At 44.0% G+C, this 70,329-nt stretch overlaps 5 protein-coding genes across 6 annotated transcripts in view; 2 read left to right on the top strand and 3 right to left on the bottom strand.

Moving 5' to 3' along the window:
* armc8 (armadillo repeat containing 8) overlaps positions 1 to 20,140 on the bottom strand; it is a 27,093-nt gene extending 6,953 nt beyond the window's left edge. Inside the window, exons 1-17 of the mRNA XM_068746750.1 lie at positions 20,096 to 20,140; positions 17,754 to 17,830; positions 15,435 to 15,506; positions 13,111 to 13,253; positions 11,346 to 11,443; positions 10,410 to 10,502; positions 10,233 to 10,313; positions 7,490 to 7,565; positions 7,315 to 7,405; positions 7,157 to 7,217; positions 6,864 to 7,064; positions 5,265 to 5,360; positions 4,526 to 4,608; positions 4,099 to 4,180; positions 3,870 to 3,956; positions 3,697 to 3,789; positions 1,102 to 1,251 (exon numbers count right to left, since the gene is read on the bottom strand). Coding sequence (XP_068602851.1) covers positions 1,102 to 1,251; positions 3,697 to 3,789; positions 3,870 to 3,956; positions 4,099 to 4,180; positions 4,526 to 4,608; positions 5,265 to 5,360; positions 6,864 to 7,064; positions 7,157 to 7,217; positions 7,315 to 7,405; positions 7,490 to 7,565; positions 10,233 to 10,313; positions 10,410 to 10,502; positions 11,346 to 11,443; positions 13,111 to 13,253; positions 15,435 to 15,506; positions 17,754 to 17,830; positions 20,096 to 20,140 — 1,629 coding nt within the window. The remainder of the gene's footprint in view (positions 1 to 1,101; positions 1,252 to 3,696; positions 3,790 to 3,869; positions 3,957 to 4,098; positions 4,181 to 4,525; positions 4,609 to 5,264; positions 5,361 to 6,863; positions 7,065 to 7,156; positions 7,218 to 7,314; positions 7,406 to 7,489; positions 7,566 to 10,232; positions 10,314 to 10,409; positions 10,503 to 11,345; positions 11,444 to 13,110; positions 13,254 to 15,434; positions 15,507 to 17,753; positions 17,831 to 20,095) is intronic.
* Positions 20,141 to 24,089: 3,949 nt separating this feature from the next.
* dbr1 (debranching RNA lariats 1) lies at positions 24,090 to 31,890 on the top strand. Its single transcript, XM_068746753.1, has 8 exons — positions 24,090 to 24,286; positions 24,363 to 24,487; positions 24,568 to 24,648; positions 24,727 to 24,812; positions 24,894 to 25,118; positions 29,529 to 29,606; positions 30,147 to 30,292; positions 30,836 to 31,890. Exons 1-8 carry the CDS (start codon positions 24,090 to 24,092, stop codon positions 31,575 to 31,577), a joined length of 1,680 nt encoding a protein of 559 aa, XP_068602854.1. The 3' UTR covers positions 31,578 to 31,890.
* Positions 31,891 to 36,561: 4,671 nt separating this feature from the next.
* rab5b (RAB5B, member RAS oncogene family) lies at positions 36,562 to 50,186 on the bottom strand. Its single transcript, XM_068746756.1, has 5 exons — positions 50,021 to 50,186; positions 49,738 to 49,889; positions 49,379 to 49,501; positions 48,470 to 48,563; positions 36,562 to 36,677 (listed from the first exon to the last, which is right to left on the bottom strand). Exons 1-5 carry the CDS (start codon positions 50,184 to 50,186, stop codon positions 36,562 to 36,564), a joined length of 651 nt encoding a protein of 216 aa, XP_068602857.1.
* A 1,309-nt stretch (positions 50,187 to 51,495) lies between these two features.
* lcmt2 (leucine carboxyl methyltransferase 2) lies at positions 51,496 to 68,612 on the top strand. The gene is made up of 15 exons (XM_068746751.1): positions 51,496 to 51,543; positions 54,429 to 54,553; positions 60,795 to 60,876; positions 60,963 to 61,143; positions 62,452 to 62,608; positions 62,795 to 62,984; positions 63,150 to 63,257; positions 63,350 to 63,437; positions 64,071 to 64,298; positions 64,426 to 64,653; positions 64,736 to 64,833; positions 65,154 to 65,341; positions 65,442 to 65,577; positions 65,733 to 65,937; positions 68,406 to 68,612. Exons 1-14 carry the CDS (start codon positions 51,496 to 51,498, stop codon positions 65,895 to 65,897), a joined length of 2,022 nt encoding a protein of 673 aa, XP_068602852.1. The 3' UTR covers positions 65,898 to 65,937; positions 68,406 to 68,612.
* On the bottom strand, positions 66,934 to 68,631 carry crygs2 (crystallin, gamma S2). Of its 2 annotated transcripts, none has more exons than XM_068746757.1 (3): positions 68,623 to 68,631; positions 68,051 to 68,293; positions 66,934 to 67,262 (listed from the first exon to the last, which is right to left on the bottom strand). In XM_068746757.1, the coding sequence occupies exons 1-3, from the start codon at positions 68,629 to 68,631 to the stop codon at positions 66,990 to 66,992; spliced, it is 525 nt and encodes a 174-aa protein (XP_068602858.1). In that variant the 3' UTR covers positions 66,934 to 66,989. The 2 variants fall into 2 exon arrangements, with proteins under 2 accessions (XP_068602858.1, XP_068602859.1); XM_068746758.1 differs by lacking the exon at positions 68,623 to 68,631 and adding an exon at positions 68,364 to 68,413.
* Between the last annotated feature and the right edge of the window lie 1,698 nt (positions 68,632 to 70,329).

The raw sequence follows: 70,329 nt of genomic DNA, 5'->3' as shown, positions 1-70,329 counted from the left end.
TTATGAAACAAAAAAACGTGAACATGAAGGACAGATGCAATTTTTGAGAGCACAACTTGGTGAGTAGATATTGGTGTAATAATTGTTTATTGTTTAATTGTTATTGCAAGTGCATTATATAAACTTTATTGGTAAGATTATATTTTTATTTAATTACTCCCCGCCCCCCTGGTCCGCGAAAAAATTGGCCGCCATGAAACCGGTCCGTGGCAGGAAAAAGGTTGGGGACCGCTGGTCTAGAATACTGGAAAACCAACACATCTATTAGAATATACAGAGCAGGTAAGAAAGAAGAGAAAACCACGCTATGAAGAAACCTGCAAACAGACTACATATACTTCAGAGTGTTCCTGAGCTTCTGGATTTGAATTGATTTGAGATTTGATAAGAAGCCATAAACCTTTGAGTGAGTACCATACAGGTTCCATTAAATAAATAAAATGCACTTTTACAGCTACAACTACTACAGGGACTCTCCGTGTTGGGGGTCTGGCGTGGGGACCTAGGAGCTTGCTTGAGGGTGAGCTGCTTTAATGTGTTTGTGTAAGTTTGTTGCGTTACCACAGTGGCGGATCACTTTATTGCACACATTACATTTGACAGTGTCCTTTTCCGCTGTAGCAAAAAAAATTCTGGCGCTGCCATTGCGTCCTGCTTCTCTGAGGAAATACGAGTAAATTGCTGGATGACAGAAGAAAAACTGCAGTATCGATCTCATCAAGCTTGTATCGATGATATCGGATCGCGTGATACAAGCGCGGACTTCGACTTCCGGAAGGCGCCTTCTACGGTCGCCCTGGTGCTCTCGTGCGTTCTGTGTTTCTATCAGCAATCAGCATTTTTCCCTTTACTTATAATGGAGGCTTTTTATATATACGTTTGAGATACACACCCACAGAAACAATGACCTATCCATCCATTTTTTTGGAGAGGAGATGACCTTAATCGTCCTGTCTACAGCCGCTTTATCCACCTTGCACAAATATTTCTTAGTTCAATACACTATCACTTTTTATTCAAACACATTGCCCAAAAAACAAAGAGAAAAGCAGTGCTCATATGTCACTACTGGATAATAATCACACTGTGTGTGCTTCTCACCGGCCGTGTCGATAGGAGATTTCGCAGCAAACCGAGTGTCTTCATCAGCACATTGGTGTCAGGGTCTGACAGCAGGCGGAACAACTGTTCTGTACCCAAACAGCAAACAATCTCCCCTTTCACTCTCTGTTCCGCCTGGAATGCCATGTTCTTAACACACACAAATTATAAGGCACTGTCGGTTACTGAGAAAATGTGGAACAGATTAATAGATGTGCTTTATCACATTTAAACTTACTACTTTAAAACCTTAAAGAGGGAAAATAAGGAGTTAAGATTTTATTACACCCAAACATTTACTGTCTGAAACGAAGTCCGATTTTACATCTAACATACAAAAAACAACAGAAGAGGAACCAATCTGAAATCAAAACAAAATAAAGGCCCTAACGACAAAAGAAAGATAACTGAACTGCAATGCTTCACATATAACTGCTACAATTACAGGAATAAATTGTCCAAACGTCATGGCGTCAGTTTCAACGATTATTGTAATTTGCGATCATTAGTGAGTACTGGTTTTAATAGTCACTGGCCAAAAGATTCCTGTGCATGTACTTATTGCCAACTCAGACCTCACGTGGCCTACTAGTTACCGTTGTGACAGTGTCTGCACTATGGCTAGTAACTGCTAGTTTAATACTAGTACCGGTAAGAAGCTAATTAATGTTTAATCATGTACATTTACGCAGTCATGCAGCATGTGAAATAATGTACCGGTACTCTCACTAAGGCAGCCTCTTGCAGAGACAGCGACAGTTATGGATGATCATTGTACTGATAATACTAGAATTAGGGATGGGCACCAATGTCCCCATCTGCTCTGCCATGAGGACACTGACAGGCCCGCCTACTTGCCCGAGCATATATCTCCACCCCCTGCTCAAGCATTGAAAGACAGTGCCTATTTAGCTTCTGGAGAAGATGAGAAAAGTTGCCAGTTTGGTGAAAAAGCAGAAATACTTTTGTTCATCAAAAAAACCCCGGCACTAATGAACAGGTGACTGCAATAAGGGTGATCAAAGACACTGTCACAACGAGCATTCATGATTAAATGTTTCTTTTCTCTGGACATCCTGGATAGAATGTGGAAAGGAAGCAAGGTTAGAAGCTTAGGAGCAGATTCAAGTTATTTTATAATGGAGCAAATGGAAAGAGGAACGGAGTAGGGGTTATCTTGAAGAAAGAGTTTTTGCAGAATGTTATAGAAGTGAATCAAGTGTCAGAGTGGTGAGTTTGAACCTGGAAATTGAGGGGGTCATGTTGAATATTGTTAGTGGGTACGCTCCACAGGTAGGATGTGAGTTAGAGGGGAAGAAGTAGTTCTGGACTGACTTAGATAAAGTGGTTCAGAGCATCCCGAGCCATGAGATAGTAGTGATTTTGGAGCAGATCTCAATGGACATGTTGGTGAAGGAAATAGAGAGGAAGAAGTAATGGGCAAGTTTGGTATTCAGGATTGGAACTGAGAAGGACAGACGGTGGTGGACTTTGTCAAAAGGATGAAAATGGCAATAGTCAACACTTATTTTCAGAAATGAGGAAAACATCTGCAGTGAGAGCAGGGAGCAGGTAGAGGAGAATTTAGAGAAGTGGTGGAGATGAAGATGCCGAGTCTCTCCTTGGGAGTGACCAGGATGGATAGGATTAGAAATGAGGCAATAAGACAGTGAAGGTTAGACATTTTGGAGATAAGGTGAGAGACCAGACTTCGATGGAACTGCAAGGGAACAGGGCTAGAGGTCGACCCAGGAGAAGATACATGGACGTAGTAAGGGAGGACATGAGTGGTTGGTGCTGGGGAGGACGATGCAAAGGACAGGCTAAAGTTGAGAAGGTGGCAACCCCTCAGGGGACAAGCCAAAAGTACAGTAGGAGTAGTAGTAGGATCCTGGATAGACGCACTACGCGACTGCTCTGCTGTACGATATTTAGTTAAACTCTACAAGTTTAACTTCTATTACAATATTGTAGCATGTTGGAGGAAGAACGGGGTTGAAGTTTCCCAGCATGCATTGGGGCACCAAGTTAAAACACTTAACCCCTTTTTGTTGCACATTGACTGAAGTCACTATAGCGAATAATGACACTCCCTACAAAAGAGAGCAGTTATAAAGATTTGTAAGCCTTTAAATAAAAGCATTTCCTGATTCAGAATTCATCTCTATCTGTCTGCACTGTAAAAGTCCCGGCCTGCCTCAATATTAAATTATTATGTTTTCTCTTTTCCCCTCAGGGATCAATTGCCCATGACACACCCCTCAGTTTGTTTACACCACCACCATGGCTCAATGCTGAAACCTGTGTCACAGGCTATGATGCAAAACTTCGTTGACAGAATTGTTGAAATTTTATATTTATTATACAATTGTTTACAGCATTGGAAAATGTTAAGAATGCTTGTCATGTTTGATCTCCTACAGAAACCATATTAAAACAAAAATATATTCCTCCCCACCACTTTTTGCATTTTCATAATTTTTTTAAATAGCTCCAGGGAGCCATTCGGGGGCACTAAAGAGCCATGGGTTGCCGACCCCTGGTTTAGATTATCATAAAAGGCATACATGTCAAGTGAAAGAGTCCTCTTCTTACCATCAGGGCCCATATTCCATTGACTCTCAGTGCAGGGCTGTCACTCTGAGTTAAACTGCATAGTAATTCAATCACCCCCGACTCCAGGATGGGCTGCACATAACGGAAACAAAAGCTCTCAGGATGTCATGCTGTGTGTGTGTGTGTGTGTGTGTGTGTGTGTGCGTGAGTACCTCTTTGCTGGGTGAGAACTCCAGCAGGAGATTGCAGAGTGTTGATGAGGCCATGACCAGGACTTCATCTGGAGCATTCTGCAACAGCTATATGCAACAACAATAACGCTACGTTACTCTTTGTTTCTCTTCACAACCACAGACCTGAAGCTGCAACAACCAAACACAAGTTCTTCCAGTACACAGATGGACAGAAGTGTGCTTTGATGTGACCCACAACACCAATGACCTTCATGAGAGGTTTCCAGACTGCGTGGTCATGGAAACTGGTCCTCAGCTGCTGCACCGACCGTGAAAGACTGTGAAGACACCTGGACAAATCCAAGTTAGACATCAAGTAAGTACAGTCAGAATAAGTTGTTTGTAGTTCTTTGAAGTGATATAGGTAAGGTTCTTGGAATTCAGTGCTGGTACTAAATAACACAATGTTTTAGTGCTTTACTCCTTATAAAGTTATTTTAGCTTTAAAAAGAAAGAAACTTAATCAACAATGATCAATGGTCAATACCATTCAAGTCCAGAACCAACCCTGTGCATTATATCTGGGAGATATTCAATCCATTCCATTATTTGCCTTCATCATCATTTAGACAGAATAAGGCAGCATTTTAATGATTTTTTTCTTCATGCAGATGATCAAGAAAGAGAAGCCTTACCTTACAGCTGCCAAACGCACTTTAATGCTGGATTCCGATAGGCCACTGACTATCCTGTCCATCATGTTCTCTGTCTCTGTGATCTTCAGAACAGGAGGATGATTAGATGGTGGTTAGAATGGAAACATCCATCCATCCATCCATCCATCTTCTTCCGCCTATCCGGGGCCGGGTCGCGGGGGCAGCAGCCCAAGCAGGGAAGCCCAGACTTCCCTCTCCCCGGCCACTTCCTCTAGCTCTTCCGGGGGGATCCCGAGGCGTTCCCAGGCCAGCCGAGAGACATAGTCTCTCCAGCGTGCCCTAAACACCTCACCAGGGAGGCGTTCAGGAGGCATCCTGAATAGATGCCCGAGCCACCTCATCTGGCTCCTCTCAACGCGGAGGAGCAGCGGTTCTACTCCGAGCTCCTCCCGGATGACTGAGCTTCTCACCCTATCTCTAAGGGAGAACCCGGCCACCCTACGGAGGAAGCTCATTTCAGCCGCTTGTACCCGCGATCTCGTTCTTTCGGTCACTACCCAAAGCTCGTGACTATAGGTGAGGGTAGGAATGAAGATCGACCGGTAAATCGGGAGCTTCGCCTTTCGGCTCAGCTCTCTCTTCAGCATGACAGATCTGTGCAGAGTCCGCATTACTGCAGATGCTGCACCGATCCGTCTGTCAATCTCCCTCACTCGTGAACAAGACCCCGAAGAAAACATGAGCCAGCAATTATGAATGCAAAAAAAAGAATGGGAACCTTTTTACGAATTTCCTCATCATTAGAGCCTAGCGAGGCGTAAAGTTTGAAAGCAGCTTGTCTCAACTCGTGTGCGTGCTTCAGATCATGGTCCAGCTGCAATGCAGAGGGGACAAAAAGTGAACTGGTGTGTGATTTCATGAGATGCAGCCAAGTTGTAGTGTGGTTGCTGTGAGCGGGACACATGACTCTTCACCTACCTGTACCAGCGGAGAGCAGTGCATGAAGCCGACTTAACTGGAAACATCCCCATCACCAATGTATAACTGAAAGTCGTGTGCACATTTTACTACAGACTACTCTGTTAATGACGATCAGTAACTGTCCCAGCACAGTACTAACTACTCTACTGTAGTACGCCAGACATGAAGAAATATCAGATTTCCAGGGATGTCCCAATCAGGTTGGCACTGTCGTTTCTGTTGGAGTAGAGAGGGCTCACTCTGTACCACAGTAACTCCAGATCTGATAAGTAATGAAAATAACTACCCATATACCGTATTTTGCAGACCATAAAGTGCACCTGGCTATAACGCGCAACATCAATGAACGGATCTATTTTCACACATAAGGCGCATTAAGCAAAACAAAACAGTCAGATAAGTCAAACTTTATTCAACTTATTCACAAACTCACCCGGCGTCGCCTCCCTGTCTTGTTGAATGTGTGTTCGCTTCATGTCATCCAATGCTCCCACGCAGCTCTCAAATTAACATTGAACGGTTGGAGTTGGAGTTCTTTGGTTAATCCACCCGGGATGATGGCAAGCGGCAAATTAGTTTGCTTCACTTGGGTTTTGACAGTATCGGCAAGATGGCATGGAGTCGCAGAAGATTACTTGGTCATCTTCTTGCTTCCTCCACTTCCGTACCGTTGATTCATTAATGTTGAATTCTCTCGCAGCTGTTCTACTGCGTGACTGATAGCCTTGAGTTTGAAATCCACTTTGTAATCATGTCTCTTAATAGATGCCATTTTGGGGTCCTTCTATACACACCATAATATTTTGTTAAAGCACAGTACAGGTACATATCACTCCGCGGGGCTCCTGACTACGGTAGCCGTAATACTCCGACAATCCATCAAGTGGTGCGGCTTCGTAGCTTACCAAAGTCGTACTAAAACATTTTTACCGACTTTTGAGCGCTGTGTACCTCATAAAATCAGTTCAAGGTCAGTAAGCAAAACCAGAATTAATACATAACGTGGCTATAAGGAGCACAGGCGATTTTTGAGAAAATGTAAGGATTTTAAGTGCGGCTTATGGTCTGAAAAATACTATATATCCGAGTCCTGATCAGGAGGTAACGTCCTATTCCGATAGAGTCCGCAAGCTCGTTATTGGGCCCGATTTCCGATCACGAGATCGGATCATCCCTAATAAGTCCATTCACATCACAGCAATGGGTAATCTCATGTGTTTGCTGCACACGTCTGACAGCAGCTGCATGTTTGTTGGATCTTCCATGGAATTCCAGCGCCTTATGGCAAACTATTCCAACTTTAGTGTGTGCCATAGGTTTCAAATTCATTATTCCTGTTTGGTTCTAACTTGACTGATCTCACATGAAAAGGTTCCCATCAAGCTCACTGACCCACCCTCTTGATGTCAGTGATGGCAGACACTGAACTGGGGTATTTGAAGTAGTCGGCTAGCATGGCCACCAGGTGGTCAGTGGTGCTGGCAATCCTCTGCAGCTCTACATCAGGCTCCATCAAGTAGGCCAGCGTCTCAGCACCCTCCACTCTCTCTTCAAGCAAATGTTCTTTACTGCACATCCGCACAAGGCACGGCAGGGTCTAGATGAGAAATAGAAGCCAGTAGGAAATTATAAACAGTTGACTAAAGCATAATCACAACAATGACAAAGACAGCTGAAGAAATGTCTGACCTTTAAGACTATGCAGCCATCGTCTGTTCTAATGGCACCTGCTCGACACATGTACGTTAGACTAGGACACAATAAGGGGAGGTCAAAATCAAAGAATATTAAGTATAAAGTATAAAAACAGGTTATCAACTCAGTCAATATGATTCCATGTGACTTACCATTTGGCTGCCGTTAACTGCATTTCGATGGGCTGATCCCTTTGCATCATTCTGACAAATACCTGAGAAAGCAGCTCACTGTTCACCAACACTGGCAAGAAAAAAATAATAATTTACATACATATGGGGAAAAGAAAGGGGAAGAGAAAGCAAAGGAGAGGAGAGAATTCCTCACCATTCACCAATTCCATTGAGACTTGAGTGTTCTCATAGGCCAGGACAGAGAAACACTTTAACGCCTGCATCTGGACCTGGAGAAGTGATTGAGGAAGAGAAATATCAGCAGAGCTTGTTTTTGAACGGTTGTATCATTTAACTGGTTATACACTCTTTCCTCTTCCTGGGCACCGCATCACCCAGGACCTTAAGTGGAAGCCGACCATCAGCTCCCTCATCAAGAAGGCTCAGCAGGGGATGTTTTTCCTGCGGCAACTGAGGAAACTCAAGCTGCCGACCCCGATGCTGGTTCTACACATCCATCATTGAGTCCGCCTCACCGCCTCCATCACTGGAGCCACCACCAGGGACAACGCATTGTACGTGGCAATTGGTTGTAAGCTGACATCTCTCCTGGACCTGTATGTCTTCAGGACTCGAAGGCATGCAGGTCGGATCACAGCCGACCCTTCTCACCCTGGGCACGGACTGTTTGACCCTCTCCCCTCAGGCAGGAGGCTACTGTCCAGCCGGACCAGAACCTCCCGTCACAAGAACAGCTTCTTCCTCTCTCTATAAGACTCTTGAACACTTAACAATTCAATATCGGATTCATGAAAAATTTATAATTCTGTATCGGACTCATGAACAATTAATAATTCTGTATCGGACTCATGAACAATTAATAACCGGTAACTTGTACTGTTCTATTTGCACTGCGTGATTGTGCTAGTTTTACTGCTGCTGATACACATCTATGGATCCACGCCAGATGCTGCTGTTCTTTTGGTGCTTTATGTATTCTTCTTTTCTTTTTTAACTTCGTCTATTTTAGGGCATACCCTACAAGCATAGCACTGTCGCTCGCATTTTATTATTGCCATTGTTGCGGCTTCCTTCCCTGTTTTAACAGCCGAGAGGTGTGTTGGGTCCTGCGTATTTATCCGATGCGCTAAAATGTTTATACAGAGGCGAAATCCAAGATGCGTTCACGGGTACATTCATTTGAACCCCCTGGCTCCGTGTCCCAGGTGAGTGCGCACCTTTCAAACCTCATACACACCCACAGGTACACCCACTCCCAACATTCACGTTCACCACACGGGGCAGCAGACACACACATGCAAACAGTGCTCAACATACCCGTCTTCTACAGCAGTGTTTCCCAACCGGTGTGCCGTGAGAAATTTTCCAATATTACCCCAAAAAAAATTATTTTTTATTTTTATTTTTTCTAATATCACCTAATTAACATTGTCGGGTGTCCGTGCTGTAATAAAGCGTGTGTGCCACCCGTAGATCGCGCTTCAGACTTTGAAGTGAACGACAGGAGCTGGTTCCCGTCATTGTGAGCCAAAAAAAAAGTCTGTTAAAGTCTAACGTGATTGGTCGAGAGGTGTGTGTGGGCGTGTGCGCGTCCACAACGAGCAGGGGGAGGGGGGGGGGGTGTTTACGCACATGCAGCACAGCAAGCGGACGAAACGAAAGGGAGGCAGGGAGAGAGAGAACTTTAGACCAGAGACAAACGACGCGCTAGAAAGGGTAAGGGAAAAAACGAGTGATAGAAAACGTAGTAAAATCTGGACACATTTTAACGCGGTTGACACAAAGGCAAAATAAAATAAAGTAAGATCGTATCTTGAGGAGCCGCTTATCCAAAGAAGTGCGGCCCCACTGAGCTGGTGGGAGTCCAGGTGTTCAGTCTACCCACGTCTCACACACGCAATGGCACGGAGACTGTCCCCTCAGAGAGAATCTCCAAAACAGGACAGACGATAACAGAAGGATCAACCCCTCCAAGCTGAGCCACTTGGTTTTCTTTGATGCCAATCTTCAGTAAAACAGTAGAACTGTTACCTGAAGCTGCTTTATCTTTTGCACTTTTTAATTTATGTTTTCTTGATGTGTTGTTAGAGATTTACATGCAGAGATTTGACCTTGAGATGTGTTTGGTTTGGTTTTGTATTTTATATTACATAATATGTTTTTTGTAGCTAGCAGTGCAAAGAGGATTTAAATAAAGACATTTAATAAACATTTTATATATTGCATGTTTTTACATTAGTAGCTAATTTTACACAATGCACATGATTTGGTATTAAATTAATTTTGTCAACAAAAAATCTGAGGAGCCACTTGGGAGCCAAAAGAACCGGCTCTCTTAAAAAGAGCCGGAATTCCCATCACTACACTGAACTGAAACAAGATGGTGGTTTAAAGCTAAACTTTGCTGATCTTCCTTTGGACAGTTTCTGGTTATCTGTTGCCAATGAGTTCCCCATTCTAGCCAACAAAGCTATTTTGACATTGCTCCCGTTTTCAACCACATATCTGTGTGAGCTGAGCTTCTCGAGCTCGACGGTGATAAAAACTACAAACAGAGAGACTGAGAGCTGATGAGAAAGAGCTTTGTGTGTGTCTTTCTGCCATTACTGCAGGATATCCATTTTGTGTTCATCAAAACAGCCCCAGGTTTCCCACTAAGTATAAATACATCAAAAAACTATATTATTAACTCTATACATTATAATAAAGCTCATCTAATATAATGTGTACTGTGTTAGAATGTCATTTTGTGTCATTTTGGTTCGTGGTGTGCCACACAATTTTGTAAATGTAAAAAGTGTGCCGCGGCTCAAAAAAGGTTGGGAAACACTGCTCAACAGTCATTACCTTGTGATACATGTTGCACGATTGCACCGAAAAACTTTCCTAGTCTGTGAACCCTCATTGGCAATGGCAATAAACTGACAACTACGTACCTTATAATAGGGTGAGATAAACAGGGGGGCGATGTTCTGGATGGCACCATGGTTGAAAAGAACCATCTGGTGCTCTGGGGTCTGAAGACATGCACAACCAAACAACATTGAATCATCTTCTGGTTACAAGTGTGAAGACATCAATGGGCTTGTGTGTAAACGAATACCAACAAATACCTTACAACAGTGAGAGAAGATCTGTGTGATGTACTCCTGTGTTTTCTGTGAGCGGCTCAATAAAGACATTAGATGGGGGATCACAGTGGGGTCCTGGAAACACAAAAACACAATAACATACAGCCTGTTAATATTGTCAACTGAAGCCATGGTTAAAATTATACACTATTTAAATTAACTGATAGTGTTGCATCATATTGATTTACATTAACTATCGTTTACGCTTATTATGCAATAGGTTTTCTTTATTTTACTTCAGTAATTTCTTGTTTAAAACCTTTCTACAGCGTTGCTGCATTAGTGCTACACTCGTCATCCGGGGCTGCTTCACACAACTAATCGGTTTGGCTTTGACGTCAACCCATACATCCTCTCTGGGCTTCCTCACTTGACCAAAACATCACCAAGAGAAAATACTGCTCAAACCATGACTTTATTTTTACTATACGTATCTGGTTGAAAAATGATCTTGTCTTTAATTTGTCTTAAAATCATTTATCTTAAATTTGTGCACACCTTGTGAAAAACATGTGATGCTAAGAAGGCAGATTGAGTATACTTCACTGAACAACAAACGGGGCCAACATGAGATCAAAAACTCCATATATGGAACTTTAAATGTTAGTCCTCTGCACAGAGTTCCTCATAGAATGGCCAAAAACTAAACATTTCTCATTCTTATGTAATAGCATTTTCACACAGAAGAACATATGAATACTACACTGATATATTCTTAAATCTGATGTACTTGTAAGATATATCTTATTGTATATGCCACAATAATGTAAATGTCAAGTAAATGTAAAACTTTTAAATTTACTTTGACAAAATAAAGGACTAATGTCCTGAATATTGAGATTGGTGAGTGTCCTTGCTAATCAGATAACCACACTGGTACTGGTATATCACAAGGCAAACATGTACAAGACCACCTACAGTATATAGCAGCTGCACAGGGGTGACTGGACTTATGAAGACAGTACGGAGACATCGAAGACAAGCTTCAATGAAGATCAGGTCTGCACAGAGTAAACCTGTGAGCACATAGGATAAAGGTTCAATTCAATTCAATTCATTTTTATTTCGATAGCGCCAGACCCTAACAGAAAATTGTCTCAAGGCACTTTACAGGTGTAGCAGGGAAAGACAGAACCCATCTTGACTCACAAGAGCAAGCTCTTTGAATTTATTTGAAAGGATAAAACCCCTTGAGATGAAACCATCTCGTTTTCAAGAGGGTCCTCAATCAAAACAAAACATAAACAGAGGCAAGGAAAAACTTCCTTTTCAAAGGCAGAAACCTTGAACAGAACCCATGGCCATGTACACATGTAGCCGGGTATCTCCAAAAACCAAGATATTTTTTTACGGTTTGGTCTGTCATCCACACAAAACCGTATATTTATGTGACTAAAAACTAAGGTTTTTGTAAACTCTGGCCAAAGTAAAGATTTTTGAAAACTCCGGTTACGCATCTGTGTGGGGACGCCTGTAAACAGAGTTTTAGGTTTCGAAATGTCACTCCACGACGTAAACTGTGTACGACCCGTGTTTATGTTCAGAAACAGCTCGGATGCCTTCAAAACATATGGCCTATTGCTTACATGTTGACTTTATATTCCAAAACTACGTTTAGGAGCAATTCTGCCTACTTGTCGGTCCATACGAACGAGCCTGACGTCATTCATGTTTTGCTAGCGGCATGCAATTATAATTTTTTTAAATGGAGGTGGAAAGACTAGAAAGAAGCTACGTGTGTACATGGCCTAAGACTCATAGTGGGCAGTCATCTGTCTTAACCAGTTGGGTTGAGTAAGGAGAGACAGCAGTAGAAAGACAGAGACAATGACAGAGAGGCAGAGGCAGAAACAAAGACAGGAGGAGAGTAAAAACAAAGAGAGTGAGTGAGTGATAGAGCGACAGAGAGAACAGGAGCACACAAAAAACAAAAACAGTGGAACCTCGGTTCTCGAACATAATTCGTTCAGTAATACTGTTCAAAAATCTACTTGTTCAAAAACTGGAACTATATTTCCCATAAGAAATAATGGAACCTAGATTAATCAGTTCCTAAGGGGGAAGAGTTATTCCTTTGAAAGGGAGCCCCCTCCATAAAATGACTGGGTAACTGCCGTTCTGTTTTTCTTCTTCTTTTCTTTAGCACAGTTTTCTTAAGAAAAGTCAAGATCATTGATTTCTCCACTATGCAGCAAGATCCCATTTTCATATTTGCCCATAATTTCCTTCTTCAATTTGACAGTTCTCGCTGCTTTCCTTTGCCAGGCGTCTTACTGCTGCCTTTGTTCAGATCCATGAATCCATAAATCCGAAAAACCACGCACACAAAGCGAAAAAGGTGCACAGTCTTTCTGCTACGGCAGATCTACTCAAACTGAACCTACTCGGGTAGACTCCGCCTCCGATCGCGTGTCTTTGGTTCGCCTCGGCTCCCCTCGTGTGTTCGAATTCTGAAAATCTGTTCAACTTCCGAGCCATTTTTAACTTCACTGTATTTACACTATATCAAGTGATGTACAACATATAGGCTGATAAGCAAATCACTCACTAATGAGGTGCTGTATAAAACTATAAATGCTAATGCTGGCGATAGGGATATCCGAGGTTCTGTTGGTCTGAGTCTCAAAAGAAATCACCAAATATTGTCCTTTGCAGTAAGGCGTGACGGAGCGAGTGACCAGACCTTGAAGAAGGGCAGGGATGATGTGACAGTCCACCAGGGACTTGACGTTGTTCTCTGTGCCCATGGCTAGGCTGCCAAGCACCACAGAACACTCTGTCCTCAACTCCAGACTGGATGAGCTCTGCTGAAGCAGGTACAGTAACCTGGAACCAGTAAACACACACTAACACAGGTTGACATTAGAGCAGGGGTGTCAAACTCATTTTCTCAGAGGACCACATTAGCCAGACGTAAATCTTAACACAGTGAAAATATAACTAAATGTAATGTAATTTAATGTAAAATAAACTATGACTAACTTATGAAAGTGCGAAAATACGACCACATCCTCCGTTCTCTTCACTGGCTCCACATTTCCTCCAGGACTGAATATAAGATTGCCCTCACACATCCGTGCATCTATGGAAATGCCCCCTCCCCCCAACCTCAAAGAACTTCTCTCCCAAGACCTGCTACCAGAAGCCTCTGTTCCTCGAATTTTAATCTTCTTGCTGCCCCCCAAACCAGGCTCCCCACCATGGGCGACCAGGCCTTCTGCCATGCAGCGCCTACCCTGTGGAATTCCCTCCCCGAACAATTGAGAGCACCTCAGTCAATTCATGCTTTAAAAACTGGACTTAAAACCTTCCTTTTTAGGAAGGGGGGGCAGGTTGATCCACATATTTTGACTGACTCCCACTTGATTCTAAAAACAAAAAATACAAAAAATTAAATAAATTTAATTAAATAACATCAATAAATAATAATAAATTACAATAGATCAGCAACATTAACTCAGGAGCACAAAATATAAAACACTCTAACCTACATATGTGTATTAGAGGATCTTAAGAAGCTGGTGAGGAAGGCAGAAGGTGAGGCAAACTCTTAAACCTAAAGGCTTTAAATGCATTTTTATTCCTTTGGTATTTTGTCATTTTTGATTCCATGTCTGCCTATTGAATCAAAATCTCACCATCTTCCACCAATGAATGTGCTTGAACAATTGTTAGAAGCCAGAAATTGAATGCAGGAAGAAAGACTTAGGGTGCGTTCACACTGCGCCGTTTGCTCCCTTTTAAACTAACCAGAGTTCCTTTCCTCGGATAATCCGCTCCATCTGGGCCAGTGGGAACGACTCTGGAGAGGATCAAAAAAGTCCGCCTGAAAAGGAGGGTCTCGGTCCCTTTCGGCGGAGCAAAGGGCGAAGCAACTGTACGTAGTGACGCTCTACGCGGTGCGTCTCCGGAAGGGGAAGTACAGCAAGCACTCCAAGCTGCTCCAAAAAAAATAAAAGTGGCGAAATATGTACCACTGTGTGTAGATTTCATTAACTAAATATGCGTTATAATACTCTAATATTTTGTTTAGAATCAGCTACTTATCACCGGTAACTGACGCAACTTCTCCCCGCAGGGCCACGTCGCTTTAACACAGTCCAGCGCGGAGCGGAGAATCAGCTGTTCAGCAGCGCAATAGTTTTTACCCTCGCCGAAAAGGAGGCGAGGGTATTGCAATTGGGTCCATTTGTTTGTCTGTCCAAGCGCATAACTCAAAAACTAGTAGCCCAATCAACTTGAAATGTTTACACAAGCAAGGTTCTGTCCGTGGCTCGGTCCTCCCCGAGAATGGCATTGATCCGGATCTGGATCCAGATTCTAGAATTATTTTTACATCTGGAATTGTGCCTGTGCTGTAAACTGCCACTTTAAGAGGGACACGAACGGCATGATGGGAAAAAGAGGGAGGGACACGAATGGCATGATGGGAAAAAGAGTCCAGAAGGTGTCTTGTAGTACATTCCGGAGCAGCAAGCTAGAGCAGGTTTGGCCCCTCTGATCCGGATCCCTCTGATCGGTTTACTGTCTCACAAGATCGACTAGTCTATTGGAGGCGAGGGTCTGCAATCTCTGATTGTCTTTCTAGTTCATTCTGTTGTTCTGAACTGATCCAGAGACTTCACGGATCCCCAGCGACTTCGTCTTTGTTAAAAACGACAAGCATTGTTTAACATTTATGATTTAGGCCAGAACTAAATGAGATTCCCTCCGTGAATGAAAAGCAGCCGTAACTGAGCACTCGAAAAAAAAACATGGGAGAGGGCGGGACTTCCCCTTCTACTTTGTCCAATCGACGAGCGCCCTTTTCAGCCACGACATTGCTCCGAAAGTTCGTTCCGTGAAGAAATCACAGTGGGAACGCAGACCTTTCAACAAATTATAAATACAGGAATTTGCTTCCAAAGGAACCGAGTCCTCTTGGCGCAGTGGGAACGCACCACCCTAACTGGGGGAGAAAAGATCCGATGAATGACACAAAGCAGAAAGACAAGTACATCAACCTACCTGGGCACAGCTCCAAGGACGATCAGATTGGCCTTCTGCTTGTTGTTTCCAATAACAGCGTTCTTCATGTCACTGAAGTCAGGCAAAAACACAAGTCAAAGCCCCTTAAGACATCTATAGAGTTGTCAAATGTACATCTCAATCACTTAGAAACATTGGAGAGTTAATAATCTGGAACATTTACATCAAGTATTCACAAATTTGAATGCAATTAATTTCATGAAAACAGATAAATTTAAAAGCTATTATCGTGACGAATTCCAATTTGGAAACATAATGGCAATTAAGAAGAGCACTAGAATAGAATAGAAAGCCTTTACTGTCTTGGCATAGTGGCTATGCAAAGAGATTAGGAGGCTAAAAGCTGACAAATACTAGACAAATACACTTTTTCCACAAGTTAACGCAGTTCTTAGGCACTTATATGAAATATCTGTGCCAGTTTTTGGCCGAAATAGCAAACAGATGCTGCAGGACAGTGTCATTTCTGTCTCAAACAGGTCCGTCAGAAACGTTCTAAACCTGGAAGCAAAAGTATGTTCATAGCGAGCATGCGCTACCACTGTAACCGTGAGGGATGTTTTTAGCACACAATAATTTTTTTGGGAAATTTTCGCCGGAACTTTACCACAAAAAATAAACTACCGTATTTTCACAACCATAAGACGCACGTAAAAGTCTTAAATTATCTTCAAAATGTGCCGAACGCCCTATCGTCCGCGCGCCCTATGTCTTGTTGTAAGGCGGACTCAGTCAGGCGCCTCGCGGAGTGATGCGTACCGATGCTGTCCTTCAACATAGTATTATAGTCAGGTGCCTCGCGGAGTGATACTTACCGATGCTGCGCTTCACCATGGTATTATGGCGTGCTGACGAAGCGGAGTTCCAACCCGAGGCTGTCGGTCCCGCAGCAGAACACGGGAATAGAGCAGCGTCGAGAGGATCCAGCATTAATGAATCAATGGAGGAAGCAAGAAGACCTGCAGCAACTCATCTCCTGCGATCTGCGACTCCGTGTGCGCCGATCTCACCGATACGGTCTGAACCGAAGTGAAGCTAGCTAACGAGCTAACTAGCAAACTACCCTATCATCATCATCCCCGGTGGATTAAACAAAGAACTCCAACCACGCAACGTTAAACTGCGAGCGGTGTGGGAGCGCTGGACGACAGACGGAGACCACAGTTTCACTAAGAGTGGAAGGCAGCGCAGCGCCACAGAATGTGAATGGATTGTAGATGCTTGGGCTAACGTGTCTGCTAGCATTGTTGTTCGAGGCGCCGCACGGCCCGGAAAGTGACTGACAATGAAGAAAGGGAACCCGGCATGTTTGACGGAGATCTAGCGCTGCTGTTCAATACAGAAACAGAGGATGAGGACTTTGACGGGTTTGATTAATGACGATTAAAAATAACTGTGTACCAAACTCTGTTTTGCTTCTGCTTTATTTTGCGCATCTATTATGCCGGCGCCTTTTGAGCCAGCACACCCTTTGTATGTTTAAAATACCAAAAAATCAGCTGTTAATGAGACAGCGCCGAATCAGCAGGTGCGTCATATGGTCGTGAAAATACGGTACATCCCCATTGCTCTTCTTCTTCGACTCGTGCAGGAGCCAGGGAGAGCATTTATGTGCGGAGTGTACGCACACACGGCATGACGACACGGTGCAGGGTCGAGTCGCGGGGGCAGCAGCCTAGGAGGAGCGGAGATCTCCGCACTCTGAGGGAGCCATTCGCACTCTCTCCGGAGTCTCACAGTGTCACCCTATGGAGGAAGCCGCTTTTACGCGCTGCCCTGTTCTTTCGGTCACTACACAAAGCTCATGACCACAGGTGAGGGTAGGAACAGAGATCGACCAGTAAACCCTCGTCACCCCGACGGATTGGCGCTGCATCGGCAGTATCTCCCGCTCCATGAAGTCTTGTTCAAAGTGTTTACCACACAATAAAACATTTTTGCCAATTTTCGCCGGAACATTACCACCAAAAAGAAACTTAATGCGGGGAAAATGCCATGAAGCACGGACGGGCTGAACGCAGACACGGGGCAGCATGGGGAGTCCACGTCACCTGCTGCTCTCAACGTGAGCAGCGGTAAATGGAGAGCTTCGCCTTTCGGCTCAGCTTCCTTGTCACCATGATGGTGAAGAGAGTGCAGACACAGGGACACACGCACGCATATGCACGCACATCGTGTGCACATTTGCTCCATTTCGCTCCAAAAATGTGCAAACAGGGCCATCTGACAGTGTTTATCAAAAAAGAAATAATATTTTAAAAACAACAACAAAAGCATGTTAAGTTTTGCTGGACTTACATGACTCCTTGCAACACTTTGTGAGGGTCAGGGTCAAACAGTCGGTCAACATAATGGCGACTCGTGGCAGTCACTTCCTGGATGACGACATGCAATTAAAACAAATGTCAGGTAATTAAACATCATCATATACTTATGCATTTGTAACTGAGATATGCATTAGCAATCAATAATTAAGACTATCTAGCTCATCACAAACTCAGAAAGAAACAGACATACATTTGATAACAGATTTTTGCTTTTTAAGACAGATTTAACACAAGCTCTCTCTGGCAATATGACAAAAACAAATTAACTGAGCGATCTGAATACCTGTCTAGGTACAAAAGAAAATCTTGATTTTCCCATTTACTTATAATTGAGAATTTAAAAAATATATATACCAGTACCTTGTAAAATATGCATTAAAATCACTCGCCAAAAATCACAGTAATAAAGGGGTTCAATATGCACTATCATGCAAAATGTCTTCTGAGGTTTTAACATTAAAACCCTATTTATGGATTCAAAAATCAGTTAAAAATAAACATACACTTCGATTTGCATTTACTTTTCATGGTTGGTGTATAAAGATACCAGGAACCATTTAGAACCCTTTGACCATGTGGATACAGGAATGTTTAAAAATACTTGCATTTGATATATCATTACCGTCGCCAAGGAAATTATAATGTCAAGGTGAATTAAATTGCTAAAGGTATGTTTTATGGTGCTCTTCTAGTTTAACAGAAAATAAGGCTTCTAAAATGATTTACAACGCTAGAGTAATAGCAAACTGACAGAGGGATCTTTTAAAACTGTTCCAAATGAATTCTAACTACGAGACAGCAAAGTACATTCTATTAATGACAGACCAAACCTTTCCACGTGACCTCAGAGGAGCAACCCTAACCCGGCTCACATGAAGCTGACATTACAAACTATTAGCAAGGTGTTTAAGCATATTCACAAAAACATTTCTTAAACATTTAGTGTCATATAACACAAACAACAGTGCTGCTGTAGAGGAAAGTTGGTCTAATCAAACATAAGCTACCATACACTGCCGAGGGGCCTTTTAGCAAGGCACCATCCCCCCCACCCGCTCATTAGTAGTAGGGTGTAAATAAAATTGTGTGTGTGTACTGATGTGATATAAATGACAATAAAGAGTTCTTCTAAATTCAGCAGTGGATTTCGCGGGCGACGGTGGCGCAGGTGGTTGAGCGGGTCATCCTATGATCGCCGTTGGCGGTTCGATTCCATGTGTACACTGTTGTTGTGTCCTTGGGCAAGACACTTCACCTACATTGCCTGCGTGAATGTAGTGAGCGAGTGAATGTCAGTGGTGGTCAGGAGGGCCGATGGCACAAATTGCAGCCTCACTTCTGTCAGTCTACTCCAGGCAGCTGTGGCTACTTAGCTTACCACCAAGTGGCTTTGAGCTGCTCATAGAAAAGCGCTACACAAGTCCAATGCATTATTATTATTATTATTATTAGAAGTGCTTATCAAACTGGTATCCCTTCGCATTAAATGGTACCCAAGAAGTAGCTATCAGTTTTATAAATGCTAATGACACCTGTTGCAAGTACTAGTACACTCGTTTTTACGAACGTTACCAATTTAAAGTTAACATTACCAGAGTTACACAACGGGGTGGCCATCGTCATTTGCTACATATTAACGTCATACTAACTCATGGCTCGATTTCCTGATTAATATCACTGGTTATTTTAGCAATTGAAAAACCCTTAATAGTTGTGCAACCGTTTAGTTGTATTGGCTTCCCAAGCTTAACCGTATGTTTATATTCAGCCAACACAACTTAGACCCCGTTTACCTCGCTGCAAAGCGATAAGTTTGCTAATGCAATTAGCAACAAATGACATCAACTGGTTAAAATAAAAAGAACCACTGTAGTTTATTTTAAATTGTGCCATAGTTTAGACATGTTTGGACCTTTCAATGGACAGAATTGACAGGACTCTCTCTTTAGCTAGCCGCTAACTCATGCCGACTGACACCGACAGCTAGCGCGTTCGTTTGATTTGGTTTCCGCAACGCACCGACTGGGAGAACGGATACATTAATCGCGTGCATACCTTCACATGTTCAGTGCGTTCCCGCCCATCCGGGCAAAGTCAGAGAAATAATTTTCATCGTGAGCGACGTAGGCGCGTCGCTACCGGGCTACATGTTGCAAATCTTTAATCTTAGCTTGCAGGCTAACAGAAGAGAAACCCTTCTTAGTTCGATTTCTCAGATCTTATTAACTTAACTGTTGAAATTATCCTAACCACCAATTTCTGAAGCGCACATATGGTAAATTTGCTACTTAAAACTATAACATTGACACTCACAGACAACACACTGATGCGGAGAGGGGCCTCCAACAAACACGCCATCTCTTTTCCTCGAAATGAGCGCCCCAATCGGCGCAGCAGGCACTCCGCCCCCCAGAGAAACCGCGAGCAGCGTTTAAAAAGTAACTAATTCAGGCAAACTCTCTCCGGCGATATAACGAAAACAGGCGACTATCTTCCTCTATGCGCCCGCCTGTAATCGCTGCCGAGAGATGAAAACAACACTGCTAACCTGGACAGCTATCTGTCAGATAGTGGATTGCACATTTAAGTACATTTAGTTTATCTCCCGCTGAGTTCGATTCGATACCGCACTTCCGATATAAAAAAAACAAGTTATTGATTAAAGCAAACCGAATATATGGAGGATGTAAAATATATTATGTAGGCTGAAGATTACACAATAAAAATAATAATTCAGCCATTCCTTTGTGGAATCTGCTGATGATGTTGAAACGATGGACTTACTGCGCATGCGTTCGTTGCGCTCGACGCGAGGTCGCAAAGTTCATTCTATACTCTGTTCTATACTACGTGTTAAAATTGATTCATTAACAATTGAAACCATTCGAATTACTAGACACACATCCATCCACTGAAGTTACTAATTAATCGCTGTAAGTATTCGGTGGATCTCTGTTTTGGCATGCGTGCGTGTGATATGTGGTTTCGTTTTTCCTGCTGCGTCGGTTTAACACGATATAACGCTACGACCACAGACTGTTGTACGCTTGTGGTTATGATACGCTCACCATGTATCGTAGGTTGCTGCTGTTTGGTTGGTAATTGTGGTGGATACTGGATAGGTTGTGTGCTGGGCGCTGTAACGACGTAGGGAAACGTACTGGCCTCGTGGACACGCATATTGGATTGAATGCAGCTGCAGCCTTTTTCTTTCGGCTTTTCCTGTGATGATGATGATGAATATATTTATGAAATAGAATGTTAGAGCAGTACAAGTACAGTCAAACAATAGTATGCATTACAGCAGTGATCCCGGTGCCGGTCCGTGAGGCAATTGTTACCGGGGCGCACAGAACTGTGTTGTCTTGCTTATAAGATGCAGACGAGGCGTTAACTGGTCTTTAATATATTTTACTCGGAGCTTGCTTATTAACTGTGTACAGCGTTACCGTCACTGCAATGCCGTTCTAACACGTGCAGGTTGGTTCTGCGCATGCTCCACCCCCGTGGCATGCTGGGTAATGGATTTCTTTTATACCTAAACTACTAACAACACATCTTCCCTCCTATTAAGAAATGATGTTTACCATTTAAACAAAACCCTCATTAAGTGATTTTAGTTTTGTTTCAACCTTACATTTCTTAGCATTACAACTGTATAAACAACATTTTATGTCGTTAGAAAAAGAATGAAGTGAAAACACGAAACATCAAACCATAAACTTAGAACCAAGTTAACAATTCTGTGTTTCCGATTATCTTCCTTTTTCAGCAACTTTCTATCAGCCTCTAGGTCTAGACCAGGGGTCGAGAACCTTTTTGGCTGAGAGCGCCATGAACATCACATATTTTTAAACGTAATTCCGTGAGAACCATACATTATGTTTAAAACTAAATACAAGTAAATGTGAGTGTTTTACGTCTCTGAATTCTTTTTAATATTGTTATGCCGTTTCTAACAACGATGGATATTTCTTACCATTAATGCGACTTCTGGTGCTGCGTGGTTTTGCTGATGTCTTTGTGACTACAAAGTGAAAAGTACGATTCTCCTCGTCTTTCTTTCTTTCAGCCATCTTCTCCAAAGCCTTTCTAAAATTAGCGATCTGACAACGCGATTAAAACGAGGGACGTTTACTTCCTGATCTCACAACCGGCCGTTGGACGGACACTTTTGCACATCGACCGCTATTTTTGACAGCAAAATACAGCAGCCCCACTTGAACAGTGTCTCTGTCTCATCTGCGTTGCCTAGGCGATTGATAGATAGACAAATAGACTGATAGACACAACGACATGTAAGTCTGCCACTTTCCCACTGAAATTACTGGTTTGACACTGTTTTTGAACGCAGATCAGCCCGCTATCAATCAGCGCAAAGGAGTGCAACATTAAAGATTGGTCTGTGAGCCAGATGCAGCCATCAAAAGAGCCACATCTGGCTCCTGAGCCATAAGTTCCCGACCCCTGGTCTGGACAGTCTTTCAACAGCTGGAGACATAGACGCTGGCGTCAGACCATGGTCAGCATGATCAGATCCACTGATAGCTAGTTCCATAGACCCAGCCGTGTTCCTGACGAACAGTCTCCTGCACAGTTGGCCGTAGTTGAAGATCTGTGCGGTTCCTTCTCAGAGACAATCCATTTTCTATCTGGATCATGTAGGAGCGTGGTGCAACTTCTTTCTCCACCTGTCCCTTTTGTCTCCATGTACTCGTAGAGTTGTCTCTTAGATGCACAAGGTCTCCTGGCTTCAACATAGGCAGGTGTTTTGCCATTCGATCATGCACCTTGTAGTAAGGTCTGTGGGGCACTGGATGATTCATCAGCGGCTCTGCTTGTTGTTTTGGCCTGTAAGTGCGACAAAGCTCACAAGACGCCATCGTCTGGCTAATATCATTATTGATTCAAGGCCAGTACATTACTTCTCTTGCCCTACGTTTACGCTTGACTTCTCCGAGGTGGCCTTCGTGTATCTTTTGGAGCATCTGTTTACGTAGTGAGGATGGAATAACAAATTTGCTCCCTTTTAACACTATGTCATCCACCACTGTGAGCTCGGCTCTACAATTCCAGTAGTCTTGAATTTTCAAAGGGCAATCTTTTTTGTTGTCAGGCCATCCTTTCTGTACTATGCGCATTAGTTCTAGCGGTCTTGTTTCCGTTGAAAGTCCTTAGTACATAAGGACCCGTCGGGTCGCCAGAGCAAATCAACTTTCTCCACTTCACCCTGTCCTTTGCATCGTCCTCCCCAACACCAGCCACTCTCATGTCCTCCCTCGCTACATCCATGTATCTTCTCCTGGGTCGACCTCTATCCCTGTTCCCTGGCAGTTCCATCCTCAACATCCTTCTACCGATATAGTCCCTTTCTCTCCTCTGGACATGTCCAAACCATCAAAGTCTGGCATTATCTCCAACACATCCAACCTTCACTGTCCCTCTTATTGCCTCAAATCTAATTCTATGCAGCCCTGTTTTCAAATAACAAAGAAATTCTGTTTTACTTAGCATGATGGACAGCAACAACAAGCTATCGTTACAGGAAGTATTCTACTATAGAATGACACTTCAGCACTTGAATACATCCAAGATAAAAACAAGTCATTACTATAAATGAAAAGTCAAATGTAAATCTTAATACAGATCCTTTCAAAATCACATATTACTGTATACTCTTCTGATACAAGTTAACGCAGTTCCCAGGCACTTATATCTGTGACAGTCTTTGGTCAAAATAGCAAACAGATGCTGCAGGACAGCGTTTCTCTTTTCTTTCTCAAACAGCTCTGTCAGAAAAACCACTGAAAACAAAAGTTTTCATGCATGTGCACACACATCTTGTGCACGTTCTAAAAATTTAGATTTCTGCCAGACACCTTTCAGTAGGTAATTACAGAACAATGCAAGATGGACAGGATGGTTTATTTAGCTGTTTTGGGGTTGATAATGACCCAATCCCACCATAATAGTAATGTAGAAACATGGGAAAAGTGCATTTTTCATAATATGGGACCTTTAATATAAGTAATATTCTGTATAGAAAAGTTGATTCACTGTGGCGACCCCTCAAGGGACAAGCTGAAAGTACAGTAGTAGTAGTGTAGTTTCTGTATGGAAAATATGAACAAGTTACTGAGCGTGGGACAGTGTTAGTGCTTTGAACACTGTTTTTTTGTCCCTATAGGTCACTGAAAGGATATTTACTGAGTAGCCTCTGTATGTGGAGACTGACAGCCCCTAGGTGAACAAGGAATACGAACAGACTCTGCAGCTCTCGCAAACTACAGCTGACCCATAGCGCAACATGAAGATTGCAGTAGAAGGCTGTTGTCATGGGGAGCTGGATAAGATATATGAGACAATTACTTATCTGGAGAAGAAACAAGGGGTGCAAGTGGAGCTACTGCTTTGTTGTGGAGACTTCCAAGCAGTGCGCAATGAAGGAGACATGAAGTGCATGGCAGTACCCGCCAAGTACAGAACAATGCAAACCTTTTACAAGTAAGTTCTATTTTCTTTTTCTTGTTTCCAACTAGTTAGGTAACTTAAAATGTTTATACTTCCATCTATATGGCAGATACTATTCTGGGAAGAAGGAGGCTCCAATCTTGACCATTTTTATTGGAGGTAACCATGAAGCTTCCAATCACCTGCAGGAGTTACCTTATGGGGGCTGGGTGGCACCCAACATTTATTACTTGGGTAGGGGCCAGCTCATGGTCAATGTGATTATTCTGTTCTATATGTTCATTCGCATGCTTAACCATACCATATTTTCGTAGGTTATGCAGGTGTAATTCGATACAAAGGAATTAGAATTGGTGGTGTATCTGGAATCTTTAAGTCACATGACTACAGAAAGGGTGACTTTTTTGACTATCTTAATTGCTATAATATTTTCACTCTATCAGCTGTTTTATGATAACTTTGGACTTTTGAAGGTCACCATGAATTCCCGCCATACAATCCCGATACACTTCGCAGTGTCTACCACATCCGAAAAAGTGAAGTATTCAAATTAAAACAGGTAAATCTAGATTTATATTTCTCATGCACACAGTAATGAAGACTTTCAATTTTTTAATTCTGAGTGTTTATCACCACTTAGATTCAGATGCCCATAGACATTTTCTTGAGCCATGACTGGCCGCGTGGAATCTACCATTATGGAAGCACAGGGGACTTATTGAGGAAGAAGAAATTTCTGCGTCAAGAAGTGGAGTCCAACACCCTGGGAAGTCCTGCTGCTGAGGAGCTCCTGGCTCACCTCCAGCCCAGCTACTGGTTCTCTGCACATCTTCATGTAAAATTTGCCGCCATGGTGCAACATCTGGTGAGAGTGACATCAACTGTTTTTCTGTTAATCCCATTATGAGTTGCTGGTGACCTGATTATAAAAATCATATTTATATATTAATGTAGTACATTAAGAATCTCATAGAAATTGAAACTTAGAACTCCTAGGATCTCTGATAGGATATAAGACGTGTTCATACCATCACAATTATGACCACAGAGAACAATTACCAAGCAAACTGAGATTGTATTGTTCTCTTCTGCTCATTTGAAGATCATTGTACAATCAACAGGTTTGTCTGTTTTTTCATGCATGTATAATGACGTGTTTTTTTCTTTAATGCTGTTTCCTCTTCATTACACCTCTTCTCCGCTGTCTGTGGAAATTTAAACATAGTACCCACTCAGGTCCCTGAACACTTTTGCATTAGTTGTAGTATTGTCAGAAGTAGGCACACATGCTAGGCTGCAAATAGATGGAAAGAACTTCAAAAACATGTGATTCTCATAACATAACAATTCAAAATGATTTAACTGGTATTTTTTCATGGTATTTTTTATTTCTATTCAATTACATTTTATTTATATAGCGCCAGATCATAACAGAAAGTTATCTCAAGCCACTTGGTGTAGCAGGGAAAGACAAAACCCAACTTGACCCACAAGAGCAAGCACTTTGGTGACAGAGGGAAGGAAAAACGTATTTTTATCAGTCCGAAACCTTGGACAGAACCTAAGGCTCACAGTGGGCGGCCATCTGTCTTGACCGGTTGGGAGGGGAGAGAGAGATGGAATGAAGGAATAGTTATTGTCATTGTAACAATTGCATAGAAAAATTAGCATTTTTGCTAAAATCCTGCATATTTACGTCTATTAGATGCGTCTGTATAGATGTTCATTAATGTGCACTGTCCCTATCAAATAAATAAAATAAATAAGAGACAAGTGCACGGTTTAGATGAGGCAATAGCTGCACTTAGGGTGCTTTCACACCGCACCAAGAGGACTCGGTTCCTTTGGGAGCAAATTCCTGTATTTATAATTAGTTGAAAGGTCTGCGTTCACACTGTGATTTCTTCACAGAACGAACTTTCAGAGCAGCATCACGTGGCTAAAAGGGCAGCTCGTCGATTGGACAAAGAAGAAGGGGAAGTCCCTCCCTCCCATGTTTTTTTTTTTTTAGGGTGCTTTTAAACTGACCAGGGTTTCTTTCCTCGGATAATCTGCCCCGTTTGGGCCAGTGAGAACGTGCATCCGGACTCTGGAGAGGATCAAAAAGGTGCCTGAAAAGGAGGGTCTTGGTTCCTTTTGGCGGAGCAAAGGCAGGATCAGCTGTACGTAGTGACGCTACGCGGTGCATCTCCGGTAGAGGAAGTACAGTGCGCACTCCAAGCTGCTCTGCAGGGGAAGCTCGGCTACCAAAAAAAACACGTTGTGAAATATGTACCGCTGTGTGTAGATTTCATTGACTAAATGTGCGTTATAATACTTTAATCTTTTGTTCAGAACCAGCTACTTATCACCGGTAACTGACACAACTTCTCCCCGCAGCTCCACGGCGCTTTTACACAGTCAAACGCGGAGCGGAGAGTCAGCTGTTCAGCAGCGCGATAGTTTTAAATTCCGTTGTTCTGAACCGATCCGGAGACTTTACGGATCCCCAGCAACTTTGTCTTTGTTAAAAACGACTCGCGTTGTGTAACATTTATGATTTAGGCCAGAACTATGAGCTTCCCTCCTTGAATGAGCATCAGCCGCAACTGCGCAGTGCACACTCAGCAAAAAAACATGGGAGAGGGCGGGACTTCCCCTTCTGCTTTGTCCAATCGACGAGCGCCCCTTTCAGCCACGCGACGCTGCTCCGAAAGTTTGTTTCTTGAAGAAATCAGTGTGAACGCAGACCATTCAACGAATTATAAATGCAGGAATTTGCTCCCAAAGGAACCGAGTCCTCTTGGTGCAGTGTGAAAGCACCCTTAGTTGCTGCAAGTTAATGAGGGATGAAACTATGCAAATAACTTACTATCAAGAGTAACAGTTGTATCACTAATTCCATTGTTGAGGATGGGTCAGTGCCACAAGTAGGCAGACGCTGAGGAATGTTGTCCCTAATATATTTCTTTTTGTTAATGACGAAGTTCATGAAATCATCATTACTGCAACCTGTGGGAACAGAAGGGTCAATAGAGCTGGCGCTTTGTGTTAGCCTAGCTACAGTGTTCTTAAAGGGCACATATTATGAAAAAACAATTTTTCTGATGTTTCTACACTACTTTTATGGTGATTTTGGGTCATTATCAACCCCAAAACAGCTAAATAAACCATCAAGTGAATCCTTCGTAATTTGCGTAGGTCTGTAATCACCTCCTGAAACATTCCTGGAAGAAAATGTGCCCCTTCTGACGTCAGGAGGGTAAAATGTGCACAAGATGTGCATGCATGTCTGCATTCTGCCCGTCCACCCTCTATGGCATTTTCCCTGCATAAAGTTTATTTTTGGTGGTAACGTTCTGAAAAAGTGGGCAAAAATGTTTTAGTGTGTGGTGAACACTTGGAACGCAACTGCTTTATGGAGCGGGGGATAGACAGCGATAGACCCTGGATGGATTTAGGATTCAAAGCATTTTTATTCCATCCTGAGTTGATTCTCAGATGATCGCGCCATGTGTGCGTGGGTTCATTGGCAGATCGAGCTGAAACCACACACTCCGTATTAGTTCAGATCTGTAAGATGTTTGTCTTCATGTGACAAGAAGATGAGGGAGAAGTGTAAAATAAAGCCTTCATGATTCCAAATATTTTTTATTCCATCCTGAGATTATTGCCGTCAACACGCTCGGCACATCCTGCTTTCTCTGTCTCCTGTATGAGTTGAAGAAGAGGAGCAGAGTGGATAACGTTTATTTTTGTGGAGCGTTTCTGACAGAGCTGTTTGAGACAGAAATGACGGACGCTGTACCGCAGCATCGGTTTTCTATTTTGACCAAAGACTGGCACAGATATTTCATAAGTGCCTTAGAACTGTGTTAACGTGGAAAAAAGGGTATAATATTGAACCTTTAATGGGGCAATGGAGTCAAGCGTTGTGCACATCAAGTCCCCAGCACTACCTACAAGATGTTCAATTTGGGGCGGGATAAAGTTACCACACGACTCCTCAGTAATGTTAAGGCTCGATAAAGAGTTTAATGCTGATGGGATTACTTCTTTGAACACCATCTAGTCAAGGCAGTTCTGTTTGATGGCATGTAGTCCAATAATAAATGAATTGTGGTGGTCAGATGCAAAAGGGTTCAGTGGAAATACAATTAATTCATCAGTATCAATACCATATGTGAGGACCAGAGCCAAGGTGTGATTAAAGCTGTGGGGGGGTTCTTTCACTCTCTGGGAGAAGCCAATTGAGTCTAATAATGAGATGACGGCAGTAGCAAGGCAGTCGTCACTGACATCTACATGACTGTTAAAATCTCCCACAACAAGTATCTGTTCTGTTTTCAGAACTAAGCTTGTTAAAAATTCAGATATAAAATCAGAGTATGGGCCTGGAGGGCTGTAAACTATAACAATCAGGACTGGCTGTCTTGATATCCATGTTGGGAGTGAGTGACAGACTGAGAATATGACTTTCAAATTAGGTATAGTTTAATTTAGGTTTAGGGTTAATTCGGAGTTCCGAGTTATAGATGGCTCCACCTCCTCGGCTGGCGTCTCGAGAAATGTGAGAATTAACATAACTGGGAGGAGTGGCTTCATTTAAACTGATATAATCTTCAGGACCTAGCCAGGTTTCTGTAAAACAGAAAATATCTACATGCTGATCTGAAAAGATCATTTATTAAAAATGCCTTCGAGCTAATATTTAACAGTCCACATTTAATAGTTCTACTACAATTAATTTCTGTGGCGGTAGTATTTATTTTCACGAGGTTTTCAGGAGTAACGCCTCTTCTGTATAATTTAACAATCTTAGGGGGTCAGGGAACAGACACCATTTCTGGGGTTTTGAGTGGGTGACTGATCTAAAGGATACTCAGAGATGGGTTTAGGACTACATCTCTGTCTCCTGGGCCGGACTGGATTGTCAAGGTTTTGGCTGTCTAACAAACTCCGACAGATTTCTAGAAATTAGAGCTGCATCATCAAAAGTAGGATGGACACCGTCTCTCCTAATAAGACCAGGTTTTCCACAGAATGTCTGCCAATTATCTATGAAGCCCACGCCATTTTCTGGACGCCATTTTCTGGACACCACCTAGATGGCCAGCGGTTGAGTGACAACATGCTGCTAAACATATCGTCACTAGTCAGGTTGGGCAGGGGCCAGAGAAAACTACTGATTTTATACAGGTCTTTCTCTGGGAAAAGATCCTGCTCTCAATAAGACTTTTTGTTTCAAGAAAAGGATTAAATAAAATTGACAGACAGATAATTGCTCTTTCTTTAGCCCAAAGGTAATGCTGCCCCACGAGTAACCAAATTCCTGTCCCTGGATAAATGTCTGCCCTATCGGGAATTCTTACAGGTGAGAAAATATATTGATTCATTTAAATGTACATGTTCTGGTTTAAAGAAACAGTTAACCTAAAAATGTAAATCATATCTTCTTTCCCCAATGTAATGAAAGTAGGGTGCATCTGCGGATCTTCACAGCAAACAATGTTGGAGCATTCTGTTCGTCTGAAAAGGATGGCGATTTGTTTTAAAATAATTAATAAGCAACAAGAAGATGAAGTGATCAGAGCCATAGAGACCATCCCCTTTCTAAGATGATCTTCACTCAGCCTACAAGCTAATAGTGTTGGCATGTACCCTGCTTGAGAAAGATGCAGCAATTCAAGTTAATGTATGGAGACAATCTCTGTGCCATACAAATAACTAAAACAATTAAATGTTACACATTTCAATGGTACAAGTCACTGTGATAACTTTCTCCAGCACATGAACATGGATTCAATCATGTGCACCTTTGAGACAGGGTGTACTTTTTGCTTGGAGCTCGTGTGAATATTGCATTTTAAAATGGTTTCAAATAATGTCCTTTTAACTCAGTTTTTGTCCACAGATTGTGGATGTTCCGGAGAGACCAGGATCATCTGAGGGTCTTGAGTATGATCCTGAATGGCTTGCTATTCTGAAAGCTACTAACAGTCTCCAGAGGACCACCCCACACCCCTGGAACCCCCCAGAGGATAATGGACTGCATGAACGGTAAAAAGATTGTCTTTTAAGGATTACAGGCTGAGCAAATCCAATGATCCACTTCAAGACAACCAGACATTGTTCAGGATTAAAATGACTTGTTGTTTAATGAACTGCTCAATAAATTGCGTAGTTGAAGACAGTTTCCCCTCAGATGTGTGCAGATTGGACATACAGGGGGTTGCCGATTTACGATCACAATTGTTTCCTTTTTTTTTGTTTTAAGAGGACTTGGTTGTAAATTGGCCCTTGTTAAATTACCATAAGTATATTATGCTGCATCATGATACCGTAAATGAGGGGTAGAAAGAGAAAATTTCCTCTCGGTAGACATCATGGGTGAGACAGCAGAAAGTGTCGTACACTTTATTCACTCGCTCGCTTTCCAGTATGTCATAAAAACATCTCATATCCAGACAAAAAACAACAAACCAGTGCGGTCAGAAAGTCTTAAACCACATTGGTTGTAAGTCGATGACCCCCTGTAATGTCAACTGTTGTTTTAAGCATCTGGTTATGTCTTCTACAATGACAACTGTCTCCACCTACCAGGTGGGACTTCAGCGCTTCGGAGGTAGCTATGATGCAGGTGGTGGAGGATCTGAGAGGTGAACTTGCTATTCCAGAAAACTTTAGCCAGACTGTGCCACCCTTTGACCCCAACAAGCCACAGCCCCACACTACCCCCAGCTGCAGCACCAACCCACAGACCACCGAGCTCTGTGCCATATTAGGCCTCACTGACATCTATGCACAGGCTGGGCAGGGAGGCGGTGAGTTGGACAGAGTTCAGGACGGTACTGGCAGGGAGGAGGATATTGATGAAGATGAACAAAGTGTAGGAAGTTGGGATGAGCCCAGCAAATACCCTAGCGACATCTCAGGATTATTAAATTCATTTAATCCTGATGAGATCACAATAGAGGATGAGTGGGAGGAAGAGGAGATGGATGAGGAGAAGTTAGATTTAAAAGAACCAATGAAGGGAGATCAGTCCTCTGATGCCTCTGCATCGGCTATCCACACCCCTGGTCACATGATTCTGCCTGAACCCAGACTGGATGGATCACATCTGATGAATTTACCACCTCCCCTTCACTCCACCCCATCAGCAGCCCAGAGTCGGTCGCCAGGAGAAATGGAAAGATGTGAGGAGGAGGAAACTGCGGCACGCATCCTGAAACGCACCAGTGATGGGAGCGGGGATCCTAACAATGGTCCTACAAATTCCAGAATTAAACGCAGGAACCTGCTCATATATGCTGCAGTAGAGAATGATGAGGGTGAGGATTAGAACGGACAGAAAATGATGACTCATGTCACTTTGTATCATTCTCTATATGCTGAAATCAATTTGTAAAACTTGCTTCCAGTTTCTTTACTTTTTGTCATTTGAACAGCTGCTGGTGCAAGCTGCACAAAGCAGAGCTATGCTTTTATTAAAATGCGCCCTTAAAGCAGTTTCTAGAAAGCCATTAAAATGTGTCAAATATGATTTTCAGATTTTAATGCAACCCTTAAAAATCCATTAAAGATCTGTTTGTATATTTCTTTCTTCAAAGTTATAACTTCAAGATTGCATTGAATGAAAAGAATGTAAACTTAAAACCGTGACATGTCTGTAGGTTCTCAATCATCCAGGTCTGAAGAAGCCTCTTGGATGAGAGGTGAAAATGTCTTAAATAAACATATTGCCCCCCAGCTCAATGCCTGTATGTTGGAGTTTACCCCGTTAAACGAGAGGGTAGCCTCCCTCCACCTTCGGGTAGGGGGGGGCAGATCCTGACTGTTGTTTGTGCCCATGGTCCAAACAGCAGTTCAGAGTATCCACCCTTTTTGGAGTCCTTGGAGGGGGTACTGGAGAGTGCTCCTTCTGGGGATTCCCTCGTTCTGTTGGGGGACTTCAACGCCCATGTTGGCAATGACAGTGAGACCTGGAGGGGTGTGATTGGGAGGAATGGCCCCCCTGATCGGAATCCGAGTGGTGTTTTGTTATTGGACTTCTGTGCTCGTCACAGATTGTCCATAACAAACACCATGTTCAAGCATAAGGGTGTCCATATGTGCACTTGGCACCAGGACACCCTAGGCCGCAGTTCGATGATCGACTTTGTAGTCGTCTCGCCGGACTTGCGGCCGCATGTCTTGGACACTCGGGTGAAGAGAGGGGCGGAGCTGTCAACCGACCATCACCTGGTGGTGAGTCAACTCCGATGATGGGGGAGGCTTGCCGGACAGACCTGGCAGGCCCAAACGTATTGTGAGGGTCTGTTGGGAACGTCTGGCAGAATCTTCTGTCAGAAGGAGTTTTATTTCCCACCTCCGGGAGAGCTTCGACCATGTACCGGGGGGGAGGCAGGGAACATTGAGTCCGAGTGGGCCATGTTTTGTACCTCCATTGTCGAAGCGGCCGATCGGTGCTGTGGCCTATGGAGCCACAGGAGTGCATTTGCTTTTCCCGAGACAGCTTGATATCTGAAGACGGCGTGGTAAAACAAAAGCCCCGCCCATAGCCATTCTGTCCAGTGTGACAAGTCGATGTCCGATCACATGATTCCGTACATGCTCCCTCAGCGCGCGTGACTGGAAGGAGGGTCACAGACAGGAAGTAGACGAGCCAACAAGCACATACTTCGCGCCAACGTCTAAAAGCACGCAATGGAGTCATCGATAGCGAAGCTTTTGAGAGAAGCTGCTAACAGGCTGGATTAGTTAGAATCATCACCAAGCTAGTCACCTGTACCAGCTGCGTCTCCACGAGATCCCGTGGTTGGTAAGTAGCGGGGCGTTTTCCCAACCTATCGAAAATTGACCCGATTACAGATGAAATATGTCCTTACTTGTAAATACGTGCATGAAGAAAATAACGTTTGTGTAGCATAATCTGAGATATACGCCCTAGAACAGCCAGGTTTTTTCTTTCGTGGTTAACGTTTACCGGGGGAGGCAGGGGACATTGAGTCCGTCCGAGTGGACCATGTTTCGTGCCTCCATTGTCGAAGCGGCCGATCGGTGCTGTGACCGTAAGGTGGTCGGTGCCTGTCGTATCGGCAATTCCCGTACCTCTTGGTGGACACCAGTGGTGAGGGATTCTGTCAAGCTGAAGAAGGAGTCCTATCAGGCCTTTTTGGCCTGTGGGACTCCGGAGGCAGCAGACAGGTACCGACAGACTAAGCGGAGCGCAGCTACCGCGGTTGCTGAGGCACAAACCCGGGCATGGGAGAAATTCGGTGAGGCCATGGAAAACGACTTCCGGACGGCTTCAAAGAGTTTCCGGATCACCATCCGGTGTCTCAGGAGGGGGAAGCAGTGCATGGTCAATAGTGCGCTGCTGACCTCGACTTGAGATGTCGTAGATCAGTGGAGGGACTACTTCGAAGACCTCAATCCCACCGACATGCCTTCCAGTGAGGAAGCAGGGCCTGGGGACTTTTGGGTGAGCTCCTCTATCTCTGGGGCCGAGGTAGTTAAAAAGCTCCTCGGTGGCAAGGCCCCAGCGGTGGATGAGATCCGCCCAGAGTTCCTTAAGGCTCTGGATGTTGTAGGGCCGTCATGGTTGACACGACTGCAACATCGCATGGACATTGGGGGCAGTGCCTTTGGATTGGCAGACCGGGGTAGTGGTCCCTCTTTATAAGAAGGGGGACCGGGGGGTGTGTTCCAACTATAGAGGGATCACACTCCTCAGCTTCCCCGGTAAGGTCTATTCAGGGGTACTGGAGAGGAGGGTCTGCCGGATAGTCAAACCTCGGATTCAGGAGGAGCAATGTGGTTTTCGTCCTGGCCGTGGAACTGTGGACCAGCTCTACACCCTCGGCAGGGTCCTTGAGGGTGCATGGAAGTTTGTCCAACCAACATGTGTTTTGTGGATTTGGAGAAAGCAATCGACCGTGTCCCTCGAGGAGTGTGGGGTGTCGGACCCCTTGATACGGGGTGTCCACTCCCTATATGGCCAGTGCCAGAGCTTGGTCCGCATTGCCGGCAATAAGTCGGGCCTATTTCCAGTGTGGGTTGGACTCCGCCAGGGCTGCCCTTTGTCACCGATTCTGTTTGAAACTTTTACGGACAGAATTTCTAGGTGCAGCCTGGGCGTTGAGGGGGTTTGGTTTGGTGACCTCAGGATTGGGTCGCTGCTTTTTGCAGACGACGTCGGAACGCCTCGGGATCCCCCCGGAAGAGCTGGAAGAAGTGGCTGGGGAGAGGGAAGTCTGGGCTTCCCAACTTGGGCTGCTGCCCCCGCGACCCGGCCCTGGATACACGGTTGGAAGATGGACGATGTAAATTTAAAGCAATATTTTCTTAAAGATTAATGGCCTCATACACCATTGTACATGACAAATTAATACAATGTCAGGTTTTGCTACACTCACCTGAGACGAGTGGGGAAAAACAATAATTCTGCAGTCGTGGTGCCATTCACAGCTTTATTGAACAGTTTAAATACTCAAGGTGCTAATTTACACTCCAGTGTCATTTAATTACCTCCATCTGCAAAGCACAGAATACCAAAACCTGCGTACTTGTGTAATCACTAAGAATGAAATGCTGTATCGGAAGAGCTGTTAGTGTCCTGAAGGGAAGAACAAGTCATTTTAGCTTTCATTTCAATACTGATTGAAAACAGCATTGCATCTCAAATGTTATATATTAATATAGAAGTACAGTATTAATATTTTCAAACCCAATTTTCAGGTAAGTACTTTCATATGTATGGTTGAGAACCTGAAAAAGATTTCCCTGGTCACCAAAACCAAACAGATTTAAAACATGGATTAGAGTCTTTAAATGATTCAATCCAACCAATTAATGAGTGTTCTGCTCAAATACACATTCGGGGACATTAAAATTTAGACAATATAGAACATACGGTGTATTAAAATGAGCTGTATACATCCAGGGTGCTACATTTTTGGTTGATGGTACAAGCCAGTGTCAGGAAAATGTTAGCAAAACCACAAATAGGATTCAGAGAAAAAAAACAATGACCAGAATTAGACACTTGTTTTTGTGTGAGTAAGAGAGCATGTGTTTTCATCAATGCCTTGTTTTCTTCAGCTAAGCCTTGAACAGTAAGCACACAACCATTTTAAGAACATAAATTAAATGCAGTGAAACCATGAGCACCAACAACTTAGCTTCAAGACAAGGGACAGATGGAACATGTTAAGCACAACATGGGCAGATTTTCTTCTACAGGTTTATTACGGTATACCAATGGTTGATCTGAGGACAATCACATCATCTGGGCAGATCAGTGACCCATCACATATCCTGTTATAGACTGCCACTCAGAGCAGAGATGAGCTGTTCATTTAACAGAGGGCCCTCAGAAGGCTTGGATCTAATCCCACACTACTTTCTTTGGGTTTGAGGGATATGCTCTCTGGAATAAGATTTACCAGCTTCCTGCTCATATTTACAATATTCAACAATATGACTACACTGTAGACAGAAGCTGTGAAGAGCCAAATCCTTCTGCCCTATCCGCATTATATCCAGGTGTTGAGGGTGAAAATACCTCAACTCCGAAGAATTATTTTCTTTTCTTAAACAGAATGTGATACTGTAATCTAATGTAAAATATGAACTTTGTTTACCTCACCTATAATAGGAGTGGCAGCAACTACACAAATCACAACACCAGGACAATAAATACAAAGCGCCTAATGATGGAAAAACTGTGCTACATGCTGAGCTCATGTCACCAGGAATGTCAGTCATGATAGTGTACTGGGATCATTCCAGTGGTGCAGTATGTAGCATCATATAGCATGGTTCGTTCAAGATTAGAGGAGAAAGTTGAGAAGAAGACAGCCACAGCCTCTTTTGGCTTTTTTTAGTTTGTCTCAAATCATTTCTCTCCATTCTTTCTCGGTCACTTGTGGGCATGTGCTGCTCATTTGTGCATTTCAGAAAATCATGGATGTGACTGACATGGTACAAGATAGAGTGAAAACTAAATTCTAAAATAAAGTACCGGTAGTGCTCAGTTTGCCACCGCCTTCCACATTAATTTTTCCTTCATCATTCTCAGTCCTTTCCCTTGTGATTTCCAAATGCAGAATCTCAGCTGATGTCAAACACTTTCTTTTTCCTCCATCGTCACTTGTTCTTTGTCAGATTCCATTAGAAGCTGTGTGAACAAGGGGATGAATGGAGGTAAGGACACTGCAAGTGTCTGCACTGCGATTGTCCCAGCCTTGTGATTTGGGTGAAAGGGACAAGAAGATGAAGGGCTGTGGTTTGTGTAAGGAGGATGCCGGATGCACTGCAGAGGTCTAGTTCCCACCACAGCAGGCTCTGGTCGAGTGGGCATCTGGGTCATGGAGGTTGACTCCCCGATGGCGTGCTGCATGTGTCAGGTTTTGGGTATCTGTTTTTGGCATCTTTTTTGCTAAATCAAGAAAACAAACACATCAGACTTCTTAATCCAGAACAACAGGCTCTACTTCCTAGAAGTGAGCATATACAGGTACTATCCGAGTTACAACCTCCGCGATTTATGACCCCCCCCCCCCCCCATACTTACGACCGGTACTGGTCCGTGAGACATTTGATAACGGGCCGCACAGAAAGAATAATGAATTTGTATAATTTCCAATGTATTGATTGTTAGAGTCTGACAGGTGTTTAATTTTGAAATACGACCCGATTTTCTCCAACGTAACAATCACCTGTGAATCTTCATGATCGCATTACTCGAAAAAATAAAGCCGTAATCTAGCAAAAATTAGTAAAAGCAAAACAAGCAAACTTCTTTACTTGTGGACAAGGCCAACTGAGAAACTGACGACCTCGAAGAAAAGAAAGCTTCTTTTAACAGACAAACCAGGAGCCCGATTTAAAACACGGGCTTTAAGCTACAGCTGACTCATGCACCAATTCCGCTCTGCATAGTGTGTGGAGACAAGCTAGAAAACGAGGCAATGAAGCCTTCAAAACTGCTTCAACACACAGAGACCAATTTGTGAAAGAGAAAAAACATGAATATGAAGGGCAGAAGCAATTATTGAGACCACAACTTCAACAAATGTGGGTAAGGAGATATTACCGTAATAATTGTTTAATAGTTATTGCAGGGTTTATAAAGAGATTCTTCAGTTGAACCTAATATTCAGTTGAAGCGAGTGAGCTACATTTAAGTAAGAGGGAACTCTACCACAGGAGATGGACTAATCAAGATTTCACAACATGCCCTCCAATAGGTCTTACTCAATATGTCAAAAATTATAACCCTTTAGAATGTATTTTATTGTTGAATTTAAGTTGGTTAACAGACACCCCCTTTCATTTTTGGTGTATCATTAAAAAAAAACTTTGTTTTTAGTGACAGAAATATGCGGTTTCTTGTGGATTATAGGCCAAACCATAGAAAAATATCTTTGTTCCACTAGAGATACTAGTGATGGGGAAACTCTGGTCTCTGTCCGGTTCGATTCGTATCTCGATACACTTGTCATGATTCGATTCATTCAAGATACCGGTACATCTGTTAAAACCTCTGATCAGAATCAGAATCAGAATCAGAAGTGGATACTGCCATTGTCAGTGAGGGTTCACAGACTAGGAACATTTCTCGGTGAAGTCGTGCTACATCTAACATTAATGACAAAATACAAAAACCATACAAGTACGGACACATCAGCAGCAGCCGGAGTGGTTACACAGATGTGTACTAGCAGCAGTAAACTAGCGTCATCACGCAGTGCAAATGGAACAGTGCAAGTTGTATTCAGGAGTCCGGGACAGGATTATTAAGTGTTCACCTTCTCAGCAGCACGTACGATGCGCTGCACTCTGTGTCTGTCCCTGGTGGTGGCGCCAGTGTACCACACGGTGATGGGGGAGGTGAGGACGGACTCCACGATGGAGGTGTAGAACTGCACCAACATCTGGGTTGGCAGCTTGAGTTTCCTCAGCTGCCGCAGGAAGTACATCCTCTGCTGAGCCTTCTTGATGAGGGAGCTGATGGTCGGCTCCCACTTGAGGTCCTGGGTGATGGTGGTGCCCAGGAAGTGGAAAGAGTCCACGATGGAGATGGGGGTAGGGGAGTCTGTGAGGGCGAGGGGGGACGGCGGGGCTGTGACTTTCCTGAAGTCGACAATCATCCCCACTGTTTTCTGGCTGTTCAGCTCCAGGTTGTTGCTGCTACACCAGGACACCAGCCGGTCCACCTCCCTTCTATAGGCAGACTCATCACCGTCCGAGATGAGCCCGATGAGGGTGGTGTCATCCGCAAACTTAATCAGTTTGACGGACTGATGGCCGGAGGTGCAGCAGTTGGTGTACAGGGAGAAGAGCCAGGGGGAAAGTACACAGCCCTGGGGGGATCCGGTGCTGATAGTCAGGGTGTCCGAGACCGTAGACCCCAGCCGCACATGCTGCCTCCGCTCCATCAGGAAGTCGGTGATCCACCAGCAGAGGGAGTCAGGCACGTCGAGCTGGAGCAGCTTGTCCTGGAGCAGTCCCGGGAGGATGGTGTTGAATGCTGAGCTGAAGTCCACAAACAGGATCCTGGCGTAGGTTCCTGGGGAGTCCAGATGCTGCAGGATGAAGTGGAGGGCCAGATTGACTGCGTCGTCTACAGACCTGTTGGCTCGGTAGGCGAACTGCAGCGGGTCCAGGAGGGGGGCGGTGAGGGTCTTCAGGTGTTGGAGAACCAGGCGCTCAAAAGACTTCATGACTACAGATGTCAGCGCTATCGGTCTGTAGTCATTAAGTCCTGTGATCCTTGGCTTCTTGGGGACAGGGACAATGGTGGAGGACTTGAAGCAGGCTGGCACATAACAGGACTCCAAGGAGGTGTTAAAGATGTCTGTGAAGACAGGAGTCAGCTCGCTGGCACAATGTTTCAGGGTGGAGGCGGAAACATTGTCCGGCCCCGCAGCTTTACGGGGGTTCAGCTTTGTGAACTGTCTGTGCAGATCCTGCTCCTGGATGCAGAGGACAGTGGGGGTGGGGGGAGAGTCTATGGAGACATTTGGCGGTTTGCCCTCCATGTTGTGGGTGGAGGAGGGGTGACTGGAGGGTCCGGATGGGTGTGGGGGCTGGTTGGTCAAAGCGGCAGTAGTGCATATTTAAGCGCTGGGCAAGCGGCAGGTCATTCAGAGCTCGGGGGGCTTTGGGCTTGTAGTTGGTAATGGCCCTCAGCCCCCTCCAAACTGCTGCAGGGTCGTTGGCAGAGAACTGCTGCTGGTGCCTGCGTGAATATACTGATTTTGCGTTCTTCAGCTCCCTGCTAAACCTGTACTTCACCTCCTTGTAGCTGTCTCTGTCGCCGCTCCTGCGTGCTGCCTCTTTCTCACGTCTAATCTGGCTGAGCTTCGGCGTGAACCAGGGCTTGTCGTTAGCGTAACTCACCCTGGTGCACGTTGGTACAATGCGCTCCTCATTGTAGCTGATCCATGAGGTCACCGTGTCCGTGTACTCATCCAGGGTATCCGTAGCAGCCCTAAATATGTCCCAGTCTGTCGTCTCCAAACACGAGCGGAGCTCCTCAACAGCCTCACCAGCCCAGATCTTGGATGTGCTTGCTACTGGTTTAGCAAGCTTCAGTCTCCGTCTGTATGTTGGGATGAGGTGGATGACCACGTGGTCTGAGGGCAGCACGTGGTACAGCGCGATAGGCCCCGCTCACAGTCGTGTAGCAATGGTCCAGCGTGTTCCCCTCTCTGGTGGGGCGTTTAATAAACTGTCTGTATTTGGGAAGTTCCTGGCTCAGATTTCCCTTGTTAAAGTCACCAAGAACAATAACAAGAGAATCAGGGAAAGTCCGCTCCAAACATAAAATCTTTTCCGCGAGTGCACGTTGAGCCTCGTGCACGTCGGCGGCCGGCGGGATGTAAACAGCTGCCAGGATGAATGAAGCGAACTCGCGCGGGGAGATGCGATACGATGCCTAAATGAGAACATTGAGGCAAACAAAAGCAACCCACAAAAACTGTGGGAGGCCCTAAAACAATTAGGCTGCAGCAATAGACTCCAAACAAAAACCAGTAATATCTGCATTAACTCAAGTGGTTCACTCCAGACCGATAGGTTGGTGGTAGCTAATTGTTTTAACAGCTTTTTCACCACTATTGCCACCCTGTTGGTCAGCAAACTCCCCCTGCATTCAGATCTGTATGGTTCTGACCACATCCAAACTCACTATGAGAAGCTGGGTGCTAAAAAGGACACTTTCTCACTCACACCTGTAAATACTGTTGATGTGCTAAAAAAAACTAATTGCCATTCAACCCAACAAGGCCACAGGCCTTGACAACATACCCACCCGGTTCCTCAGAGACGCAGCTGTCTCTATCGCTCCCGTGGTAACCCATCTGATAAATTTATCCATCAATCAGTGCCACGTCCCATAGGAATTCAAGACGGCGTGGGTTATCCCTCTGTATAAAAAAGGAAACAAATTAGAACCTGGCAACTACCGCCCTGTTTCCATCCTTTGCTCCATCTCAAAGGTTATGGAGAGATTAATCCAGGAGCAAATCAACCGCTACCTCGCAGAGCATAGCCTGCTCTTTGAATTCCAATCGGGCTTCAGAACATCTCACTCCACTGACACACGTCTGATATATCTGACCGACTACGTCAAGCGTGAAGTAGATTCGGGCAAATACTGCGGCATGGTCATGCTGGACCTCCAGAAGGCCTTTGACACCGTTAACCATTCAATTCTATTGAATAAACTAAGGGCAATTGGTTTTGATAGCACATCAGTAAACTGGATGAAATCGTACCTTGAGGGACTAGAACAAATGGTGGACATAAACGGAACCTTGTCCTCGTCCCTCCCAGTGAGCTGTGGGATTCCTCAAGGCAGCATTCTAGGGCCGTTACTGTTCCTCCTATACATTAACGACATGAATGCTGCCTGTAACTGCAAATTGTTCCTGTTTGCTGATGACTCAGCACTCCTGATTTCGGGAGAGGACAAAGTGCAGGTTGAGGAAGCTCTCAGCTCTGAGGCACCAAAATCCGTACTTGGCTTACAGATAAACTGTCTCTACATCTTGGAAAAACAGAATCTATTCTTTTTGGGTAAAACACTCTCTAAGTGAGATAAATGTTAATGATTTCAAGGTCACAGTCGATAAGACAGTAATCTCAAGCAAAGAAGAGATTACCTATTTGGGCTGTGTTCTTGACAAATACCTGTCTGGTGATAGTATGGCAACTAAGGTGATCAAAAAAGTCAATCAAAGAACAAGATTTTTGGGCAAAATGTCTACTTTTGTCAACAAAAGTGCTCTCCGGACTCTTGCTGGAGCCCTCGTTCAGCCCCTTTTTGACTATGCTAGCACCTCCTGGTATTCCAACATCAAAATGTCCCTGAAAACCAGGCTCCAAACTTCCCAAAACAAACTCATTCGGCTACTCCTCAATCTTGGGCCCATGACCCACCTTCTTCCTGGACATTTTGCTAGCCTAAAATGGCTCAGGGTAGAAGACAGGGTTAAACAACTCAAAATGGGATTGGCATTTAAAATAGTCAATGCTGCTCTGCCCTCAGTCCCATCAATCCCTGCATACCTGACGAAACACCTCCACAGATTTACTGACACCCACAGCCACAACACTAGAGGGAGCTCAAACAACAACCTGATTACCCCCTCCTATAGGACCAACATGGGTAAATCATCTTTTTATAATACTGCCACCCAAGGGTGGAACTGTTTGACTCCTGCCCTCAAAACATGCACCTCATTGGCCTCCTTCAAAACGGCCCTAAAAATACACCTTTTAGGGGGACAGAAATGGAGATAGTCATCACAACTCTCTCAGGATCAAGGCCCCCCCCCCTTTTTTGTCCACCTACATTGCACATATTAAGTGTCTTTGTAATTTATTGTCATTCATTGCCATTTTGCATCTGTGGGATAATTTATTTTAAATGTATTGTTAGTTTGCATCTGTGGTGTAAAATTGTTTTTATTTTTCTATTTTTATTTTGCATCAATTGAGCAATTTAATATTTTTATTTGTATTGTTAAATGTCGATGATTTATGTACCAAGGACTTTCAACGGAAACAAGACCGCAAGGGCTTTTTTGGAATGCTCCTCTTAGACAGGATGTTTGACTGTATTTGTACTGTAATACATGCTACTGTGTGACTGCACTTGTACTCTAACATTCTATCTCATCAATAGTGAAAGGAGAGGAGTCGGCTCTGTCAAGCTCTGTCTGTTTCTGTTTCAATGTTTATGCTGCATCGCCGTTTTACTTGGGTGATAAGATTCGTCGTGCTGCCAGTAGATTTTATGGCAGCGTTGCAAAGTTTGCAAATTGTGCTCGATTTGTCAAGCATTCCATCTTGCTTGTAAAACCTGTCCTGCTTGGACCTTTGATTCAGAGTTCGCTGGTGAATGTATCTGATTTTGCCGCTGTGATTCCATGTTGTCATATCTGGAGTCTCGGAGACGCTCCACGCACCTTCACACAATCCACCGCGGAAGACGTCTTCATGCACGGACGTACTTTTGGAAAGTTGTGGGGAAAAAACTTTTATTAAAGCTAATATCTATCCTTTAAATCAGTGGTCCCCAAACTACGGCCCGCGGGCCGGATTTGGCCCACCCCCACATTTGGCCCGGCCCCCTGAACAATACCAGAGACACAAAAAAAAATCTAAGAAATCTTCTTTTTTTTCCTTTCCATACAACATGAGTAGCCGGTGGGGGGGTCAATAATGGTATCCGGTGCATTTAAGAGGGGTCTGTAACGTAGGTGTCAAATTCCCCTTGTGAGAAACTGTATCCTCTTGCCCTTTTAAATACTCTTTGGTGTCAAATTCCCCTTGTGAGAACCTGTATCCTCTTGCCCTGTTAAATACTCTTTGGTAAACTACTACGTGCTATCGCGAGAATGGCTCAGGGTAGAAGACAGGGTTAAACAACTCAAAATGGGATTGGCATTTAAAATAGTCAATGCTGCTCTGCCCTCAGTCCCCTCAATCCCTGCATACCTGACTAAACACCTCCAAAGATTTAGTGACATACACAGCCACAACACTAGAGGGAGCTCAAACAACAACCCGATTACACCCTCCTATAAGACAAACGTGGGTAAATCCTTTTTACAATACTGCCCCCCAAAGGTGGAACTGTTTGACTCCTGCCCTCAAAACATGCACCTCTTTGGCCTCATTCAAAACGGCCCTAAAAATACACCTTTCAGGGGGACAGAAATGGAGATAGTCATCACGACTCTCTCCGGATCAACCCCTCCCCCCCTTTTTTGTCCACCTACGTTGTACATATTATGTGCCTTTTTAATTTTTTGTTATTTTCCATCAATTGCGTAATTTAATATTGGTTTTATTGGTATTGTTACATGTTGATGATTTATGTACTAAGGATTTTCAACGGAATCAAGACCGCAAGGGCTTTTTTGAAATGCTCCTCTTAGACAGGATGTTTGACCTGATGGAAATAGGTCCGACTTATTGCCAGCAATGCGGACCAATTTCTGGCACTGGTCATATAGGGAGCGGACACCCCGTATGAGGGGGTCCGACACCCCATACTCCCGGAGCACCCCCCACAGGACTCCCCGAGGGACACGGTCGAATGCCTTCTCCAAATCCACAAAACACTGCACTGGTTGGGCAAACTCCCATGCACCCTCAAGGACCCTGCCGAGGGTGTAGAGCTGGTCCACAGTTCCACGGCCAGGACAAAAACCACATTGCTCCTCCTGAATCCGAGGTTCGACTATCCGGTGGACCCTCCTCTCCAGTACCCCTAAATAGACCTTACCGGGGAGGCTGAGGAGTGTGATCCCTCTGTAGTTGGAACACACCCTCCGGTCCCCCTTCTTATAAAGAGGGACCACCACCCCGGTCTGCCAATCCAGAGGCACTGCCCCCGATGCCCATGCAATGTTGCAGAGTCGTGTCAACCATGACAGCCCTACAACATCCAGAGCCTTAAGGGACTCCGGGCGGATCTCATCCACCCCTGGGGCCTTGCCACCGAGGAGCTTTTTAACTACCTCGGCAACCTCGGCCCCAGAGATAGAGGAGCTCACCCCCGAGTCCCCAGGCCCTGCTTCCTCACTGGAAGGCATGTCGGTGGGATTGAGAAGGTCTTCGAAGTAGTCCCTCCACCGATCAACGACGTCTCGAGTCGAGGTCTGCAGCGCACCATCCCCACCATACACAGTATTGACCGTGCACTGCTTCCCCCTCCTGAGATGCCGGATGGTGGTCCAGAACCTCTTCAAAGCCGCCCGGAAGTCGTTTTCCATGGCCTCACCGAACTCCTCCCATGCCCGGGTTTTTGCCTCAGCAACCGCGGTAGCTGCACTCCGCTTGGTCTGTCGGTACCTGTCAGCTGCCTCCGGAGTCCCACAGGCCAAAAGGGCCTGATAGGACTCCTTCTTCAGCTTGACGGCATCCCTCACCACCGGTGTCCACCAAGAGGTCTTGGGATTGCCGCCACGACAGGCACCGACCACCTTACGGCCACAGCACCGATCGGCCGCTTCAACAATGGAGGCACGAAACATAGTCCACTCGGACTCAATGTCCCCTGCCTCCCCCGGTACATGGTCGAAGCTCTCCCGGAGGTGGGAGTTAAAACTCCTTCTGACAGGAGATTCTGCCAGACGTTCCCAACAGACCCTCACAATACGTTTGGGCCTGCCAGGTCTGTCCGGCATCCTCCCCCACCATCGGAGTTGGCTCACCACGAGGTGATGGTCAGTTGACAGCTCCGCCCCTCTCTTCACCCGAGTGTCCAAGACATGCGGCCGCAAGTCCGGTGAGACGACTACAAAGTCGATCATTGAACTGCGGCCTAGGGTGTCCTGGTGCCAAGTGCACATATGGACACCCTTATGCTTGAACATGGTGTTTGTTATGGACAATCTGTGACGAGCACAGAAGTCCAATAACAAAACACCACTCGGATTCCGATCAGGGGGGCCATTCCTCCCAATCACACCCCTCCAGGTCTCACTGTCATTGCCAACATGGGCGTTGAAGTCCCCCAACAGAACGAGGGAATCCCCAGAAGGAGCACTCTCCAGTACCCCCTCCAAGGACTCCAAAAAGGGTGGATACTCTGAACTGCTGTTTGGACCATAGGCACAAACAACAGTCAGGTTCCGTCCCCCCACCCGAAGGCGGAGGGAAGCTACCCTCTCATTTATTGGAGTAAACTCCAACATACAGGCACTGAGCCGGGGGGCAATAAGTATTGCCACCCCTGCCCGGCGCCTCTCACCAGTGGCAACTCCAGAGTGGAAGAGAGTCCAACCCCTCTCAAGAAGGGTGGTTCCGGAGCCCTTGCTGTGTGTCGAGGTGAGGCCAACTATATCCAGTCGGAACTTCTCAACCTCGCACACCAGCTCAGGCTCCTTCCCCGCCAGAGAGGTGACATTCCACGTCCCTAGAGCTAGTTTCTGGAGCCGAGGGTCGAACCGCCAAGGTCCCCGCCTTTGGCTGCCGCCCAGCTCACATCGCACCCGACCCCTCTGGTCCCTCCTATGGGTGGTGAGCCCACGGGAGGGAGCTCCCTGTAAGGAGATGTAATTCACTGTCAGATTTAATGTGGTTAGCCAATTATTTTCTGTTGCGACCCCCCGAGGAAGGAAAAAACATTTTGCGACCCCCCCCCCATAAAGAAAGCACTCTTGTATCCTTATTAACATAAAAAGAAAGAAATATAGATCAATTTACAACAAAGAGTAGCTTTATTACCATTTTCTTTAGTCTGCAACAGAAAATATTTGAAGTGCATCAATTTGCCTGAATCTTATTTTTTAATCCTTAAACTACAATTTTTACAATTAAATAACAAATTACATTAAATAACATCAATAAATAATCATTAATTAAAATTGATCAGCAACATTAACTCAGGAGCACTAAATATAAAACACTTTAACCTACAAAACCAAAATGAAAAAACAATTGTGCTGATTTTCTTTTTGCAAAATGAGGAAGTCAGAACTTTCTTCTTCTCCCACCGTAGTCACGGTGAAGCCAAACGCTACGTACGCTATGTCATATTTCCTTGTCTTGGCTATCGACTGACCTTCCTTTGTTTTATCATCTCAGTCTCTTTTACTCCCTGTTAAATATTTCTCAGTGCTGTCTCTAGAGGGTTTGTTTACAACTGCTCTTCGTCTGCAAAAACACCATAGAGCTAATACTCCCTGCACGCACTCTGACAATCAGGGCGCCACTGCCAACTACTGTAGTGAATGTGTAATTACACTTTAATCTAGTGCGGCAAAAAAGCACGAAAAGGTACTCGGATCGTCACGAAATCCGAGTATGTTGTTCCTCTGGGGGTCCCGAGCCTAGTAAATATTTTTGAGATTTTATGCGCAAACAGGAAGTCAGCCATCTTGGACGGCGTGCTAAAATTTGAAATGTACAAACGTGTTTTTGAGGACTTTACGATCAACGAAAACCCACGAAACTTTACGCACAGGTTTGCACTGGCACTTCTGAGGATTTGATTGTGTAATTTTAACGTTACATCCCATATTGGCTCTTTGGCGCCCCCTTGATTGTTTTTCCCTTGTAGCGTAGCTTTGACCCCCTCAACATATGCGAAAACTCTTGAAAATCGGTCAGAAGACGGGCATCTCCCAACTTGACGTGCTCGTACAGTGATTGCTCTCGGTGTGTTTCGGGGGCTCCAGAGCGCCCCCTAATGCACGGGAGGCCGTAGTTTGAACGTAGTTTGTCCAATAGTCACGAGATTTGGTAGGAATGTCCAAATCGCCATTCCAGACATATTTGTAATTGGCTTTAACTAGCCCCGCCCACCCGGATGTCGGCCATATTGGATTTTGTACGTTTTTCGGCATACTTTGACGAACTCTTCCCAGACGCTTTATCGGATTCGCGTAAAATTCGGGTGCCGTAATCGGTGTCGGTGCCTCTTGACTCATTGACGATGCTAAATTGCGAAGCTTTTGTGTTTTCGCCAATCGCTGTTGCCGTGGCGGCCTTGCAAACCTTGGTGATTTGCCATGACGTGCATGGCTGTTGGAGCTTCACTTTACACGGTCCGATCGTCTCCAAATTTCACACGCTGGATGAGAGTTCAGACCTCAACACAAATACATGCCATTGACTGTGATAGTCTCAGCGCCACCTACAGGAACAGGAGCATACATTGTCCAATCGGTCCCAAACTTGACACACTTCATCAGGGTCACGTCGAGAGGACGTATGGGTGTTTCTGACATTCGTGGATTACCCCAACGTGCGCCAGGCCCCAACGTGCGCCGGGTTTGAGGAACCTCTCAAGGCTGCTCGCAGCTTTAATTAGAACTTTGGTTTTACCAGTGGGATGTTTGTATTACTCTTCATGGATATTGATTGTTAGACCATAGTGTAAACTATAAAAGATGTTTAATTCTATCAACATTTTCTTCTGTAAACTATTGTCCTATAATCAGAAATAGATTCAGCTTGTCACACTCATTTAGACATGTATTCACAGTAATAACATGATATGGTAACTAGGCTACCATATATTTGATCCTGAACAAACATAACGCCACCAAAACCATAGTCTATGAAATAATAAAAATGTATTCTTAATCTGCTTGATAAGTACAGAATCCATAGATTTCAGTGGTGTCGATATTTCGTTGAAGTAAGTACATAACTCCGTTTTTTCTGACTCCTGAACACGTTGCAGCTGGCACTTCATTCCGAAGTTCTTGGACAAAAAAAACATCAAAACCGAGTGGGAAAAAAATCCTTCACTGAAATATTTAAAGCCCCTCTGCTTGCTCCTCAGTCAAATATCCGTTTACATGAAATACCTGATCCAGAAATCAAAGGGAAGTTCTGTCAGCTTTATCACAGAACACAATGCGTTTCACCCATTTTGGTCAAATAATGGCAGATTGTCGCCTTAAGGGGGGGCAGGTGACGGAAATGTCAATTGAGGGAACTGAATTAAGAGCTGAACTTGCACCTGTGTTGTGGATAATAAATCATGGGATATATCATTTTTAGGAGGAATTTCAGGTCTGGCAATCCCTCCAAATATTCCTGAATATGCATCATCATCAAAATTATAATAATTTAATTTCCGAACAAAACGTTGAGCAGTTTCATGTAAGCGGCTAAATCTCCCGAGCCAAACATGCAGGTCTCATATTCCTATTCTGTTCAGTACAAAATCTTAGCTTCAGTTGAAGTGGATCTTACCGATGGCGAGGAAAAGCTCATTGACGTTCATAGCAGTCTTCGCAGAAGTCTCCATAAAGAGCAAGCCAGTGTCTTCAGCATATGTTTGGGCTTCCTGTATGATACAGATATAAATATAAATGTAACACAAAAAAAGCCTTAATCATACAGAATTGTCTGTTTTAGTGTCTTGTCCTCTAGTCAGCAGTCGCACAGACAACTCGTGTTCTGACAGAAAGAGAACATATTTCCCCTGTTCTGGCATTTCTGCATTGCCTTTCTGTTAGAGCACAAATTCAATTCCTTCTTTTTACGTTTAAATCCTGTATAGCAGCTCTTTAATCAGTGGTTTGCGCAGAAGTTTAATCAACATGTTGTGAATCACTGATTTTATTGTAGACTCATTATGTTTCTGTCTGCTCCTGTTCTCTCCATCTATAACTCTCTCCCTCTCTGTTTTTGTCTCTCATCCTATCTGTCCTTGTCTCTATTGCTCCCTCTCTCTCATTGTATCAGTCTTTCTACCGCTGTCTCTCTCTCTCTTTCTCAACTCAATTGTTCAACACAGATGAAGCAATATGCATTAGTTTGATGCTGTTTATTTGTATTTACAAAGCAGCATGCTATTTGCCAATGTTTTCAATATTTTTCCAGCCTTAATGTAAATGTAGCTGAATCAATAAAATAGCTTTTAAGTCCAAGATATAGGCATTAACTGATCTTTTCTCCTGCTCTTGTGAGCTTGTTCACACAAGCATGAGGGTGTTAAACACAATTTCGTTAATGTGTCAGCCTTGCCAATTACTGTGGCTACTTCTGTGACTAACTGCCAATAATATATAATATATAGCAACCCATGATCAGCATTGGTCAGCTTCCACTTTCAATTAGAAAGTCAGTTGTGCTTTAGTCAAGCCAGGAATGCATTACCTCATACTCTACTAGTCTCCTCTCTGCCAGGTCAGCCTTGTTCCCAGCCAGGGCAATAACAATGTTGGGACTGGCCTGCCTCTGCAGCTCCTTCACCCATGCCTTGGCTCTCTCAAACGTCTCCTGCACAAATACCAAGGTCAGGTTAAACCACCAATACAACCCCCACAACCCGCAGGTGAAAGTACTAACCTCCTTGAAATGGTAAAAGCAAACACAATATACGGCTATAATCTTAATAGTAGTTTATCAGTAAGATATATTTTTTCCAATATTGCAATGTTATGTGTTACTGTTAAGTACAATATTTCCTTCACTTAATTGATTCTTCTCAGGTTATTTGCGTGTTTATACTATACCGGTTTGGTGATATCAAAGACAACTATGGCGGCCTGGGCACCACGGTAGTACATGGGAGCCAGACTGTGGTATCGTTCCTGTCCTGCCGTGTCCCAGATCTCAAACTTCACTGTGGTGTCATCGAGACACACCGACTGTGCCAGAAATGCAGCTGGAAATAAAGGGGGAAAATGGTGGTTATCAGATGTTCTTAAACCTACCATTTTGTTAACAACTTCCATTACCTGGTTAGCATTTAAACCAACTAAACGTGTGACTGCACACACATTCCCTAGCCTTCACCTCCTATGGTTGTTTCCTGGAACTCATCAAACTGGCCCTTGACGAAGCGCAGCACCAGGCTGGACTTGCCCACAGCCATGTCACCCAGCAGCACCAACTTGAACTGGCAGATCTTGGTCTGTGGTAGTGTGCTGTTGGAGCGGCCTCCACTCCCTCTGGAGCTCATCCTGGCCTGTGCTGGAGACAGCAGGGGGATACACCTTTTCCCTTTGTAGTGTTGACAACACTGCCTTCCAGAGGACACTTAAGTCTTGCTGGCAGTGTCTTGACCTCTTCTCGCTCTTTACTTTGTCTGAATGAAGAAGTAAAATTATTTGCTGTGGAGCTAGATCACATAATGATTTACCAACTAAACACTTCTTCCTCTCTGACCATTAGCACCGCATCCAATGTGTCTAAAGGTTAAGGCTTTAATAAGGGAGAGTTGAGATACGTTGGCATGAAAACATAGGAAATTATTCCAGTTATTTCCAGGCCTGCGTGTGTACTCTGCAAATAATGTTTTTCAAAAATCGTGTTTGTTCCATGCTGTCTTCCATGATTTTGCAGTGACACTAGAGCTTCAGAGCTCCTACATTAACAATGCTGAGCCCTATAACTCATTTGAAACAACACAACAACGTCATATGTCGGCAGAATGTAGATGACATTCCTGCCCTCTGTCTGTCGTTTACTTCCACAGTACATGTTATCACACCATGAGCCTTTATCTTTCATTATATGCTATTGGGACACTGTTCAGGCTGGACGAGACAAAAACTGAATCAAAGCTTTATATTTTGACGGCATATTATAATAATAAGATATGTCTATCCGAAAAAGATATAGCGCCTTAGAGGATAATGGAAAATGTTTACCGCATATACTGGCGTCACAGTAGCGCAGGTATCGCAGGTTTAACTGTTGACAATCTGGCTATCAGCTGGTTGATGAAAACGTTAACGCTTCCTGTAGATTGGCGCAAGCGCACTAAGTGCTGCATCGTCGACCTGTTAAAAAACGCATTCCCCCACGAGTTTTTTTTTTTTTTTTTCAGAATGGCGAGTGAATAACCCGCCCGAGCTTGCCTCTGATTGGCGTACCTGGACATCTCGACGGCTCCAACAGATTGACCAATCATGGGCACAGGAGGCGGGTCATTCCTCGCAATCCTTGGAAAACGATTTGTCCCCAACGAATCCTGTGACATCACATAATTCTTTCTATTTTAAATATGAAACAGATTATATGATATAAGTGTAAGAAAAATATCCAGTATTTGTTTTGCAGCATTGTTTTAATTATTATTTTTATACTGAAATAGAAATAGGTTCTTTTGCACGATGTTTATATGACGAAGAGCGTTTGTGTGGGCTCCAGACCAGCAGGAGCGCTAGAGTGCAGAACTTGTAGGTACGCGAATATCTGTGAACAAGTCGGCACTATCAGTGTTTTCGATTCATAAAATGGGAATGAAGTGAGAACTGTCTGACATAATGCCCTCCACCAACGAAAGGAAACAGAAGCATGCGAAGGACACCGCGGTATGTGAGGCTTATTCCGTTACTACAACATAACAAGCAAAAGCTCATGTGCAAATATTTGAAAATCAGCGGAGGCATATGACTTTGTGTTTGTACTTATTTAAGTAGTTCCGTGGCATGCCGTTAAATAGTTGCACTAAATTTCAGACGAGAGTTGTTGTAATTTTCACGCTGAGCGTGGCATGGAGAGTGGAGGCAGGGCAAATGGGTACTCTGGCTCGGTACCGTCTGGAAGGCTGCCTTTGTTTCCCTCGGGCAGAACCAGCCTCTTAGGTGACACTGGTAGCAGGAGCTAACGTGCCATAGCAGGTGCCTCCCTTGAGCCAAGCCCGAATAAATGCAGAGGGTTGCGGCAGGAATTGCATCCGGGATAAAATTTTGGACCGGACCCAACAGTAACCGTGCAGACGATCTGTTTAAAACTATTGAAGAACAGCCGGTAAGCCGACGAGTTGTTTGTATTTGAGGGTACTTGCGGCTCTGTATGATGCGTTCACCGGCGCTCAGGATAAATGAACTGTGACCCAGATTAGGAATGAAAACCTTGTTATAGAATATAAAAATGCTTTTAAGACAAAAGACAGAGCTAATTTGTAGCCGAGGGTTTTGATGGAAAGAGGACAGCATTAACCTTTGGGGGAGATATTTGTTCTTGCTCCTTGTCTTCACTCTGCTTTCTCAGACGCGCGCTCCGCCACCAATGGTACGTTCCAACACACCCTGTTTCCGGTCTTTCACAATAAAACCTCTTGCATGTACAGTGTTGCGGCTTCCTTCCCTGGTTTATCCGCTGAGAGGTGTGTTGGGTCCTGCGTAATTGTCCGACGCGCTAAATGTCTGTACACAGACGCGGAATCCTGGATGCGTTCACGGGTGGATTTATTTGAGGCGCAAGTACGGCGGTACTGGAGATGTACAAAGTCCGAAAAATATATTGCATAGATGAATAATGGATTGATGAAAAGGAACCATATAATAAAGACAAAGCGTACAAAAACGGTCAACAAAAATTACGGCTTCCCAACTGCCTCTCCCCTAGCTCCGTGTTCCAGGTGTGTGCGCACCTTTTAAGCCTCATACACAGGCACACCCACTCCCCAGCTATACTCACATTCACCACACGGGGCAGCAGACACACACATGCATTCAGTGCTCACCATACCTGTCTTCTACATACAGTATCAGTATCAAGGTTATAATAGTTTTGGATTTTTTATTATAGTTTAGTTTTAGTTAGTTTTGAATTTGTATTCTCTAATTCAGTTAGTTTCAATTAGCTTTTAGAGTGGATTTGCTGGTTTTTATTAGTTTTAGTTTAGTTTTTATTAGTTTGAGTTTTTTATACTTTGGGTTATTTGTCAGATACAGGATTAAAAAATAATACAACTCAACAAAAGGTAACATAGAAATAATTTATTCAGTAATTTTAAACAACCAACTGTAACAGAGTTATTGAATATTGGTTTTATTTGTATTTGTATTGTTAAATTTGTATTAATTGTGGATGATTTATGTACGAAGGACTTTCAACGGAAACAAGACCGCAAGGGCTTTTTTGAAATGCTCCTCTTAGACAGGATGTTTGACTTTATTTGTACTGTAATACATGCTACTGTGTGACTGTACTTGTACTCTAACATTCTATCTAATAAATATATTCATTCATTCATATTCAACAGTCCGCAGCATAGCTGCCTAACGTGCTACAATCTCGGACCAGAGTTTAGCCACACGTTTTGATTAATACTTCATTTGCCGCTGATGATTTCCTCACAGCGTGGACGAGCTTTCTTGCTCTCGATATAAGCGAGTCAGTATTTGGGTACTTCAGGACAGCATTCAGGGTGAGCTGAAGCATGTGAGCCAGACATGGCATCCTCTGGAACCTGTCGTTTTCTCCATCTCGCAGGTCAAGCTCTGAGCAAAAGAACAAACAAATGTAAAACACACTTTGTCTGTAATAACCCTTGTTTTTACAGCAGGGATAATAACGTTACTTGTTTCATGATATGATAGCGGACGACATATTGTGTAGACGGAGCAGTTTAAAGGAGGTTGGTGACTCTAAGGTCATGGTAGGAGCGAGTGTAGCCAGCCAACATAGGCTAGTGGTGTGTAAGATGACTAGTGGTGAAGAAGATGAAGAGGACTAAGGCTTTCAGGGAAGCGGTGAGACAGGCTTTGAGTTGGTGAGATAGGCTTCCAGAAGACTGGAATACAACAGCTAGGGTGATCAGGGAGACAGGTAGGAGAGTACTCGTTGTGTCTTCTGGAAGGAAAGGAGACCTGGTGGTGGAAACAAGAAGTGCAGAAGTGTATACAGGAAAATATGTTGGCTCAGAAGAAGAGGGACATTGAGAGGACAGGAGAGAGTAAACAGGAGTACAGGGAGATGAAATGCAAGGCAAAGGTCAAACAGCTGTATGCCAAGTTAGATAGCCAAGAGGGAGAGAAGAATCTGTACAGGTTGGCTAGACAGAGGTGGGAAGGCTATTCAGCATGTTAGAGTGATTAAAGATAGAGATGGCAAGGTGTTGGCAAAGGCCAGCAGTGTGATGGAACACTGAAAACTCAATTTACGTTTGGATGCCTTCATTGCGAAAAAAACACACCATTAAATAAGAAGGTTTGTTCCCAACTTTTGACTAGTAGTGTACATAATTAATGCATTTACTAAAGGTAGGATAGTATAACAGCGACAGGAGCCATTATTCTGCTTTAATTGCCTCTAATTTTGATACCATGGCATGGATATGTTTTCAGTTTGGGACAATGTAATCTCTTTTTACTTCAGCATATCTACTGTGAACACATGCAAAAAGTAAAATAGACACGTGGAGCCATTTTCAGCTATAATGGATCTGTATTTGCGTTTCTTGACCTAGGTTCAGGGGACCAATGACAGCAGTGTGGTGAGCAAGGTGTCTGCTGCAGCTCAGGGCTACTTCAATGATGTTTTTCTCCAAAACTTCGTGTGCAAAGTGTCCAGGAGAGCCCCACTCATCAACAGGTCAGCAGGGACCTCAGCTTTCCAAAGAACTATGCGACTAACATCTCCTACTGCTACTGTACTTTCGGCTTGTCCCGTGGGGGGTCACCACAGCAAATCAACATTCTCCACTTCACCCTGTCCTTTGCATCGTCCTCCCCAACACCAGCCACTCTCATGTCCTCCCTCACTACATCCATGTACTGTATCTTCTCCTGGGTTGACCTCGAGCCCTGTTCCCTGGCAGTTCTATTCTCAACATCCTTCTACTGATATAGTCCCTATCTCTCTTTTGGACATGCTGTAAAACCCCAGTTTATATTAATCTTCTTCAGCTGCTCGTATCATTACCAGAACCCCTTTCAGCCATCATATCACTCCTGTCCTCCAACAACTTCATTGGCTTCCTATTCAGTTCCGTATTCAGTTTAAAATCCTTCTGTTAACCTTCAAGACCATCCACAACCTCACCCCTCCATATCTGTCCGACCCGCACCCTGAGATCCTCTTCCTCCATACACCTGTTTGTCCCCTCCGCCCGTCTCATCACGATGGGGAGCAGAGCATTCAGCCGCTCTGCTCCCCGTCTCTGGAACTCATTACCACCCCAACTCTGAAACATTGATTATTTCTACCATTTCAAGTCACAACTCAAAACACATCTGTTTAAAACTGCCTATTCCATATTTTTATTTTTATTTTTTTATTACCATATCACTTTCTTAATTTATTTCCGTTAAATTTATTTTGGTTTTACTATTTTCTATTCTGTTAGATTCTTATTTTAGATATGTTATTTTTGATATGTATTGTACGGTGTCTTTGAGTGCCAAGAAAGGCGCCTTTAAATAAAATGTATTATTATTATTATTATTATTAATCTGGGCGGAGCCTAACTGCTACTCTGCACTTGAGCACAGCGGCTCAACTCAGCTGCCAGCCCTCCGTTTCAATAGGGTTAAATGATCGTCACTGTCTAATCCTGGGAGTTTACTCTGTGATCCAAGGTCATGTAGGAATCAATTTAGGCTGAGATTTGGCGAAGTATTGGCCCGACGCTATTCACTATAGGTGCGTTTACATGGACACATTTAACCCGGTTAAAATCCTGATCGGAATAAAAATGCTTCATGTACACACCTTAACCGGAATAGTCTAACCCAATCCAGCCTGATCCGGTCACAATTCTATCCCGATCGAGAGGGGTGGTTTATACCGATTTGTAACCCGGTCAGGGCGCATGAAAACACTTATTCCGATGTTTCGGTACAAGTCGTCCTTACTGCGCATGTCTGTGACGTCAGCTACACGCGCTACTGCTATTCCCGGAAGCTAGTTGAAGCAGAGCGAGCGAAAAGCAAGGCGGGCGGAAGACAGAACTGGTCAATATCTGAGACAAACATGTTGCCGGAGACATTAAAGGAGGAAACTAAAAGCGCAAACGGGGAAAACGAGCGAAATAACGCTGACGTTTCACGCAGAAAAGCGCGGATCGATGATTGGTTTACAACGGAAGTCGCTACGCTTCTTCTACCATTTCCGGTGTTTTGGGTCAAACTGCGCATGTCAAAATATTCCCTGTGGGACCCTGGTCCTCGAAGAGACCCAACAATTGACCAGGTGCTACGGGTCAGATCAGTTACGTGAACTATTTCTTGGGTTGGTGCAACTCAGTATTCAATGTGACTGTCGTACCAGTACGTCGTGTAATTTCTTTCTTAATATTTTAATCCATTGTTAAACCTTCTGGTCTCCTAACCACGGTCGGGTGACGCCGCGGAGATCGCTCCTCTCCGGGGCCGAAGGCTGCTTCTTCCTCCAGGGTTAACTACCCGACTGGTGAACGAAGCTAAAGTGCAGCAATGCTAAAGGGATACGCCAGACAAGCTGAATAGATGAAGCTGTTTTATTCCACTTGCACTTAATAATATAGTTTCTTTTTCCTCGATACCTCTCTCTCACTCACAGGGGAGGGGCGCACACCTCAGCTGCACATGCACGCACGCAGTCGCATTCACACAATGAGCTACCCATCCCAACAGGAGAGACACATCTCACAACATGGATTCACATGTATCACGGAACGTGATACGTGATGGAGTCAGCGTCCTATCTGCAAGATTATTTTATATTGAAAGATATTGCATGACAAGTCAATTCAAAACATTAAACAAAAACAATAAATACAATAAGCTTTCCAGGGGGAGAATCTGCATGATTTGCATGATAGAGCCCCCTCTCGTCTCACACCAGCAAACCTAAGGGAAGACTTTTTGAATCTACATGGAGATGGGGGAATTGTTATTGCTAAGAAACCCTGGAATTTTCAATACCATTTGTTACAACATATCTTTGTGAGCAATCCTTTGAGGATGCTGGACATAAAAATGAAGAAAAGGAACAGACTTTGCTGTGAACATGACATGAGAGCGGCACCAAGGTGAAGCCACGCATCTGAACTGGTCTCTCAAAGGCAACAGCAGAGTCACACTGATTGGCCGGTTTGTAATTTCTTGTGAGTTCATGCACTGTGTTGGTTTTGTTCTTTGAAGAAGGTGATATTCATGCAACATTTCATTTTATGCACCATTAAAAAATCATATACCTATGTCTTGAATTTTATTTCCAGATTTATTTTATTTTTCACTGAAGAAGAGTTCGGTGACTGTGCATATGAAACTGGTGGGGTTTGGTACCTCCAACAAGGTTAAGAACCACTGCTTTAGAACCTTAGATGTTATTCTGGCATAAACTAATTTTACGTTATGTAAGAAGTCAAGGTGAAAAATAAGATTTACATTTTATACATTTATTATAGGCTTGATTGAAGCAAAAAGCAATAAACTGGGCAAAGCATATACACTTATACACGTAATAACATCAATTGAATTAATACATCAAAATAAAACCCACTTTCCTGTTCTGTCTCTAACCATTACTTCTCTGATAGGGAGTGTAGACGAGCCAGACAGAGGTAGACAGATTTTTCGCCGGATCTGAATTTGGTTCAAAATTTGGTGAGTTTTCGAGTATGTTCAGGGGGTCAAATTGCCGTTTGTGTTGTTTAGTGTCGGGGTGTGTGTGTGCTGTTGAGTGTCAGTGTGTGTGGGCGTGTGATAGAGTTAAAGTCTCTATCATTGTGTTTGCACCGAAATGAAACAGGCAGATTCTGGATTTCGTTTTTCTCTCTCGCCGCCCGGACCCTCTGGTCTGGCGCGCACTTCCTCATCCTGTTTCCGCTTCCTTGTTCACTTTTATTGACAAAGGTCATGCTCCTCCCATTGACCCTAGTGACATCATACCTTCAGAGTACACAACATCGCTGCCCACCAGATGGGGCTGTTCTTTTCCAATAACAATTACGGAGCTTTAGATGGAAATATGTAAACAACTCTAACAGCGTGATGTGTTAGTCGTCGTCAACAGCATTGCGAAGTTGAATGCCGATGGTTGACTTGCTGCGCTCGTCAACTCGTGTTTGTGTGTGTGTGCGGGTGTGTTGTTTAGTGTCGGGGTGTGTGGGCGTGAGTGTGTTGGTCGTCGTCAACAACATGGCAAAGTTGAATGTCGAGGCTCGTCAACTTGTCGTCTTCTGCGTTACAAAAGCAATAGCCCCTTACGCCTAGATAGGCGCTCGGGCCTCTAAAAGGATTTTAGCAAAAACAATATAGCTTTTTTTCTGAGTACGCAATTACTACATAAAATACATTTTCGGAATGGCCTCGACGAGGGCTACGCTTGTGTGTGTGCTGTTGAGTGTCGGTGTGTGTGGGCGTGATGTGTTAGTCGTCGTCAACAGCATTGCGAAGTTGAATGCCGATGGTTGACTCGCTGCGCTCGTCAACTTGTCGTCTTCTGCGTTGCAAAAGCAATAGCCCCTTACGCCTAGATAGGCACTCTGGCCTAATAATAAACTTAGTAAGTACTAATAAAATTAGTAAGGCTAATATTTAAAGAAGAAAAGTGCACGTGCAAATAAAATTAAATGTACACAACATTTATAAGAGAGCACTCACCTACTGAAGTAACGAAAAGGGAAAAAGAAAATAAATATATATATATAAATATATCCGCCCATTATCCAAGCGCTACTCTTCTCCCAGGCAATTCCTCTATGTTGATCAAACGCTTCCCAAATCTTCCCAATTCTCCATCCACTGGCGTGATTCCTACGAGAAACATTTCAGCTTTGTGTGGATCTGTAAATACATGCCTGACTCCTTGCGCTGTAATCTCCAGCCTTGTGGGGTAATAGAGGCTGTACGGCAGGCGTGTCAAATTATTTTTTTCCAAGGGCCACATCAGCATTATGGTTGCCCTCAAAGGGCCAGTTCTAACCGTAACAGTGTAAATGTAATGTAAAATACATGTAACTACTCCTTAACACGCTGCTAGATAACTATTTATTACTACTACATACTTAATTAAGTTACAAACATCACATCTGGATAGATTACTGCTGTAATTACCTCAGCTGAGGCGAGGCGGAGGTTGTGTAATCGCTGGCGTCCGTTAGCGAGTTGACTTAAAACGTTCTGGACGGACCTTGATGACATTTTCAGGAAATGTTGGGAACGTTACCAGGAACAGATTATTACACTTTGGTGACGATCCAGAAGAGATCAATCAACAACCAAACTTATTCAAGTAAATAATATAAAGAAAGAAAAATATCATCCAACACAAGTTATGGCATTAACTTTGTTCAAAACTCTTTTGTCACAGTTGAGAGGGGCAGAATTGCAGAACAACCAACAGTTGCAAGCTGTTAAGAAAATGTGTGACAGATGCAGCATTTTATAAAAACAAATGTCTGCACACAGTTCTCGCGGGCCACAAAATATGGTGTGGTGGGCCACATTTGGCCCCCGGGCCTTGAGTTTGACACATGTGCTGTACGGGATACCTGCAGCTTTCCTTTAAACTGCTTGAATGACGCCCGGTGACGAATCAGAATCTTCTCCTTGTCAGCATAATAATGTAGCCGAGAAGTACTCGTGGTCGCTCACCTGGTCTCGGTTTTGGGCCGCGGGTCCTGTGCGCCCGGTCGATGATGAGGGGGGAGCAAACGTTTTCTTTTCCCCAATTCTCTGCCACAAATCTGGTAGGATTACTCAACCTCAATAATGCGAATATTCTGCCTGCGGCTTCTGTTTTTGAGATCCATGCACTTTTCTGCCACTTTCTTGTATTCTTTTTGCAACTTTTCATTGGCCGTTTCCAGTGAAGAAACTCTGTCACAGACGTCAGTGAGTGACTTTTCCATCTTGTGCTGTGTGTTTACTGATTCAGTGTGGTTATCGGCTAGCGTCTTCACCTGTGAAAAAAGCTAATCTCTGGGTGTTTTCATATCATCTTGAGCTTTCTGTTGGAACGTGGCTGTGTCTCCGCGTAGCTCTCCATGCATGGCCTCGATTTGTGTCTTTGTCAGCCGTCAGCGTCTCGAAACGATCTCATTTCGTTCTGCAATACTCGTACAGTGCTATTAGAATTCTCCATCCGTTCACCGGGCGGGGACTTTTCATCCCGCATGTTGCTGCGGTTACTCACGGACGATGTAGCGCTAGCATTTAGCATGCACCGGAGCTATCGGACTAGCATTAGCAGTAAGTGAAGTTGTTTGGATTGTCATTGCAGACTTGGTTCTATCAAACATATAATTTTATACCAATTGGACTTGTTTACTTGATCTAGAAGGTGAAAATCATCGAATATTTAGCGGAGCTGCCCGTCCTGACTGCTCACACCATTGGGCGGAAGCGGAAGTCTCAAAGTCCCTACTCTCAATCCGAAACTCTTCCATTCCCTCTCTCTCGCTGCTGATGCACCCGTCTTCCTCTTCTTAATTTCTGTCTTCAACTGTCACTGTCTTTATTTACCAAACAAAGCACGTATTAAATGGATGTGCCCTTGTGATTACACGCATGTACAAAGTTATGGTGATATGACGGCATCCATTTAAGATGCAAGTGTGTTTAAAAAAATCACATATTGTTCCAAAAGGTAATGAGAAAATCAGAGGGGTGTATTGTGAATGTATGTTGAGTCGGAGACCAGCGTTTTCAGTATGATTTGTGTTCATTTTAACCTGTCAAGGTCACCATGGTAACTTATGCTGTACATGCATTAATTATTTTGTTGATAAAATATTAGAAAGTAGTGAAAGTGTCTTGTAGGTTGTCAGAACTCAGATGATTTGACTGTACATCCACATATGGAATACAGTATCTACTATTTGCAGTGTGTTGTGTTTGTGTTTTAGGGGCTACTATGTGCGATGGAGAGCCATGGACCACTGCGTGAGGAAGTTTTTACACATTACTGAAAGTTGCCCCAGGAGACAGGCAAGTTAACAGTAACATTATTCAAAATTATGCAGCGCAGGACGTTTGATTTAACAAAGGTTACTCATCCATATCATTTTTTTTAGATTTTGTCTTTGGGCGCGGGGTTCGACTCTCTGTATTTCCGGCTTCACTCAGATGGAGCGCTTGACAGGACTGTCATATTTGAGCTGGATTTCCCTGATGTCGCCCAAAGAAAGGCTGCAATTATCAATGCTAATGGAACTCTGACAGCCATGTTAGACTGTTATTTGTCCTCTCAGACAGGTTGGTATTTTCCTTTACATAAAACCATCTTGTGTTTATAGAGTTTTTTGTTTCAGGTTTAATTAATTTATAAATTTATTACATTATTTCACTTAAAAGAACAATCATATTTAAGACAAAATGTTTTACAAAGACCAGCATGATATATATGCATACATCCATAAATACGAATATTGAGAGCATTATTTTAAAAAAAAGATAGAGATGCAAAATAAAGACTAGAAAATGACAATCAGAGATTGCAGACCCTCGCCCCCAAAAGACTATTCGATCTTGTGAGACAGTAAACAGGGCTTCCGGATCGGAGGGGCCAAACCTGCTCTAGCTTGCTGCTCCGGAACGTACTACAAGACTCCTTCTGGACTCTTTTTCCCATCATGCCATTCGTTTCCCTCCCTCTTAAAGTGGCAGTTTACAGCACAGGCACAATTCCAGATATAACTAGAAAGACAATCAGAGATTGCAGACCCTCGCCTCCAATAGACTATTCGATCTTGTGAGACAGTAAACAGGGCTTCCGGATCAGAGGAGCCAAACCTGCTCTAGCTTGCTGCTCCGGAACGTACTACAAGACACCTTCTGGACTCTTTTTCCCATCATGCCATCCGTGTCCCTCCCTCTTAAAATGGCAGTTTACAGCAGAGCACAATTCCAGATGTAAAAATAATTCTAGAATCTGGATCCAGATCCGGATCAACGCCATTCTCGGGGAGGACCGAGCCACAGACAGAACCTTGCTTGTGTAAAACCTTCAAGTCGATTGGGTTCCTAGTTTTTGAGTTATGCGCTCGGACAGACAAGCAAACAGACAAACATACAAACAAACGGACCCAATTGCAATACCCTCGCCTCCCCTTCGGCGAGGGTAATAAAAGGTTTATACAGAGAAAATGTGTACAAATTAAAACAATGTGTGGAGAAAGAAATTAGGATGTAACAAACAATTTAAAATAAAACAGTGAAATTCAGATAAGAAGACGTAAAGCCTGCTTACAAAACGTTATAAGGTGTGACACTCGATAGCTTTTAACAACTGGAATCGGTGAAGCGGACAATGACTTTGCAAAATAGTCACTAAAACAAATCAATGTTTTAAAGTTGTTATGTCACATGGTTTTTGGAATGTGGTGTCACACACAACACAGACATGCATGACACATTTACAGGATATGTGTCAAACCCTACTCTGTGCAGACAAAATGCCATAAGACTATGAAAAACCTCCAGTTTCCCTGTGGATGTTATGTCTAGTTTAGAGAAGGTTCTGACCTCAGAGAAACTGTTGAATTTTTGTCTCTGTGTTTTCAGGACCTACATATGTGTCTAGTGGTTGGTACCATCTGTTAGGGGTGGATGTCAGGGAGGAGTCCCAGATGGAAGAGACATTGGGTGCAGCTGGGCTTGACTGGACTACCCCCACCCTAATTCTCTCTGAAGTGGTGCTTACCTACATGGAGACACAATGGTAGGATTTGATGAGGTTTGTCTAGGAGATCATATCAACATGTATATGCATACATGTTATAGAAACTGGAATATTAAAATCATTTACAATGTTGTGATCTCACAGTTATTACTAAATATCTATAGCAAAATTCCCATGATTCCGGTCTTGTCTAATGGTTGTTGTTATGTGCTGAATGTCTTCCAGCTCAGATGCTGTCATCAGTTGGGCAGCAAAACGTTTTCCACAGTCCCTCTATGTTATATATGAGCAGATACATCCACATGATCCCTTTGGTCGGATCATGCAAAACCATTTCCTGAAACTCAACTCAGCGCTACATTCAATCCAGCAGTATCCAGATGCTGCTGCTCAGAGACACAGGTTCATGGACAAGGCCAGTATGCACACAATAAGCATCCCATTTATCAAAGTTGTAACTGTACCAGAGGTGTTTATTTTCACGATCATTAGGTACATTTGTAGATGTATTATGAAATCTGGTCTGTTTTTGTGTAGTGCACAATATGGTGGTTCTATAAAGATGAGTCATTATGTTCAGGGCTGGGAGCAGTGTGTATGTCTGGATATGAATGCCTTCTACCTCGGGCTGGTTCCTGAGGAGGAGCGCTGCAGAATAGAGAGCCTGGAGACCTTTGACGAATATGAGGTAAGCTGTTAAAATGTGGTTACCCGTGCCAGACCATTTCAAAAATCATGCTTGATCATGATGGAGTTGAATGTACTCCTGTTTACCCTCAGGAGTGGCATCAGAAGTGTTCCCACTACTTCATCCTGACTGCAGCTCAAGGCTCTTTGATGGCCCAGGCTTTACTCACTCAGGCTCCAGGTAGCACCTTAATTCTTTCTCATCTATTAAAAGGTTGGGTATGTTTCCAGTTCTGGAAATGGTGGTCTGGTGTATAAACTCAGTCCAGTTTAACTTCCAGCCACCTGGCTCAGGTGCACCTGCCAACTAGTCTGTAACACACTTCAGGATTGCAGTATTACCGGTATATAGTAAGTGTCTTAATCTTCAAATTACTATTCCGATTAAAAACCTTTGCACAGCAACTCATGGCAGTGTATTTTTTGTTTTGTGTTGTGATTGCATGTTTTTTCTAGTTGCACAAGGCTGAAGTCTTTATGTTATTAGTTCTAATGTAGAATTTCCAAAGAAGAAAATTAAAATTAACATGAATGCTTGTAAGAGGAAGGTGGTGAGTCACAGTTGTACTGATGGATTGAAATGCTGTTATGCTCCCATTTATGGGCTCAGTATGAGTCGTTGCTGAATCAAGCGCATCATCTAATGGTAAAAATTTGCTGCACAAGTCTGTGCTCATGTTAGGCTTCATACCAAACCCGTCTGAACAATTTTGCACTGGCCCATCTATATATACTGTATATTATTAAATATCTTAGACACTTTGTTCATAAGGCTGATCAAGTTTTTGTTTCAAATGTGTTTGATTTTCTTCAGTATCTTCAGCATCATCTCTCTGCAAGTCTTCGAACACCACAGTCCTGTGTGTGCAGACCATACCTGTTTGTATGGATGGGCTGGGGATGGCTGCCTCATTGGTGAGACCAGGGCAGGTCCTGCTAACAGGAGGCTCTAGCAAAGGAGGGCGGGGGGCAGCAGCCAGAATCCTCCTTAGGCACCAGGAAGGCTGGATATCTGCCATTGTAGACCTATCCAGAGAGTTAGGTAAGAGGGTTTACGGCAGGACCTACATTTATATTTATAGAGGTGTCATCTTGAATTAAGCACTAAGAGCAACTAGTTTAGTTTCCATTATGAGTTTAGTTTGTTTTTTAATTTTCCTTTCTTTCAGATGATCGACTTTATCACACTGCCACCTCTCTTCCTGGAAGAGGCATTGTGGTATATGGTGGTCGCTCCTCTCCACTGAACCCAGTTCAGAGCATTTTCAAATTAAATCTGGGTCCTGCAGACTCTGAGAACACAGAATTTGTGAAATTCAGTGTTGAGGAGATGATCTGTACAGGTAATCCACCACCAGCAAGATGGAGGCACACTGCTTCTTTGATCTGTCACAATGGTAAGATTAGCACGAAATAGTGAATTCATTAATTGTTTTTCATCTATTTGTGTTTAATATAGATAAAGCTTTTTCCTTTCAGGAAAATACTTCCTGTTTGTATTTGGTGGAAAGAACGAATCCGAGATGGTTCTGGGTGATGGCTGCTTCCTTTGTCTGGTCCAGCACCACTGGACTGAGGTTTACTTTACACGAGCAATGTTTAAAAATTCATTCATGTATTCATTGCACACATACACGGCTAGCATTTAAATATACGGATCTCCTGCCACTTTAAAAGGTATTTTGTGTTATGCAAGAACTTGAATTTATTTGGTGATTTTAATGTTTGCCACGGTGAAATTAGACATATGGCATCATATTTCTGTTTGGATGTTTATCTGTAAATGAGGTTGCTGATCAGTGGATTAATGTGCTAGAATGTTGGGGTATGTTGTAAGTCAATGAGTCTGAATTGTAAAGGATAGACACAAAAATTAAGTATTCATTTATTCATATAGATCCCAGTAGATGGCGCAGCTCCAGAGGCACGTCATTCCCATTCGGCTTGTTCATATAAGGGTGGAGCGGTGGTGTTCGGAGGGCTAAACAGAATGGGGGTGCCACTGGGGGACACAGTGGTGTTAAGGCCAAATGAAAGAGGCTTCAGATGGACAAAAATCGAGGTGCAGCCATCACCTGTTCCCAGGTGTGTTGTGTTTCAAAACCACTGAGAAACCTTCACATCATTAAGCTGAATAAAATCAAATGTCATAAAAGTCTGTGTGAAATCGTTTTTCTTGTTGTAGGTACTCCCATTCTGCCCATGTTATTGGTGCAAAGCTGGTTGTGGTTGGTGGAGTTTGGCTGAATTGTAATGGTGTACCGGGTGGTCTCATTATCAACCTCACCACACACAGCAGTGTGGAGTTCAGACTGGACACGGTAACTTCAAGCTTTTTACTGTGCTGATGCATCCACCTGGGATTATGGCCTGAGTTGCTTCGACATCAAATGCCTCATATAAATTCAGGTTTTATCCAACCATCGTCATCATCATCTTGAAATTATATGCATTCTGTGTGTTCTGCTGTCTCTAGACTGCAGTGCCCTGGCCCCTGATGCTTCACTCATTCTGCTCTGAGCTAATAGACCCAGAGGAAGCGGAGCTGCTGCTGATAGGTGGAGGTGGAAACTGTTTCTCCTTTGGGACTCACTTCAACACTCAACCTGTCACTGTGGATCTCAGACCTGTGCTGGGATGAAGTAGCCTGAAGATTTTCTGTGAAACTGAGGTAGCTCAAGGTAGACCCAAACCGAAGTGTCTTTCACGGCTGTGGCTCAGTTGGTAGAGTGGGTCGTCCAGTGGTCAGAGAGTCGGTGGTTCGAATCCCGGCTCTGACTGTCTCTGACGGCAAGACACTGGACCACCTTGCATGGCAGCGGTCGCCCACTGGAGTGTGGGCGACTGGAGCACTGCAAAGCGGTGAAGAAAGCGCTATATAAGTGCAGTCCATTTACCATTTCAAATAAAATTCATTCATTCTGTCTGTCAGACATTTTAAATAAGAAAAAGTAGTTGAACTAGAAAATATTGTACAGCTGAATTAGAGCTCGTTCTAGACAAGTGTTATTACCTCCGCCGAGGCGGGGTTTGATTGTTTGCCTATTTGTATAGCAGGGCTGCAAACCAAGATTTAAGTATCAAGATAACTCAAAGGTTTCTAGACAGATTTTGATGAAATCTTCAGTAAATGTTGGGAATGTTACCAGGAACAGATGATGAAATTTCGGTGATCATCCAGAAGAGATCCTGGATTCTGGATCACTTTTAAATTTTCTTTAACATTTCAGTAAATGGCGCTTCAAAATTTGTTCCTCAATTACTTGGTTGATTGTTGATCAACGTTTATGGAATTTGACAGTCACGTAGGGGTTGGGACCTCTATCTCACCACCAAAATTCAGCTGGATCTGATCCAGAATTAGGTCAGGAAAAAAGATTACATTTTAACATTGAAAAACCCCTTTACGTATTCAACTCCGATTCACTTTTAGTTTTCATGGTTGGTGTATAAAGATACCAAGAACAATTTATAATCCAGATCACCATGTGGATGATATGAATCCAATTACAAGGGGAATACGCTGCTCGGCGGAGGTTTGCGCTTTTCTAGTTATTTATCTTTGTTCTATAAAGGGACAAACAGACATTATCAGCTCTCATACTGAAATCAGGAAAGGTGTCCACAGTCTGCTTAATGGGCAGATTTTTTATTTTGAAGCCTTGGCTCAAGATCACAAAATAGTTAGAATTCTAGCCAAATATTTACATGAAACATTTTAAATTAGGTGAACTTATTCAGAGAAGCGTCTGAAGGACTGCACTGCAGGACTGATGGCACCCCAGTCACCAGGCTTGCGGTATTCCCCCTTCTCCAGGAAGTACTGCCGTCCACGGTAGTTGGGGTTCTCGTAGAAAACCCACCAACCATCATATACTTTACAAGAGTTGACCTCTTTCCAGCGCAACCTATCCAGAAGTGAGGGACAGTCTTCTGTAGCCTCAAAGACCTGACCACTGAAGTCCGCCTTCTCATAGAGCTGCACCTTGTATGGAGTTCCACTAGTCTGCAAGATGACAGGAAGAGGGGACGTAGGACACAAAAGAGGGTTGAAATGGAAGAGTCAGCAGGTGGAGTGTGGCTGTTAAAGGATGTGAATGCATCTATTCTAGAGAACTGTCGGGTGTGGTGGAGGGATGTGTTCCTCTTTCTGGTTTTTGATATTATATAGTTCAGTCTAGAACTTCCCAGTGGGCACATGAATTCAGAATGATGAACTGACAGTTTCTCCGGAACTATTTAGTGTTCTCCATCATGAGGATTGATTCAGCCAATTAGAATCAAGTGTTCACCCAAACAATGCTATAAATATAATCAGAATCTCACAATAATATAAGGATTGTGGTCGTCTTTGATTGCATTGACCTACCAAAACCATTATAACCACCATAAATAACCATCGTTGTTTCCTTTCTAATGTAATGCCTTTGTAAATAGTACAAAACTGTACATATGCGTATTGTAAAAAATAGATTGATTTTTGTACGAGTGGCATCCTTGAATCTGCCTGCAGGCCGTGGGTCGATTGGACCAGTCAGACCATACATATGGACTGACCCAGGTATTGGTCTGCATTGATTAAGTCCTGCAGTCATTGGTAGAATAAACTCTGGTGAGCTGCTTTGCTGTCCCTGTTGCTCGCTGCAGCCATCTGTCGAGCCAGTGTCTGACTCGGACTCCCAAACCTCAGGTTTTTATCCACACGAGGATGAATCCCACCAGGAATTCCATTTTCACAGGTCAAACTGTGGAATGGAGTTAAGAAGATTAGATCACAGATGAAGGCCAACTTACAAAGTGGATCATCTTGCAGGAGCTGAGGCGATCATTAAGACCCATCCAGCGCTGGTGTTCTGGGTACTCTCCCCTGGTCAGGACATACTGATAACCACTGTAGTTGGGTCTCTCGTACACCACCCAAGCACCACTCTCGACCCGGATGGAGTTGCAGCGACTCAAATAAGTGTGGAAATCTGTACAGTCGCTGTCACACTCATAGCGACGTCCCTGGAAGTTCTTGTCCTCAAAGAAGACAATCTGGGGGACAACAAGAGTCTCATATCATTGTTTCTGATATTTAAACAGATATTTCCTGAAGTGATTTGACTTTGAAATGCATTCATGTGTTGTTTTCTGTGTTCATGTGCAGGTTTAACCTCCTAAATCCATCAACAGTGTCCGCTGCAAAAAGTCTTGACTACATTGAACCATGGCCACCAGCAATCCAAGGCAAATAAGCTTTAAACCTGATTTTCCCAGTAGAGATGGTCACATACACATAGACCCCTGCCCATGAGCGTTACATACAACTTGTACTACATGTCACATTGTTCTCTGAATCAAATAAAAAACAGTCTCCCACTCACCCTGCCCATCTTGATGTTTGTGTGGTGATGTTTTTGGATGGTTCCTGAGGTCTCGATGTTGCACTGGCCCCTCACCAGTCCCCTTTTATACCCCCCTCTCACATTCATAAACACCAACAGCAGAGGCAACAGTGGAACAATCGCTTTGTCATGAAAATGAGATCCAAAAATTGAGTCAGTGATTCCAGGGCTATTCAGGTTTTCCAGAAAAGCGAGGAAGGATTATGGCATAATGGCCGGGCATGGTTATTATCCATTGACCCCCGCTTCTCAACTGGCAGGCTCTGGTGCCCACGCACCTGCTCACATATCACACATGTCAACTCCACTGATTTTTCCCACCGGGTGACGATGTGCCAACTCATGACTTATTTGTGCCTACTATGCATGCAGAGATGAGTTTGAACTCAGATCCAGTATCTTCTAAGACAAAGAAACATATTCGCTCTTTAAAAATGTCATTCTAAATCTAAATATCAGCAAAAATACAGTTCAGTGTTCAAATTGAAAGTTTTCTTGCGGAAAAAACACCCTTTCCAGGATCTGTATTATTATACTGTTTATTGTTATAAATCCAATGTATTTTCATTAAATATTGGACTGTATATTTTCAAGCATCATTTTACCATCCGGTTTTTTATATATCGTTATATAGTCTTATTAAACTCACACAGTAAGTTTAATGAATACAAAATTTACAAACAGTTATGCATCTTCCAGCAACATTTCTTCAAACCCACCAAATGATGTCAACGTAGGTTCTCAGTCAGAGCCGGCTCTAAGCATAGGCGAGCTAGGCGATCGCCTAGGGCGCCACCTGCTGGAGGGGGCGCCACTTGTTGGTGAGGCGGTGCAGTGGGTCGGCAATGGTGGCAAAGCCCTGGACGAACCGCCGGTAATACGAAGCCAGTCCCAGGAAGCTCCGCAGCTCATTGACATTGGCTGGGGTTGGCCATTCTTGAACTGCAGCCACCTTCGCTGGGTTAGTAGCCACACCACGAGCGCTAACCACATGGCCCAAGAACTCCGTCTCCCTGGACAGCAGATGACATTTGGCAGGGTTCGGTCGCAACCCGGCCTGGCGAATGGCAGCAAAAACCTCACCTAGGTTGGCCAGGGCTCCGTCGAAGTCAGTGGCAGCGCGTCTGTTGTAGCGACCCGCCCGGCCAGCAGGGGGCGATGACGCCTTGGTGTGTCGGTTGCAGCGGCCTGCTCGGCCAGCAGGGGGCGCTGACGCCTCGGTGCGTCTGCTGCGGCGGCCCGCTCGGCCAGCAGGGGGCGATGACGCATCAGTGCGTCTGTTGCTGTGGCCCGCTCGGCCAGCAGGGGCAGCGGACCCCTCGGTGCGCCGGAGCCGTCAGGAAGTCGGTCCGTCTTCAGCATGGCTCTGACTGCTCGCTCGAGCTCGTTGATTTCCGTCTCCATCCTTCCGGAAGTCGGAAATCCCATTTCTGACACCAACGTAGCGAGCTCGAGGAGAAGAACCACACTGGAACTGAGCTTGTGTCAACAAGTGCCTTTATTGTGACACAGGATGACTTGACTTCACGTGGAAGCTGCGCTGGGGACATTCAACGCAACACCCCTCTCAGTCATGGTGCCAAAAGCACCACCCAGTCACTCCCATGATGCATTGCGCCTCACGCGATCTCGCGACAGTATGTTAGAAAGCCCATATTATTAGTTTGGCGTTGCACGGCTCATAGA

The sequence above is a fragment of the Brachionichthys hirsutus genome, chromosome 12, assembly GCF_040956055.1.
Source record: "Brachionichthys hirsutus isolate HB-005 chromosome 12, CSIRO-AGI_Bhir_v1, whole genome shotgun sequence".
NCBI lineage: Eukaryota > Metazoa > Chordata > Actinopteri > Lophiiformes > Brachionichthyidae > Brachionichthys > Brachionichthys hirsutus.
This window is presented reverse-complemented; position numbering and strand designations above follow the sequence as displayed.

What these genes read in the sequence shown, in the direction of transcription:
- dbr1 (XM_068746753.1), top strand. Translation starts at nt 24,090, where the DNA reads ATGAAGATTGCAGTAGAAGGCTGTTGTCATGGGGAGCTGGATAAGATA. An exon ending in AAGTATTCAAATTAAAACAG is followed by an intron (nt 24,813 to 24,893) that starts GTAAATCTAGAT and finishes ATCACCACTTAG; the next exon opens with ATTCAGATGCCCATAGACAT. An exon ending in GATAATGGACTGCATGAACG is followed by an intron (nt 30,293 to 30,835) that starts GTAAAAAGATTG and finishes TCCACCTACCAG; the next exon opens with GTGGGACTTCAGCGCTTCGG.
- crygs2 (XM_068746758.1), bottom strand. An exon ending in CCTGCAAGATGATCCACTTT is followed by an intron (nt 67,263 to 68,050) that starts GTAAGTTGGCCT and finishes GTCATCTTGCAG; the next exon opens with ACTAGTGGAACTCCATACAA.
- rab5b (XM_068746756.1), bottom strand. Translation starts at nt 50,186, where the DNA reads ATGAGCTCCAGAGGGAGTGGAGGCCGCTCCAACAGCACACTACCACAG. An exon ending in GGAGACTAGTAGAGTATGAG is followed by an intron (nt 48,564 to 49,378) that starts GTAATGCATTCC and finishes TGTATCATACAG; the next exon opens with GAAGCCCAAACATATGCTGA. An exon ending in TGAGCTTTTCCTCGCCATCG is followed by an intron (nt 36,678 to 48,469) that starts GTAAGATCCACT and finishes TTCTTGATTTAG; the next exon opens with CAAAAAAGATGCCAAAAACA.
- lcmt2 (XM_068746751.1), top strand. Translation starts at nt 51,496, where the DNA reads ATGCCCTCCACCAACGAAAGGAAACAGAAGCATGCGAAGGACACCGCG. An exon ending in AAAGTTGCCCCAGGAGACAG is followed by an intron (nt 60,877 to 60,962) that starts GCAAGTTAACAG and finishes CATTTTTTTTAG; the next exon opens with ATTTTGTCTTTGGGCGCGGG. An exon ending in TTTACTCACTCAGGCTCCAG is followed by an intron (nt 63,438 to 64,070) that starts GTAGCACCTTAA and finishes GATTTTCTTCAG; the next exon opens with TATCTTCAGCATCATCTCTC.